At 34.5% G+C, this 72089-nt stretch overlaps 3 protein-coding genes across 7 annotated transcripts; 2 read left to right on the top strand and 1 right to left on the bottom strand.

The window, feature by feature from the left end:
- Positions 1-21823: 21823 nt before the first annotated feature.
- LOC127865582 (sodium-dependent glucose transporter 1-like) lies at positions 21824-24061 on the top strand. Its single transcript, XM_052405432.1, has 2 exons — positions 21824-21996; positions 23741-24061. Exons 1-2 carry the CDS (start codon positions 21925-21927, stop codon positions 24059-24061), a joined length of 393 nt encoding a protein of 130 aa, XP_052261392.1. The 5' UTR covers positions 21824-21924.
- A 213-nt stretch (positions 24062-24274) lies between these two features.
- Positions 24275-25763, top strand: LOC127865568 (sodium-dependent glucose transporter 1A-like). The gene is made up of 2 exons (XM_052405414.1): positions 24275-24293; positions 24667-25763. Exons 1-2 carry the CDS (start codon positions 24275-24277, stop codon positions 25761-25763), a joined length of 1116 nt encoding a protein of 371 aa, XP_052261374.1.
- A 20293-nt stretch (positions 25764-46056) lies between these two features.
- LOC127865741 (retinal homeobox protein Rx2-like) lies at positions 46057-51447 on the bottom strand. Of its 5 annotated transcripts, none has more exons than XM_052405683.1 (5): positions 51368-51447; positions 49200-49396; positions 48436-48611; positions 47128-47347; positions 46057-46667 (listed from the first exon to the last, which is right to left on the bottom strand). In XM_052405683.1, exons 2-5 carry the CDS (start codon positions 49372-49374, stop codon positions 46480-46482), a joined length of 759 nt encoding a protein of 252 aa, XP_052261643.1. In that variant the 5' UTR covers positions 49375-49396; positions 51368-51447; the 3' UTR covers positions 46057-46479. The 5 variants fall into 5 exon arrangements, with proteins under 5 accessions (XP_052261643.1, XP_052261645.1, XP_052261644.1 ...); XM_052405685.1 differs by lacking the exon at positions 51368-51447 and adding an exon at positions 50949-50967; XM_052405684.1 differs by lacking the exon at positions 51368-51447 and adding an exon at positions 50942-50962.
- Positions 51448-72089: the final 20642 nt, after the last annotated feature.

Raw genomic sequence — 72089 nt, 5'->3', positions numbered from 1 at the left:
TGCCATAGTGCTTACCATTATAAACTAGCAATATTATTCATACTGTCTGGACTCTATATTATAATAGATCATGTAAGCTTGAAGTGTTAATGAATTTTTAAAAAAAACTTGAATTTGAACAGTATCACTGTAATAAGTGGGATTAATTGCTTTTGAAACAAAACAGAACAGAACAGAATATTTTATTACTTAAGCATATAAAGCTCATCGTCACAAATAAACATATACAATAACAGCATTCGTTTGAAGTAAATATAAAAAACATAATTTCGAACAAAGATCAATTTAAATATACACGAAATAAAACTGTTTTCGTGAGAGTGTCACATGGTAGTTAATACCTAATAACAATATAATGTCCAACATAGTTTTATAATTGCAATAAATATTACAATATCATGTACCTATGTTTTTTTGCAAGATAAATATTATAATTGTATACTCATTTACTATATGTACCACTAAATACAAAACAGGATCAGTACTTGGATAATTAATATGCTCCTTACGTCTCTTTTAAATAAAATAAAATGGAGCAAAGCTCGTGTGAAATAACAATACAAAAAAGCTTTTTTTTTTATTCAATATAAGACATATAATGTATACATGTATATGATCATAAAACAAAGTAATACTATGTAGCAGCAATAATGTTTAAACATGTTATACAAGATATGATAATATATACTTTTTTGACATTGTGGTATCCTTTTGATTTAAAAAAAAAATAAAACAAAAAATTAGTATTTTTGTTTCTTTAGTTGTTTGTGATAGGTGTTAAAAAACAACAACAACAGAATGGTTATGAATAAGGATGAGTTGCATAAAGTGGGTAGAAAGCATACTGGACTTGTTTATAAAAATGTAATGTTTTTCCATTTTTGTTCAAATATATGAAGTGTATCATTGTTTAGGGCAATTTCTTTTTTTTTAATTTGAATCTTCAGTTTTAAATAATTGATAAAACAGTTCATTGTAGGTACTTGTTTTCTGTATTTCATGCTGAATAAAAAATATTTCATTAATATAATTATCTGATTCACAGCGTTATTAACCTTTTGTATTTTGAAGGTATTTACCCCCAAACTGATGCCAAAGAGAGATTGTTTAACATTTAATTGTTGTTTTTCTAGAAAGATAGACAATTGATTACATAGAGGTTGAATATGTTTACACTCCCAGAAAAAGGTGTTCTATTGTTTCAATATCTTCACTTCACATATCACATAGATTTGTGTTGGATAGGTTGCACTTAAAAAGATATTTATCTGTAGCTATGATTCTCTGGATGTATTTATATTGAACATTTCTGAGTATGCTATCAGTAGTTGATTTATATGGCATGACAAATATTTGTTTCCTATTAAATTCTTTTTCCCCAAGAAGGTTCTGCCATTTAATTTGAGCTTTAGAGATTTCGACAGTTTTTTTTATTTGAAGTGTATACAAAAAAGCTGTCATTAAATCAATCGTAATTAAATAGGTTCATATATATTTAGAGTTGGGAGCTGTTAATTGTGTTAAGGTGATATCATATATATATTTACTCCATCTATGCAACACCTCGTTAAAGATTAAGTTTTATGTTTTGTATTACCCCTTTGTTTTACCACCTATTCGAAAAGCGAAAATATAGTTGATCGTATGGATTTGTTTCCGAGACGAATATTAAATGCTCACATAAGATTTAGGCAGATAATAATAAAGTCAAAATGTATTATCTCCATATATCTCTATGTATATACAAATACATATTTACATATCTATACACATATACACACCTACAAACGTACACATATACTTACACATAAACTAATTCACGCATATATATTCATATATACTTATATACTTATATACTAGTAGTCATCATGCCCACAGTCAACCACCTATGCGAAAAAAAATAGATTATCTATGGGGATAAATTTGCTCGTAAGTTGTTTTATACAAATCGTAATATTTAAACAAGAAGTGAGACATAGTTATTGGAGCAAACAATTGAAACAATGCCTTCAATACTTTGTACACAAAATATACAACTTTGTACACAACATATACATACATAGGACCATAGCATTTCGACAAGACTATGATCTAGACAACAAATGCGACTTAATTACTAAAGCAACTATAAAAACAATGCCATTAGTATAACGAGGACCATAACAATGGAACAAGACTAGGATATGTGAAGAATTTGAGTAACATGTAAGCAACCAACTTTATAATTTAAACTATGGACATTAATGTGTCTCTTTATTGGAATGATATGTAGCCAACTTTTTAATAGTTTATTTTCGCTTTGCATTTAACGGATATATTTAATCATACTCGTGTGGGTATACAAATATTTTGCAATAAATTCTTTACGGATGTGAATATATATAGGGCACTTAAGAACAAAATTAAATTCGTCTTCAATATCATTAAGATCGCAGAGGGTACATTTTCTCTCATGTTTGGGCACATTATAGTGCCGACCGATTTCGATATTTAATTTGTTGGACGATAAATGTAATTTGGCCAATATATTTCTGTATTTTGGATTATTCAACTGGTTTATATATGCCGATTTTTCATAAATTAGTTTAATTTATTTCTCTATCAACATCAAGCGACGTTGAGTCTTCTAGTCCTGATCGCCATTTGCTAATATAGATATCGCGAAGTCGAGTTCTAAGCTTTGGGATAAATGTTTCTATCTTAACTTAACAGAGTCCGGATACAACCATATCTCATATAAACAAGATGATTGAAGTATAGAGCGTACCTATGAGGCCCAGTTTGTACGGGAATTGTTATCATTTATGTCATTTAACTGATCTTTTAAAGTTGTTTTCAAAATACAATTTTCTTGTTTAACCGAGTGAATCTTTAACCTTTTTTTAACCATTCTTATATATCTTTCGATGTACAATGGGAATCTACCCAATCCACTATATGATGCGAGAGTATTCGTGGATGTTTTTACATTAAGAACCCATTTACAAAATTGTTTGTGTACTTTTTCTACGGAAGCTGCTTGATCACAACCCTAAACTTCTTAACAGTAATCTAAGACTGATAGTACATATGCGTAAAAAAGGTTAAACATAACATTAAGCGGCACTTCGTTATTCTTAATTAAAGACATTAGTGAATATAAGGATCGCAATCCTTTTCCCGCAAGTGTTTTCATTGTCAGAGCGAATGACCCACCGCTGGTAAATAAAACCCCTAGGTAGTTGAACGAGTTTACGACTTGAACTTCTTGGTTATTATAAAACCATTTGTCGTTTACACCTACCCGTCCCCCTTTTTGAAATATCATGACTTTAGTTTTTTCGATATTTACTGTTAGATTCCATTTTTTACAATATGAATGTAAGCTGTTAAGAGAACTTTGTAGGCCGTCTTTAGATTCCGATACGAGCACTGCGTCGTCTGCGAACAATAATAAAAAATAGCGATGTGGTCAATATTAATACCCGCATCTATATTTTCTTGTAAATGCATCTCAATGTCATTAAGAAAGAGAGAGAAGCAGATCGGAGAGGTTATCTCCCCCTGGAATAATCCGAGGTTGTTATTAAAAAGAATAGACAATATTCCTTAATGTTTTTACACAAAGTTTTACTTCACTATACATTGGCCGTAAAACGGATAGTAATTTTCCGTCGATTCCTAACTTTATCAGCTTATACCAAAGTCTGTTTCTATCTATATAGTCATATGCTTTCCGATAATCAACAAAGCAGCAATATAATTTTTTCTTATTAGTTATTTGTCTCTGTACTAAAGAGTGTAAAATAAACACTGGGTCTATACAACGATAATTATTTTTGATTCCGAATTGGGCATCCGTTAAAACCGAATTTTCATTTGCCCATGACTTCAGTCGCTCGTTCAAAACTATTATGAACAATTTAGAAAAACAGCTTGTTAGTGTAAACCCCTATAGTTATTTGGGTCGGACTGGTCACCTTTTTATGAATGGGGATAATCATGCCTGAGGCACAAGCACGGGGAAATGACATTGAGTTCAGTATGTGATTAAAAAAAGGTGTTAAGCGTACGGATTATTTATGGTACACATACCTTAAAATATTCGTATAGAAGATTGTCGATTGAAGGTGATTTATTAATACCATGCTTCTTTATAGCTTTAAAAATGTCTGTGTCTGAGATTGGAATATCTAGAGTTTCAAATGTCGGACTAATGTCATGACCATTATCAAACTGATTAATAAAGTTAGAAAAATCATCATTTAATTGTGTATCGCCACCAGACATGAGAGTACTAAAATATTTTTTTTAATTCTTCGTTTGAAATATCATCTCCAGCGGTAGATTGTTGTCGCGATTTAAATATTTTCCAAAACTCTTTCGGTGACTTTCGCCTTAGTTCATTCATCTTTCGACAGTGGGAATTATTATACGAATTTTTCGACTTTCTACATTTCTATTTATAATCTTTTTTCTTATTATATAGTTCATCTCTGTCAGCGTCCGATAGGGTATTGTTAAATTGTTTAACTGCTTGTTTATTTAAGCTATATTTACGCTTACTTTCGTCGTCAAACCACTGTTTCAAGTTATTTACTTCTTGAAAACACGGTTTTCAATAACAACAGGTTTTTTAAAAATATGTATTACCGTATTAACATAAAAAGTTTGTAAATATCGATGTTAGACAATCAACATCTCCATTGTCGTGGATTTCAGTGTTTAAATAATTTATTAGGGTATCTAAATTATTTGTTATATCACTTTTAAACGATTCTTTATATTTGTTATCAAATTTGTAAAACTTCGATTTAACATTTCACAGTATTCGCTTTAAACGAGAATGATAGGGGCGCATGATTTGAGAATGGTGAAAATTCACCAATAGCAAATTTGTCAAGCAAATTGAAATTTTCACGGTACGTAAGCAAATAATCTACAACGCTTGTACCGTTATGGGTCATGCATGTGAAATTTCCTCCATCACCCGGCCATCGACCGTTCACTATCAGCTGATTTGTCGCTTTACACATATCAAGTACATAATCACCGAAACGATTCTAAGTGGTATCACGAAAATTCCGAGGCGTGTGCGTATCAAACAAATTGTATATAATCTGGTTTACTACCGGTTCTACAATTTAGGTCACCATCTACAAATATTTTCCCACGATCATTTAACAATAGAACATCTTGCTCTAGTTGATTACAAATATATACATTATACATGTTATGAACAGGAGATCATTATGGGGCAATATATGTAAAACAAATAAATATATTATCATCCAAATTGAAAAAATTCTTATCGAGTTTAACCAAAATAATACAATCGACTGAATTGTGAGCTAGAGTTACACCTTTTCTTATATTATTTTGTATATAAACAATAAGGCCGCCACTTGGTCATAGTCACAAAGAAAATTAATAAAATCGGTTGACTGCTTTTTGTCGGGTGTAAGTCCTTCTATATTCCATGACAGGCATTGTACAACACTCTGACTTTTGACCTAGCACGGTCCACGGTAGAGTTGCTTGTTAATTTAATGTTTGTCCGCGCTGATATATTTTTCCTTCCCGTCCTTCCGTGCCTGCAGCATGATGGGTACCAGTTGCCGGCGCTTTTCAACGACCTCTTTGGGGTAATGTTCTAATATCCCAAAGTTTGTTCCCTTAAGTTTGTTTGCCGCTCGTCGCACGTTTTCCCGAACCGGATACTCACTGAATTTGGCGACAATCGGCCTTGTCTTGTTTGGGTTGAACGGGCCAATACGATGAGCTCTTTGAAGCCGGACTTCTCGTTCTTCAATGTTAAGTTTTTCTCTAATGAATGTTAATATTTTTTGTTCACAGTTTTCCTCTTTTTCTTCTGGTAGATTGTGGAATAAAAGATTGTCACGCATACCGCGACATTTAAGGTCCTGAATTTCATTTTTTAAATTGATAACATTTTCTGAGTGATCGTTTCCATTTTGTTTGTGATTTTTCATAAAGTTTTCAACGGATTTGTGTTTGCTGTTTATTTCTGTCGTGGTTTGACTGTCAAATTCGCGGCTCTTTTCAATTTCACGCACTATGGTTTGTAGGTCACTGATCGTTTTTTCCATGTTTTGCATGCGACAATTTAAACTGTTTACAGTTGTTTGAATGGTGTCCAGCCGAGCAAGTTTATTATCCATGCTATCCAATCGTTTGATTAGGATTGTAATAAGGTAATTGTTTATAATACTCGGTGATGTGGGCGTTGGCTGTCCGTTCATCCGGACTCCCGGGGAGACCGTACCCAATGGCTGGAAAGGGTTCATAGCAAAACTCATGTTTGGTTGATATAAGTTACCTGGGTTACTAGCCTGGCTTAACGGGGTTTGCGGACCTTCCAATTGACTGTTAGTTGTACTACAGCTCTGTCCGTTTGCACTTGCCAAAGTTTGTTTTTGTTTACGTTTTCGTTCCCGCCGTTTTTCAGGGCTTTGTCGTTGATCACTCGGCGATTGTTTTGATCTTGTACGCTTTTTTTGTCATCAGAAAAGTTTATCCACTGATGTATATATGATTTACTTCTATTTTCACGACTTTTAATCCAAATTATACACTGCAATATATTTATAAATCCACTTTTTGAACACTTTTTTCACCTCTCAAATTTTTTCAACCACCATACCTCACGCATGCGCATTACAAAAATACATCAGAATTACTATACTTAATAAGCTTGTGTTCTTGGAATCTTGATTGACGAAATATTTTGGAACAAAGGGAGCCAGTAAACGGGCTCGGCGTTGGAATTTTATGAAAGACAATGTGTTATATTGAAGATAAGCATGCTTATTGTTTTGTTGGCATTTAATGTTACGAATGGTCAAAATTTCTGTTTTCAGTTACAATATATATACAGTATATAATGAAAAGGTTGTTCAAGATTTGTTTGAGAAATCATGTTACAACAGTGTGATAGAAATGAACTCATTGTGCTGGAAGGAAAATTCAAAATGTTTGTGCTTGATTGTTGTTAGGAGATTTCAACTCAAGATGTGGTAGACTGAGTGACTATTCTCTAACTGATAGATTTATAACTGACTTATTCGAACTAGAAGATATGGAAAATGAACAATCTGAGATATTAAAAACCTTTGAAGACTATCAAATACCTCTAGACAGAAAAATTGTAGACTTTAATACTAACAATTATGGCACAAAAATGATTGAATTATGTAAAAATAATAACTACTTTATACTGAATGGTAGAATTGGCAGTGATAGTAAAACCCCACGCTTAACCTGTAGAAACTCTAGCACTGTTGATTATGCATTGTGCACAGCCAGTGTATTAAAGGATATAATTAATTTTGAAATCCTAGACTTTTGTGATTTGTACTCGGATGTTCACTCACCAATAACACTTGAAATTAAAACTAAAACTTCTCATATAAGCCACTGCAATAACACGCAACATATAAACACCATACCAAAAACCAAACTATGGGACAACTCCAAAGCAGATACATTTAATGAAAATTTCGATATTACAACCGCAATCCAAATAGAAAATAAAATAGACCAACTTATCGAGAACAACCACATAGATCAAAATAACATAAATAGTATCGTACACGATATAACCCAACTATTCATTAAATGTTCACACGAATCATTTGGCACAATTAAACATAAAAACAAAAATAACCAGACTTATAAGCAAAACACACTTAAAAAGCCTTGGTTCAACACCACGTGTCTTCATATAAGAAATAAATACCACTTTGCCAGAAAAATGTATAACAGACATAAAACACCATATTTTAAAAGCAACCTCAGAAAAATCAGCAAAGAATACAAAAGCACACTGAAATCATCATTTAACAAGTACAACACTTCAAAAATTACAAAATTAAGAACATTAAAACATGAAAATCCAAAATTATATTGGAGAACAATAAATAACTCAACACAAAGCAAAAATAATCAATCAGAGGCAACATTAAATGATTTCTACAACTTCTTCCAAAAAATTAACTCATGGCGATCAAGATACACTTGTTCAACAAATAAATCCCGAAAATGAATCTACACAACAAAACGACAATTATGAAATAAATGTACCAATTACTTCTGAAGAAATAACCAAGGCCATAAAACAGCTAAAAAACAACAAATCACCTGGGGCCGACAATATAGTAAACGAACATATAAAATCATCTATTACCACCATGTTGCCCATATATGTCAAATTATTCAATGCAATATTTGATAATGGAATTATCCCAGCAAACTGGACAATTTGCCAAATAAAACCGATCTATAAAAACAAAGGCAACCCCACTCTCCCAGAAAACTACAGACCAATCTCATTGTTAAGTTGCTTCGGCAAGCTCTTCACATGCATCCTTAGCAATAGATTAAACAAATTTTCAGAAAAACATAATCTAATCAACGAAACCCAGGCTGGCTTTCGCAAAAAACTATCTACTACAGATAACATTTTCATACTCAAAACACTTATTGATGTAACACATGCAAACAAAAAGAAACTTTACTGTTGCTTTATCGACTTCAAACAAGCGTTCGACTCTGTCTGGAGACAAGGCCTCTGGCAGAAACTACAAAGTGAGAAAATAAATGGAAAATGTTTTAAAATAATAACCAACATGTATAATAATATAAAATCACAAGTCATAACAAGCCAAGGACAAACTGCCTTCTTTGATTGCCTAGTCGGAGTACGACAGGGCGAAAACTTAAGTCCTTTCCTGTTTAATATCTTCCTAAATGATCTTCACCAATACCTCAATTCATGCGGGACAAATGGACTAAATAACAAAATATCTGTTAACGGTCTACAAATATACCTAAAAATGTTTTTACTTCTCTATGCGGACGATACAGTGATATTCAGTGATGACCCCTCAGATCTACAAAGGCACTAAATAATTTCAAAACATACTGTGATAACTGGAAGCTTAACATTAATTTAAATAAGACCCAAGCAATGATCATTGGAAAAGGCAACACAAGGCGAAATATCACACATAAATTCAAAATTGGAAATGCAGATATTGAAACTGTAAATGAATACAAATATCTAGGCATATATTTCACAAAAACCGGTTCATTTGTCAAAACCAAAAAAATATATTGCTGAACAAGCCACTAAGGCCATGTTTGCCCTACTCCGCAAGATAAAAGCACTATCATTACCTTATGACCTGCAGATAGATCTCTTTGAAAAAACCATAAAACCAATACTCCTTTACGCCAGTGAAATTTGGGGAATGGGAAATGTTGATGTAATCGATAGAGTGCAGCTCCGCTTCCTTAAATATATATTTAACCTAAAAAGCTCCACACCCTCATATATGATATATGGTGAAACTGGCCTCACACCAATAAAACTAGATATGCAAAAGAAATCTATTGCATTCTGGACTCGCCTAATAGATAACACAGAATCAGCCGAAACATTAAAACTTTCTTCCAAGATATATCACTTACTCTTAGACCTACACTCAAAACATTCATTAAATTCGCCTTGGATAGAAAACATAAAAACAATATTATGTAACCATGGTTACTCAGGAATCTGGTACAGCCAATCATTCATGAATGGCAAATGGCTTAACAAATCACTGACAATAAAACTAAAAGATATTTATATCCAGAGCTGGAAGGCAGATCTTGACAGAACTTCAGATACAAATACTTACAAAATTATCAAACAAACTTTCACGCAAGGTTCGTACCTAAAGGTATTACCCCAGATACTTACCCAAAACCTGATCGCCTTCTTCACTAGAAACCACACACTACCTATTGAAACGGGAAGATGGCAAAATATACAGATACATGAGAGAAAATGCACATTCTGTGATGACATAGGTGATGAATTTCACTACTTATTCAAATGCCCAATATTTATTACAGAAAGAGAAAAATATCTAAATAGAAAGTACTATATAAATCCAAATACAATCAAATTTCACTCGCTGGCATCAAGCGAAAATTACAAATGCCTTAAGAATCTCAGCTTATTTTGCAATAAAATCACAAAATACTTTAAGCGGACGCGTACACGCTAGAATAACAATTACACGCATGTGAGACTCCTATATTTTGTTTCGATAGGGGATTTCAAATAAATATGCAAATTTGTAAAAACTAAGTGAGGCTTACCCCATGTGCAGTCTTACAGTATGCTAAAACAATACAATGGGGTACTTAACCCTATACAAAAATAAATTAACGGAAACAAAAAAGAAGAAAAATGAAACGAACCCAACCCCATCCAGCCTAAAACTCCAACCTCATGTCAAAGTGTCAGTCTGTTGATTTGACCAACCTTGCTATCCCCAGTCCAAAGTGAATACTTTTGCTGGGCTGGTGAATAGTAAAGTTTGTCAGCAAATCTGATATCCTGAAAATTAAATAAAACAAATCTTTATTGAATGGAATAAAATTAAACCATGCTAAAACTTCATTGCAAATAACCGGACACTTGAAATCTGAAAGTTATGACAATAAAGTTATGTAGATCTAATCAATATGCACACATGTAAATAATTATAAATTTGTATATATGATAAATTATGCTGTTGTTTTTTCTGGATTTATGTTAATGTGTATATATGCTCTTTCTCCTTTATGTTAATGCAGAAATATGCGCTGAAACTGAAAAAAGGCACTATGTTCCTCTTTGCTTGATTATTGATTGTCTTGATATGCTTTGATCCTTAATCAACCGTAACAAAATAATAGCCATAATACCTTTCCCTGAATCACGAAGAACTTCTTACAAGCAAATCCACTGTACTCCATCGTAAATTATTCCCTAAAGGTTACAAAATACGTAATTAAATGATTAAATCCCCGATTTACAAAACCGTTACACACGTGTTTCAATACAACTACACGTAATACATGACGGTATCGCCAAATTACGAGCAAAGGTTAAAATACACTAAAGTGTTAAATCGATGAAAAAGGTTACATTATACTATAAACACAAACACTCGGGAATCCGAATTAAAATAAATTAATTATGATAACCTACAAGTAAACATCTTATTATTCATAAACTTGGTCCAATTTGCTACTATAAATAACAAACTTTAACCGATATTTCATCCTGCATGTTTTATGGCTTTCACACACCCTATTAGGTGTAATTTATTGTTGTTTCCTGTAAGTGACGTGACTATGTTATTATGTTATATAAACTGTATTTGCTCATTCTATACACATGTTGTGAATATGTGCATATTGAAAATAAACGAAACGAAACAAAACGAAACGAATTGGTAAAAATTTCTTTTGACTTTATTCGTCCGTTAGCAAGTACAATTTAAGAAAATAGGTACTGAATGGTTGTTGCTGACCATCAAAACTTCACAGGAATTATATATACATATGCATATATATATATATATATATATATATATATATATATATATATATATATATATATATATATATATATATATATATATATATATATATATATATATATATATATATATATATATATATATATATATATATATATATATAATTATTGTTCGCAATAGCATTGCTGGAAAACTAATTGTGTCTAAACTTAGTATACTTCCGTACAATATTTTTTTAAACGTTGATGCGTTTGTATAACTATCATATTGTCGTCTAGAACGCTATTCATACTCGTTGTTAACATTCTGTCACTCAATATTTAGGGGATTCTTTTTTCAAGACTCGGATACAAGGCTCACAAACATATTTTAATGGAGAAAAGGCGTTAATCAATAATTGTGTTTCGCTGTTAGAAAATTTTTGCTTTTAAAAAACCGACTGTATTCGCAAGTAAAATCTATTTGTTAACATATGTGTTTGTTCACATTTTGCTCAGATGTCTTCAACAGATAACACGATTGAAATGCATGTCTGGTACTTATACATGTTCGGGTTTCGATTACATGCTCACCACAGTTGAACTAGATTCTTAAGAAAAAAATCTGTGGGTAACTCTTTTGCATTGTACCTACATCGTTGTCCTAATAATGCCATCAACTGAATATGCTTCGGAATTGTTTCGACTTAATTTAATTTCATTACTCGTCCGTTATGTGTACTCGTAAAAAGATTTGTGCGATCTTATTTTGGCAAAGCTAGAGAGTAATGTGTATTTTTATGCTCCCCCAATTTTTTTTTTGGGGGGGGGGGGAGCATATAGTCACCGCTTCGTCTGTCCGTGCGTGTGTCCGTGTGTCCGTCCGTCCGTGCACAATTTTTGTCCGGGTTATTTCTCAGCAATTAATGACCGGAATTCAATTAAACTTTATGGGAAGCTTCACTACCAAGAGGAGATGTGCATATTATCAGCCGGTTCTGGTCGGATGATTTTTCACAGAGTAATGGCCCTTTGAAATTTTCCATTAACTGTACATATAGTGCAATTCTTGTCCCCCAAACTACTTGACGTTTCCTTTTATCTGAATATATAGTGCAATATTGTGACAAAAAAAACCTTTGGGGAGCATCACCCGTCTCCGACGGTTTCTTGTTACATTTTGTTAAAAGACACTTTTATTTCGTCAATTTAGAATTTTGATTTCAATGTGATGTTAAATGTCGCTAAAGGGTTTCTAGATTATGCATTCTTATCCGTCTCAATATGAGAAAGAAATGTTAGTGATACTTTACAGGCATGAAACGATTTTATTGTGCATGTGTCAATGGTACTGGCTATATGACACACATGAATAGTGGCAGGATGTCACAGTAAAACAGATACTATGCCATATTTAACGTCGTGATTACATTGAACTTGCAGCTTAATATCTCAACTAGCGTAAATTATAGTGTACAAGTGGTAGAATCGTCGGGCATGCAGTCTTGAGGCAGCTGCCTTTAATGAAGGTTTCTAAATTTTTAGTAACTATACAATAAATGTTCATTTCACAATAAATCCGGAAACATTTCTTTTCACAAAATGAGAAAAAAATCACTAACGATTAATTTTGTAACCTTTTCTCTTGTTTCCTTAATTGCAAGGGATGTTTTACAATTGAACTGCTTGGTTCGCTTGGAAAGCGAATCAGTGTAATCGTAAATCGATAAACAATAAAAGCACGAATTTTGTCATAATTGGAAACGCTAATAACGATTTCAGTAACTCTCTCAATGTGTCAGAAAACAAAGAGGAAATAATCATAAGGCCGATATTAGGGTGTCTGAACAAAGACTAAATATAAATATGTTTTAGCGCATTGATGGTAGAAACAAGTCACTAATGTTAGGACATAAAACATGAAGCTTCTAGATAATAAGATTGTTTTTCGGTAAAGATGAATCTCGTCCAATAACTTAGGATTTATACCAGCATTAATTAAATATAAATATGGTGTCATGGTGGCGCAATATATGAATCTGTGTAAATAATGAAAAATACCCCAAATAATGTCATAAAACGAATAAAATATGACAGTTTCAAATTCAAAATGTTTGTTACAAGTAAAGAAAAGTATTGAGTTAAATCATTTTGGATAAGATATATACATATAAGCGACATTTTGGTTTGACAAAATTTATCACTCAAACATGTATGAATCAGAATTCGGAATGTGTTTATATGTACAATAGCTTCTTTCTAAACATTTTTACTTTATAGGTTCAATCATAGTAATGGTGTTTGGTCGATCAGTCGTTCGAGTCAATAATGGAACTCGTTGAAAACTGGTTTTCCTGCTATTTTGAACGATGTTCATATAAACAAATAGGTCTTAATCATCGGGTAAGGTCAGTGTCAATCAAAAAAGTAACCTTCAATGCCTTGTCAATAACATTATTGGTACGCTAGTTGACACCATGTATATTTTCATCCTTCTAAATGTGCTACTCTTTATTTTATGATTTACAATAAATAGCCAGAATATATGTGGATTGTCTTTATTTCTATGTTAAAACTAACCATACATTAAATTAATTATTGTATGTCAAAGTTATCAAAAGCCTGGGATAGGTATTGGCGTAAAGGCCGCAGTATGTATACTTGTGCCAGTGACCCACTACATAACAATCTGGCAGCCAACTATATAACCCTCTGGCATACACCAACCTTTACCGGTAACCCATATATCTCACTAGTTATACCATTTACCAGTTACCATGACACCACACGCCGGTAAACACAATTACACGCTGGCTCCTACTGCGGTGCCAGTAACCACCAAACTTTACCAACAGGGTGTAGTCCGGGAAGATCTAATCTACCTGACCCCTGCAAGTCTGGGTAACCAACCAACCAAGCAACCAACCAACTAAACCTCGCCCCTCGCACTTAACATTTTGCTATAATGATGGTTACTAATTTGGACTTGCACGGAGCGTAACCGCGTTTGTATACCTGTGCCAATGACCCACTACATAACCCTCTGGCAGCCACACTATATAACCCTCTGGCATACACCAACCTTAACCGGTAACCCATATATCTCACTAGTTATACCATTTACCAGTAAGCATGACACAACACGCCGGTAAACACAACAACTATTCACAGAATTTTACGCCACAAATAAATTGAAACAAGTTATTCCCCAAAATTCTGATAGCACACCAGTACTAGCCACTTGGTCGTTACAAATTGCAATGTTTACAAATGTTTACCTATATATTGTGGGTTATAAAAATTGCATAATGGCATCCCGCAGGGTGTCCAGATAGAACTCCAGCCCCACTGGTGACAAGTGCACTCCATCCGGGAGGAAAAAAAGAATGACCACAGTGATACTGGTGCTGCGGCTTGCCCACTGCACATACACTCGACCAAAACATGCTTACCCGGCGACGTTTTGACGTAATAATTTTCCTGGGGAGGGAAGAGCACCAATTTATCCGGTCAATGATGTCCACCCAGATTATTGCTGTGTCTGTGAAAGCTGTCCTTAAATATTTATTTTCTCTTTTTATATTAGTTCGTACCTTTGTACATGAGTCGGTGCACAGATCATTTCCGCCATGTTGTAGTAACAATACCTTTGACAGTGTGGAGTGTAACACATAGGCTTCTATTGACCTCCCTAATGTTGAACATGTCAGGCCGCCAATTCCACACCATGCGATGCTTGTTGGCAGCCGAAGGTTCTCCATCCCTCGTCCTTTGGCACTTGCTCCTGCCCGCTTAGGAATACTGTACCCAAGAACCAATACCTCTGTCAATAGCAAATAACATTTTGGGTGTACAGAAACCAAAGGTCAATTGTTTATTCATATTAGTATACGTTATATATAAAGTCTCACAGTGCAACTGCATAAAACTATATATGCATGTATATCCGAATACAAGTCTTCTTACGTGTCGATTATATTACTGTAAAATCATAATGTTGTAGCCCAATTTTGCAAATAAAGGGTTTATTACTTTATTACAGTCTCATCAGCATATATACAATCACAACATACAATAAGGTATAAGCATACTACTAAAAGCTGCAACTCGGAAGTATCGAGTTATAAGAGACTTGAGTACCAACATAAGAATCCTCATTCACTTATAGTGAAATGAAAGGGAGCCAATCCCTGAATTCAAATTACAGAAACTGTAACATGAACTACATAGTTACCTCGCTGCGTTTTGAACCGGTTTTTGACAGCTCGTTATGGGCGCGGCCGTCATGGGATGGATCACAAGTGACGTCACAGCTGTTAGTTGCTGTGCCCTTAATAAATCTTAAGGGTTATGGTCTAATGTACTTTTTGTATGTGTCTGATGTCCATCTCCGAAGTTTCGCGATGACTTCGGGAGGAACTCCTTTCCTTGACAGATCCGTTGCGCGCCCAATTCTAAAGCTATGTGTGTTACAGAAAGCGTTGTCGAATTCAATACCCCGAGGCATTTTGCTAGTACCGCGTTAACCTGCTGTCTTGTAACTGGCATAACCCCTCATGACATTGCCAGATGGTCGCGCATTCTCTGGACAGGACATATTAATTCCTCCGATTTTGGAATTTTGACAAAATGCTGCTTGCCCCCCCCCCCCCTTCGCCCTTTTCAAATCCTAGCTGGAGCACTGTATGCATATAACTTAGTAAGTAATATAAAAATGTACAAATAACATATTGTTTATAAACAATGAGCTATATATAAAATTCTTTGTTCAGTATACATTTTGTAACTGCATTAAGGACAAATGTGATTCATTGATGCATACATAAGAGCATTTTATAATGTTAGGTTTGTTTTGTAGCTGTTTCTTATATTACAGGTCTCCGGTCCCTTCGAGCTAGATGGTGTCGACCTGATTGGTCCATTCAAAGAGACGCCCAGTGACCACAAGTACATATTCAACGGCACTGACGGCAAGAAGTGGGTTGAAGCATACCCTAGTCAGTCACCCGGTCTAATAGTCACAAGGTTGTCTAATGGTCAGTAAGTCGTCAGGTATAGTGGTTATTCATTCCACGGTCAGATTTTTGTAATGTGAAAAATAAGAATATGACAAGAATGATTAAAACGAAATTACTTAAACTTCATTTTGATATGTAATGATTAGGCTGTTGATATTTTGATCTCAACAGTCAATACGACTCTTAGGATTTGAATATCAGTGAAAGCCTTGTTCACAATTAAGCTAGAAGCATAACATTTTTATTGTCTACCATAGGACAATACACAACTGCTATTTCAGAAGAAATAAAGCAATTGAATGTGAATAATGTACGTGAAAATACATTGTGTAGGAGAACTTTTCCTGAAAATTTGCGGCGCAAGATAAGATTGACAGACACTCATGGCTATTTCAGTGTACAATGTATATACATATATATATATATATATATTATACAATGTTGTTAAAAGCAGTTTGCGCAACGCAGATCCGGCTAAAACTGTTTGCGCCAGATTACATGTATCTGAACATTGGAAGTGCATAATTACATCAACAGCTTTGGCAAAAACTTTGTGTAAAGCGTGGCGTCAGCATAACATTAAAATAGATACTAATTACATTCATTTATTTCAAAGATAATTAATGAGATACTGTCATATCTGATCAACGGTTAACTACATTTAAATTGACAATTAATTGCATTCATAATGTTCACAGATGGTTAACTGAGATAGTGCCACATCTGCTTAACAGATAGGCTCATTATCACAAAATCTAGACAAATAGCGTCGCTGATACTCAAACTACATTAACTTTATTATTAATGTTCGGATATATCCAAATACGTTTGCTATAAAAGTGAAACAAATATTATGTTTATAATTTATGTTAGATATAGGATCTGATATGTTTCCGTTGATAACACTGGTGGATAGTATGTCTTTGATAGCACATGACTATGTACAAAGGCCATATGAAACTATTTTAGAAGCATCATAATTCATTGCAAACATATGAATGACAACTTATGACATTAGTTTAAAGTCGGCCATTTGATACATTTTTATTCAATATCTATCATATTCCTAAAACAGGAAATATGGTTGTTTTTTTAGTTGTTGTTTATAACTGAAATTAAGTGGCATCTCATAACAAACACTATTTTTATAAGCAATCAGGTAATCATACAAATAATGATTTTAGGTTCCCAAAAACCAAGAGTAATTATGGTATTCAAAGAAAAAATGGACAATATCCCAGCAAACATGATATCGTTAAAAAAGAGTTAAAGGGAAAAAATGAAATGCATAACATAAACAGAGCTTACGAGAGAAAAGAAGTTCTTGATTGGATGGAGCAATCGACAAAAGAGTTTGAAGGTCATGTACACCGGGTGACAGATCAGTACGTGTATCAATCCTGATAAAAATGGACTTCAGTGAAAACTATACCTGCAGAACTCTAGAAAAAATCCAGCATTTTTATTGGAATATAAACCAAGAAAACCAGCTTGAACACTGTAGTTAAGTGTATATTTTAGAGAAATTGAGCAAGATCTCAACTATGTTCATTAACACAATAACAAAATAGCAGAATTAACAATGGGCATTGCAAATGCAAACGCATATGCAAATGCATGTGTTTATAGTCTGATTACTATATACATATTCAATCGACTTTGACATTTGCCCCCCGATCACTAGTCGTCCGTTTACATTCGGCGCAGTTTGCAGAGGAGCAGATGTGGGATAAATTTCTTGCTCAAGGAAATTCCAGTGGTCAGGGCGGGATTCGAACCCGGGACCTCTCGATCCCTACGCCAGCGTCCTACCATTAGACCACCGCTCCCAATTGAAATAGTATACACAATAGTAATGCGCATCGTTCAAAATGTAAGTCATTCACACTTTTTGACGGATTTCTCTTCTTATTTTATTAACATAACGATATTCGATTTAGTGAGCAGATTTAACAGCCGTTAGATTTGACTACATGATGGCACTACCTTGAATGTTGCCATGACAAAGGCTCAGGCAGTAACAAATTGGGACCCACAAAGCTCAATGCAGATAATGCCGTGAAACAAGGAATAGTTCTGATCCGAAACACGCATTATGTCTTTGTCTGGTGTGCCATGCTTCAACCCATGACAGGGCAATTAATTACAAAATGATGACAGAATGGTATCTTGAGACAAATAAATATATAGTTGACCAAAAGAACATGCGAAAGGTGCCATGAAGCTGCATACTGTACTAGGGGCAGAATCTGATACCACTGTATAGGTGCGCAATACAAGTTGTGCTTGTTCTGACTGTTTAAAGGAGGATATTTTAATGTTACATCAAACAGTACATGGGAAAAAACAATTTTGGAAAGGCGAACCGATACTGATCATTCCGATGATTTCACAATAGAAGCAGGAGAATATACTCACTGAAGTCTATAAATAGAAAAAACAATCGAAAGCCACGTAATCAACATGAAAGCATCTGGGAGATTCAAAGGATAAAGGTCATTACATAACATATTGTTTTCCACTAGTTTTATGAGTTCAGTGTGTATTTTTTTTGTTTAATTGTTCTTAAATGGATTCATAATATTGTTTTTACAACACCCCATAATGCGAATGCGCAAGTTTAGAAGATAAGAACCATGAGTTCATAGGAAAGTAAAAGACTAAAAGTGATCGACCTGGCCAGTCATAGATTTTTAAATACTGTTCCTGGTCAGAATAGTAAGCATGCGATGAAACGTTTACCTGTAAATATGGTGATTGAAATTAAATGAGGTTGAAAAGACAACACAAAATAAAAAGATTCATTTCGCATATTGTTGAAATTTTATTATTTGAAGCCTTAGATTAAGTTGGCATTGTGGTAAGAATTTCGTTTTTCAATTTAGTGCATCGATTTATATTTTCCTGATCAAGCTGCATGCAGTAGTCTCAATGATCCGATCTTCAATGTCAGCTATGTTCAGTTCTTTCATTATTTAATTTATTGTGTGGTTGTTTTCAGTGTGCAATGCGTTTTATCCTCCAGGTAAATGATTTTATAGAAGCGCGTACGTCCTATTGAATAAACTATGGGCTTATTATACAACGTCTTCTACATGTACATAGGGAATGCTATTTAAACTTTCTCCCGTTAATTTTGTACTTAAATTGGGATGTATGCATGAACATTAAAAAGCCTCGCCATGTAAACCTTTCTTCAACTCATCGGATAACTTCAAGGACACAATCACATTAACATAGTATTATAAGTGAGACTTTACAAAAGTTTGACAAAGACGTTATTTTGTTTAGTGCACGTCGTTCGATCGGACTTTTTGCAGATATTGAACAATCAGTGCCGGGGTCTTTTTATTACATTGGTCCGGTGGATACGGATAACAAAGCGCTCGTGACGTCATTCATTACTTTATACACTTATCATATTTATAATAAGTATTTTTTTCTTTCAGTTCGCCAAAGATGAGATTGAAGATTGCTAAATGATAAGGGATGAATCTATGTGTGCGATAAACAGCGAGTACCCCCAAAAAAGTTCAATGACAGAATCAGCGGTCATACGGACAAACATTTTTAATAATTCGATATCATTTTAAAACACATACGTTGAAACTAATTACTGCATGAAGTTTTGAATGAAAAACAGACATATTTAAGGTAGCGCACCTGTAATTATTTCCCGCGATTTCTTCGAATATCGAAGAGCCTTTTACCTGTTTACGTATGAATATCTTATTTAAGCAGTTACTAGTGTGAAGTTGTCGTGGTCGAGTGGTTAAGGCGATAGACTAGAAATCTTTTGGTATCTTCCCGCGCATGTTCGAATTCTGCCGATTACGCATACTTTTTGCGACGCGTTTTATTTCTTTTCTAACGTAATTTGATTGAATATAGCATATAAGCTATGTGTATTGTTAAATGTGTTGCAATTGTTTTGCACATTCTTCAATTTTTTTTTAATTAAAACAACGTTATGGCTAAATTGGCTGATCTACTGCTGAAAATACGAATCATGCATTTTGCATTTTTACTTTTATTTCAAAAAGTAAACGGTAAATCTGTCTATTTCTTTGTATTTTGTTGAAGCAAGTGTATCTATAAAAACTAAGTTCAAAATATTACTTAAATGATACTGTTTTAAATTTTATGACACTTTGTTTTTAACCAACCCAATTTCTCCTTGGCTGAAACCACTTACATTTCATGGCGCTGTTCCATAGATAACACGTTATCAAAAATAAATGTCTGTAAAAGAATATTTATTTCATCTTGTTTAAACTTTAAACACCTTTACTGCATCTGTACACACAAATTGCATGTCCATATTTGGAAATCTATATGAATTATGGAACGTTCATATACCCTAGGGATGCAAATAAACTGGACAAAAGCCGAGAGTGGGGTGGTTTTTAAAAAATCAGTATTTTTTTTTTTAAAGAATGGAAAGCTTTACCTAAAAATGTGCATGTAGTTCAGTGAAATTATGCTGATTAAGAAAACAATACATTAGCTTATATTTGGAAAGGGGCCCATTACAGGTACGCTACCTTAAGAGCATATAAATAAAGCGATCCGTCGCTGTAGACAAGCTGTCACGCAATAGTCATCTAACATTAATTTTAAAGGCCGTATCTCGCGTTGTGTTTGTGAAAAATATCTAATTTACTAACAAATATGAATACATTAATTTTTCATAGTTCCCGCGACAATTAGATCCAAAACGTTTATCGTTTATACATCTTAATCGTTATGTATACTTAATGGTATGTATGGCCATTTAATAAACACAGCATTACTTTTCAACTGGTATATTATGTGTATTTCCGTACGGGTTAAAAAATGCATAATTTATTTGTCATTTATTGCAAGTGCTAACCTTTTCCAAGGCTCATTTATTTTAGACATATTATTGAATATATCGTTTTTAATCGGCCAATAGTAGACGATGTTGAGTTCCCATACGCAGCTATTAAACAACGAGTGCTTGAAATCGAGTATTTAAATAGCCAAGCATCGACACAGTAAAAATACTTGTTCATTTGTCGATGAATAAAGATAATGAAAACCATGTTTTGATTCTTGCATAATTTGTAAGAGAATTGAAAGCTCCATTTTATACATAGCTATGCTCGGGTTCGGGTATTCTATTTGTATTGTAAATAAGTAGTTTTACCAGCACTTTTGATCTATGTTTTAGGGGGATGTATTGATTTTATCTTATATATATGTATATGTAATAATCGTTAAAAATTATGACTGTGATGTTAAGACTCTCTTGTTCATTAACCCGACAAACCATTAGTCGACATGACATCATCGCTTCCTCCCTTTGATATGTACAGCATCAATCGATATTATATTTTCTATAATTTGAAATATAAATATAGCGTCACGCTTATGTACTTTTGACTTCTATTCATACACACGACGCATTATCAAGTCGAACCATTCTTTGTTTGTTCGTTATACGTTGTTATGTTTTTCTGTTTTTCAGCAGAATAAATTCAAACAGTGAATAAACCACTGTTTTTGGAGGCAGTTGAAATAAAGGATATTATTTTATAAAAATAAATGTCGGACAGCATGTCGGAGCCCAACAGGAAGTTAATTACCGTGATGCTCGTGCTGGTCTGGATTTCCTCGGTAAGTTAGCACATGGCGCTAGCGTTGAGACTTTGAGCCACAAAAATTCACACAAACGCGTTGTGTGATGGGCATTTTCTACAAACATACTGCGCTAAAATTGTGCTCCGTTTATGCGGTTAAATGTGATATGTTCAGGCTGCTTTGTAACAGCATGCTTTGGCGAACTGACAGATAATACAATCGAACAGTTTTTATTAAAATCGGATAACTATGACGATGCGCTTTGACGACTTGTCTGATTCTGATACAGATTGATATGTGATCAAGTGTTAGTTAGGCAGTTATGCAGGATCTCATATTTCAACACACACACACACACACACACACACACACACACACACACACACACACACACACACACACACACACACACACACACACACACACACACACACACACACACACATGTGGTCATAACTTACACACAGTATAACAGTGTGTTATGGTTCAAATACCAGGAAGAGGATATTTATTGAAAAGCATCAACAGCAAAAACAGCAACACATGTTCATAGCGCTGATATTCGAGTTTAATAAAGAGATCCTATTTTTGTATCCCGCTTATTAATAACAAGGGGCAGAGTTTGACCGGACTTCTATAATCGGCCCGCGACCGACATAACTGCCCGATAACCTTAGGTCTGTGAGCCGTTATGCCGCTAGGGGCGATTTTTTGACATCCGGCCGAATATCTAGATTTTAGTGACAATTCGGACTTTTTTTTGAAAAAAATGTATATTCCAAAAGCATCGAACGAATCAAAAACATATTCGAATTGTTTGTCTGAAAAGAATAATAGGAACTTCAATAGGAACACAATTAATCGCTCCGGTCAGTCATTCGATCTCGTAAATCGTGCTTTTGGGCCGAATGGTAAGCATTCAATACAAACGATTACAAAGATTTTGTGGCTTAAAATGAATTCGGAGTTATGGATGGAAGAACTTTTTTCGCGGGAGCTGTAATTTTGTGACCCGCTAAGAAATTTCGTAGCAAGTAAAGACGAGATATAGAGCGAATTTTAACAAGATATAAACGCTAAACACTTTCTCACCGATATGGTTGGAAAGTGAGCGGCATTTTTAAAAATTAATGACAGTAATAAAGGGTATAAAACGGCGAAAAATACCTGTCTCGGCATGGACGATGTTAACTTGTTTGTCACATAATAACACAATCAATATTACTTGTTAACCACACTCATTCACATATGGCTACCATGAAATGTTTGGTTCCAGTCGCAGAACATGATAAACAGTGGTTCTTTTACATCACGATGATACTTTGAACACAGACACTTGTTTAATATAATAACTAAATCGTAACATAGGATATTTATAAGGTATAACATAAAACATAAACATAAAAATGTGCGTAGAAACTGTATCACAAATTATGCTATTGAAAGTTTACGATTGTAATATTATTTACGGTAATGATAGGTGTATATACAGTAATACTGTTTAATCAAATTATTATTGTGCTAAGACGAATCAATGCGGCTATCGAACGTATTATAACATTATTATATTCATTGCATATACATGTACATTATTTTATTCCCATATAAATACACCCCTTCTACTATATATATATATATATATATATATATATATATATATATATATATATATATATATATATATATATATATATATATATATATATATATATATATATATATATATATATATATATATATATATATATATATATATATATATATATGATTTTATATTTAGGGTTTGTTTATCGGGGTCGCAGGGCCCACTATGGTGGATCTGCGCATTACGTTAAACACTTCCTCCGCCGAGATAGCGCGCTCAGTCTCCGCCCAGGGTTTCGGGCTATTCGCTGGCGCGCTTGCATGCGGGTTTGTAATTGACGCCATGGGGACGTGGAAGTTCCTCTTGGTGACCCTAGCTGGAACCATAGCAACAGTCGCCCTCATCTTGATGTCGTTCGTCACCTCCCTGACCTGGCTCTGGGTGCTGTTCTTCTCCGGCGGAACAGCGAAAGGGCTTCTGGATGTCGGTAAACGCATTTACTATCGACACAAATAAGACATAGAGACTATGTGTTTGCTTTCTGTGTGATACCGTGGAATATTATTTTCAGTGAAGATAAATTTCAGGTGTTTTATATCCGCACCCTTATTTTTTCCTAATTGTTGTGAAGAAATTAGGTTAAGAAATAAACTTTCCGGTACCATGTTGGATTATATTTTAATATGCCATGGGTTTAAAATGAAATTGTTATGAGCTATTTCTGGCGAAATGACCAAAGTTGTCATGTGTGAGTCGCCCTGATCCGAGCAGAAATAATGCACACATTAACCATTATTATCCGCTATAAGATAACACGAAGTGTTTACAACAAAGGGTACAGTAAAATATGTAAACGCCGCAGACAATATGGATGTATTTAAATATGCTCCTTAGCATGTAAAACTGTATGAGCATAGGAGGATTTCTGTACCATTTGATTCGAGGGTTTTTTGTTACAAATTACGAATATAAAGTTTGATTGAAAACAAATTCATCTACAGGCACAATCAAATCATGTTTGGCTAGTAAAACGTATACAGATAATATGATTTTTACTTAAATAAAGCATTTAAATACCAGTTACATTAATATAATAAAGTTATCGTTAAATTTCGTTGCAGCCTGTCAGCGGATTTTGATAGAATTGTGGCGCGACCAGGCCGCAGGCCCCATTAACGCCCTATACATGGGCTACAGCATTGGTTCCATGTTAGCTCCACTCGCCATTAACCCATTCCTCGCCGTTTTGGAGTTTCGATCTGACAGTCCCGTCAACGTGTCAAGCAATAACGTCACTCTCCAAGGAGGCTGGGAATTCATCGTCATAAAAGAATCCCGTGTGTACGTAGCGTTCGCAACCATCGGTCTCTGCGTGGCGACGCTGGTGATGCCGTTTTTTGTGTACTCCTTCGTTAAGTGCTTCAGACGCAACAAGAACACTTATTCGAACATTGACGAACCGGGAGCGAGCGCTCTTTCGCCTTCGAAGAACGACATAGTTAAGCGGGTGCTGGCTATCCTGAATCCAGCGTCCTACGCTGACGGAAATTGCAAGTTCGGGCTTACTGTACTTGTGTTTACCATACTGCTGTGCATGAATATGATGGGTGGTCTAATGATGTTCGGAAATTTTGTGAGCATGTTGTCCGTGGATCAGCTTCAATTCGCTTCAACAGAGGCTTACTATCTTGACACGGTCTACTGGGGCGGTGTCACGATCGGGCGATTTGTAAGCGTTGTTCTATCTCACTTTATTTCTATACGTAAACTTTTCCTGATAGATGTATGTATGAACCTTGTAGCTATAACCTTCGCGGATATTTTCGCAACAAGAGGGAAGAATTTCTTATGGATATTCACTGCAGCAGTCGGTTTCTTCCTTGCGCCAATCTCTCCGACCGGTATCGCGTACATCAATACGCAGATAGAGGTAGGGGGAATCGTGCTGACGTTCGGCATGCTCGCTTTTGGCTTCGGCGGACTTGTGTACATGTGGATTGAGGGCGCTCTGTACGTAACATATGGACCTAGCACGGTGTTTTACACTCTGCAATTCTGTGCGATATTCGTGTGTCTTATTTCAGTTATATTTGTCGCAATAACCTGGAAACGAAAACGCTCCGCGAACAACGAGGACCAGACGCAGGTTGTGACGTCAGATCATGACGTTGCGACGACGTCGGTGTTGCGGTACAGCGATTTAAATACTAGTAACTGACATGTTCAGTGTTATAGTTTTTTAAGAGGCTTTATAATAATACACGGTTGCACGTTATAATTTCATTTCCATTGTTATTGTTGAATTTAATCATCCAATGTCTCGATTATGAACCATACAGTCAGTTTCTCAAAAATGTCCTGTTCAAAGAAGTTAAACCGGTAACTAGCATTCGTTGTAAAAAAATCATCGGGCCTTAACAACGTTATGTATGTTAGCCGAAATGTTTATTATTAAAAGGAGGAAAGGTCTAAAAGCAGTCGTGGTTCTTATTTTAATATTAGATATAAGATGAGGCTGATGTACCTAATGTAAAAACTTGGGTAATTATAAAATAATACTTTACTTAATTAGTGTCGCCAAGGTTAAAGGTAGAACACCGACAATAGTATTCCTAAATACTACATACGTTCTATAAAATGAATGACAATCCACGAATAACAATATATTTTAATTTGTTTTTAGCAATATAATTGTCAGTTGTTCTATGAATAAATTAAATACACAATTGAAATGGTGACGTATATAAAATATAATATCATTTGTACACATGATCAAATATACAGTTTTATGTCATTTGTGGGGTATTTGGTTGTTGTTATTGTCTGATGTAATATGCTGATAATGTATTGAGAAAACACGTCTTAAAGAGACATCATTTTCATTCCATATTGTTGAACTATCTTTCTGAAAATTTCATGCAGTTATTGCGAAAGGCACAACAATAGGATTCGATGTTATTCGGATTTGCAGCGCTTTAAAATCGTAAAAATGAAATAATCATATATTAATATTAATATTGCGAGCTAAGTTTCTTTTTTACCTCGAACCATATATTATCAGATTGATATTTTTCTATTTTTTTCTAATTTAGTTAAGCCAGCATATTTTACGTCATTTACTGACTATCTTTGGTGAAAAGTTAACGATACAAAAGGCAACATGCCTTTGGTAACTTACTAAACAAATATGCATAAAGACGACCACACACATGAAATTCCGAACACAAAGTATTCAACATAAATGTATAACTAAATGAATACGTAAATAAATACCTGGTCTTCATCGACAGTATTAACAAGAGGCAACAAAGCAGCTAACTATTAAGGTAACCATTCATTTTTATCAAAGCATGCTAACTTAATTTGGAAATATCCTTAATTATCTAGTGTATCAGTACATATACACATATAGATCAATTTGTGCATACCATGATGCCAAAAGTGCATATCCTTTACTATAATATGTTTTATTTGACCTCAGTCAATCTTTACTTTGATTTATTTTTTGCTAAGGCCACTCCAAATTGATGTGTTGGTCGTCGGATTTGCCGCTCCTATTTTTTCAAAATGGAAAAAAAAATAAAAAAAATTACCGCTCGCACTCATTTTTGTGTCCTATAACCATAGCGCATGTGTTTTTTTTAATTTGTGATAAAAAGAAAAAAGCAATCTCGCAGAAACGATTTTGACGCTGAATATGAATGCGAAATATAGTGTTTCGTAAACTTTTTAATGGATAACTGTAGTCGCTCGAAAATTCGATCGAGACGACCAGAAAAATGGCTTCCTGCGTGACCGTTTTAACAAATTGCGGTGAAAAGTTGCTGCAGCGAACCCTTATAAATATAAACATATCTGCTTCGTTCTGTGACTTATTTGAATGTGTTTGTTCACGTTCAAACATGCAACTATCAGCAGATACCGTTGGAGCATGCTCAATTTAACAACATAGGAAAACATGACATAAGTTTTGTATGCATTTTCTTCATTAAATGGGCATATGGACGGTATTTCCCTATAAGTAGGCAAATTTTTCCTATAACACAATTTTAAGTGAACAAAAAATAAACATACAATCATTAAAGGCTGGTTCTAAAAGAGTCACAGGGACAATGTTTTAGAAGTATTAAAATACATGGTTGACGGAACACGTTTTACAGCTTAGAGCTAGGTCCGTGTATTTTAGAAACATCAAAACAGTGTTTTGTAATGTATATAATTTATTTCAGATAAATATAATACCGTACTAGCCAACGACATGCCCCTTTTAAAATAAGGTATCGACAATGGTTTATATGCATGGCCTTTGTCCGTTTGTCTGTCATTATCATTTTGATGATTGTCTCTCTTCAAGTGCTATTGGAACATAGTATACCTTTTCACAGCTTGCAACATAGTATACCTTTTCACAGCTGTCACTATTGCAAATCTCGAACAAATATAAGCAGCATTAGGTAGACATGTGTCCCTCACTTCAATGCTATGGTTATATTTCGTGGTCAAAGGTCATATGGAACTTACTCCTATAAATATGAGGTCGATATACATCGACCTTATATCGTTTAACGTCAATTTGCTGTAGCATCGTTCCGACATGAAATCATATCGGAAGCTTTAACGGCTGCAAATTCATATAGCAGCGCAGAATCTTCATGGAAGAGTTATTCAATATAAAAATATAAACATTATTTTACTAATTGTATAGAAGATGTTTAATTAAAACTTACAAGTAATGCTATTCCTAATATGAAAACACTAGCTTTAAACTTGTGTTCTACATTTTAAAGTTTAAGTGCTGAAACCTAATTTTAGTGCATTTTTATTTGAAAAGTATGTAACTCATAGATATATTATTGCTTGTTTGTACAAAGATTCTTTTCTTTGTATAAGAATTGATTTGAATGTAAACTTTAGCTGTTTGAACCTGTATCTCTTGTTAATGCAATATTTTTCTATCGAAATGTGTTTTTTTTATTCTTCGCTCTTCGCTCGCTCGAAAATTTTCCTGTTTAAAAAAAAAACGTTTTTTTTTCGCTCGCCTCTTCAACTTTTTTTCAAAAAAATCCGTAGACCAACAAATCAATTTGAAGTGACCTAACCAGTGATTGTAGACTACAGTTATAGTATGCCTACACTTAAATGTATTGTCGCCGCAGCAGAATGAGTGCATGCTCAATCTCTAATCACGTAAATCAATCTGTAAGCAATGGTGACACATTATATTTGACAAATAGAAGTGTTTTCATGATTAGCCTTATATATACAGTTGCTTGTGTGAAATGACTGATTTTATTGTCTAAATAAAACACATCATTTCATACAGATTACAGCTTCTTGTCAAAACGAATCTGTGTTTTCAATGATCTGCTTTGTTTCCTTTGAACATATAATATATTTAAAGTTTCAATTATGCCATTGTATTATATATGTAAAATCAAAGTTTAATTTATTGTTAGTAGTACATTTCAATTATTATGCGTTTGCCATTTTACTGTTTCACTAACTGGTATTTTCATTGATAGCATGTGTTTGTTTACACTGTCATTCCTTGTGTATATATGTTTAGGAATTCAAAATGGAAAAGGTGTACGAACTATATAGCTTTGAAATTGGTTTAATAAAATATAAATAAAGTGAAAGCCGATTTCTCTTTTTTGTTTTGTTCCATCAAGGGTACCCAATTGTTGAACATTATTTGCAATGTTCACATTTAAGATTCTCATCGCCTGTGTATACGCCCTAAACGTCTGTGAACGTTTTTATTTCTCGCGAAACTTATTAACTATTTCAATATATCTGTGGCATTTCATTCGCAGTGAGACAATCTGTTGTAGTAGTAGTAAACGTTAAGAATGAAAATCAAATAATTACAGTACTGTCGTGCAAATGTGCAATTTTTATAATCTGTACACATAATATTATATATTATATGATGGTTTGAAAATGTAATTTTCCTGCCTTTAGGTGCTAGCAACATATCACCCCTGTAGAAACAAATCTCGCTCCTGTAGAAGAAAAATCTCGCTCCTGTTGAAGCAAAATCTCGACCCCGTTGACAATTAAAGTAAACTCACCTTGATGTTTGTATTTGTCGTGGCCGTTCGAATGGCCTACCTTTAAAGGTGAAACTTATTTTTACAACAACTTATATTGAATGCATTCATTAAAAATGCGAACAACTAAAGAGCTTTCAGCGCTTTGTTTTACAACTATGACAGCAAGATATATAGGATCTGTCACGAGTTGTCATATCATACCATATTTTATTAAACGAGTTAAGGAATTTTGTTAGTAAGTGAGCCTTTGGCGAGCTTACTAACGAATTTCCTGGACTAGTTTAATAAAATAAGGTATGAAATGACAACGAGTCTCCGATATTTTTTATCACACGCTTTTAAATGAGCAAATTAAATAAATATTTACGCAAACATAATGATAAATCCCGAATGTTGTTTACATTTCGTGACGTCATTTGACGTTGCAACGTCGTTTCAGCAAAACAACAAAATGCGATTGGTCAATCGAACGAAAATAAGCCAATGAAAACGCTTAGAAAGAATATTACACATGTGTAAGATAAAAATATTCGTAATGGTTATATTACATGGGAAACAGGATATGGCATGTGATAAAGTGTTTTACCCAGCCATTATTGTTCGGCGCTGTGCCGCGCTGCCGTTTTGCTCTTTTCAAAAGCAAAACCGCCACGCATACCTATCGATACAGATATTAATTGGCTCTTGACCACAAGTGTAAGATTTGATGTCAGCAAAAATTGCGTCTAATATTGTCTATGACTTCGCTTGAAATGGCAACCGGAAAGCATTGCGTAACCTTAATTTCGCAAACTTAAGTAATATTTTTCTTAAGATTTACCTCTTTAAGAGTAAGTATGTAAGTAAGTCTTATTATTGATGAATATTTAATTATTTTTACTTTAAAATGCGGTTTACACTATGAAATGTATTAGTAAAATCCCATGGGAATTTTCGTTTTCCTATGTGATTTTTCGTGTTTTTTTCCAGTTGGATTTTTCCCACTTTCTGCAAATGATTTTTTTTCTTTTTATAGACCCACCGAACATCGGCCCTTATTCGTAGATTCAGTTTACCCATCTGTCCTGAAATATCTCACACGTGATTCAAATCGATATTACCTTCATATCGAAAATTAAAAAATCAAATACGACTTATAATATCATATGAATCAAACAACCGTAACGATATTATACCGGAAACAAACCGATGTTCATTTTTAAATGACTTATTCAAGTGTGCTATTCAAGGGTCTCACGTTTTCGCATAACTTCATTAGACTTACCTATTGTATTGTGACTGTCGTCGGACAAGATTTTACGTTGTTATGTATACAAATAGAAGGTATTAATGAAATGAGTGTGTGAGGCGTATTTAGGTGGGGGGCTAGGGGGCTAAAGCCCCCCAAGCTCCATTGCTAGATACGATTAAAAAAATGAGCCCCTTACAGTTTTAATCCACTTGTGTATTTTCTGTCATATGCCCCTTATTAAGCCATAAACAGCTGTCGATTTGTGTGATTAGCCCCCAGGCATCTAACCTTCGCTAGCTAAACCGCACGCTTCATTGACTGTAAGTGATAAACTGCGCTTTTTGATTGGCTGAAGGAGATACATTCAACTAATGAATTCATCGATACATTTAGCTATAGCTATATATTTAGCCGCATGGGACTTGTGAAAAACAATATTTCAATTTATAGCAATTAAAGATTGCAATTGACAAGCATCATTCATTTTTCGGTAAGTTTCTTTGATGAATTTAAATAGATAAATGTGTGCAAATGGCTGCCGCATGGGACTTGTGCAAAAACATTATTTCCATTTGTATCAGTTAAAGGGTTTAGACGAATGTGCAATGGACAATCATCATTAATTTTACAGTAAGTTTCTTTGATGAATTTATTGGTATTAGCTATTGAGAGTGATAATCCTTTTGAGTAACAAGTTATTGCCAGTGAAATTCAACAGCACACTTTATGAATGGCAATTAATTTGTTTGTGCTCCTCTCCTGTAAGTGCTAGTGACCTATCTATATATCTATCTATACTATCTAACTCCCATTGCGGGTATTATTGACAGGTAATTGACCTTGAATGGTTCAATGATGATCTTCCTTCCCCTCAGTCTCTGCCTGCTGAGTTGCACTTATGGCAGGCTAAGTGGAAAGGTGTACCCAACCAGCCTACTACCCTTCAGGGCTCTGTTGCACATTGTGATTCCCAGCTGTACCCCAACATTTATACTGTTTTGTCCATATCATGTGTATTCCATGTCACATCATGCGAGTGTGAAAGGAGTATCAGTGCCCTAGGTCTTGTTAAGACAAAACTAAGATCATCTATGGGTAAGGACAGGTTGTCCACTTTGTGCCTGCTTTCCATTCATAGGGACATGGACATAAACATTTGCAATGTGAGTTTGCTCAGAAACAGGCGGATGGATCTTCCTGACATCATGTCTGAGTTGTAGATTGTAACCAGTGATAGTACGAAGAGATATATGAATTATCTAAGTTATCATTTCTGAGAAAGTACAAATATCATAACATTAGTTGAATAGTTGTAAGAATATACCTGTGCATAGATTTTCTTGTATTGTTTTTGTTACAAAATGACATAACATTTATTGGAACTTGAAATAAAGAGTGTTGCTTAAAATGTTATTTTATAATTTGTAAGAAGGTTTATCAATGAATTTGCCATATTTGACAGTTTTTGAACCACAAGACTCAACAAGGTATACATAATATGATTACAACCAAGTTTGATAAATATCCACCCATCCAACAGGGTGACCTAGTAGGATATTTAACAAGGTTAAATAGGAGGTCCACCCATCTAACACTGTTAAAAAATTTTCGGATAAAAATTTTGTCTCCCACCACTTTAGTGGTTTGAGAGACATTTGATTTACCCCTGTGTGTCTGTCTGTCACACTTGATGTCTGAACTCAAGTTCTTGTTTGTTTTACATGCACTTTTATCATGCAAAATGGTGATTAGATAGCAGGAAATTGCATCATTTCAAGATGCCATTTAAAAAAAAAATCGACCACAGGAGGGGACACCCCTCCCGCACCCTCCCCAGTTGAGCCCCCCCCCCCCCCTCTAAAATATTTCTGGATACGCCTCTGGTGTCCATCAACGATTCGAAAGAGAATACGTTTTAGATACAAACAGCAAATATTTATTAGATATGTTAACAGTGAATGTATGTCACGAAAGTAAGTGTTTGTTACTTGGAGTTTAGTTTACTCGAAACGAAAACAAAAGGTTTAACAAAATGTTCGTTCGAAAATGGAAAACAACAGTTTAATGAATTTGTGTCTAGTCAGATTCATTTGCATGCTTTAATATGTTTGTCACTCTGTACAGCTATATGTAATAGTAAGTAAGTTAAATGGAAACATATTGAAGGATAAACATTTTAAATATATTAATTAAACTCAGTTGAATACATAAATAACACACCCAAAACACTTACTACTTTTTTTGCAATTTGTAATTAACCGCGCGTTTAAATGCCCCTTTTTTGGGCGATTGCATTCTGCAATTCGCCCCATATGTTACATAATATACGTATACCGAAGAATGTTATCCGTTACTGCATTTAACCGCTTTGCATCCAGATTCTGCATTAGCAAACAAAATAGCTCCGATGAGCGCGCTCCATCCATGACAACGTCTGTTCACTGTGGTATTAGAACCCGAGTAACACGCAGTCCTCATGGCAGATGTATACAGCGACGAAATATCGGTTCAATACTGAACTATCTGCACTTAACCGATACAGGGCATTTATGTTCTTTTGTTTGAAGAAATTAATTGCGTTCGCGATATGGGCGACAAAATTTAATTACCACGCGCTACATTTTTACTGTCAAAATAAACATCTCAATGTACTCTGCGCTACAAAATTTTTATATCACCATTCGCCCGTGCTTTTCATGCCAGTATTGAACTTTTTCCTTACACACGAAATACATGTTGTGGTTGTCACTTTCACGGCAGCTAAAAAAATTGTGTTAATGTATTCCAAGGAATCAAAACAATGTCGTATATGTCCGTCCTAACAGTAGAACATTACCAACATTTATTTTTTGTTCCCATAAAGTCACTATAAGACCTACACTGTGTCGGTGTGACTTAAAATCCAGCAAATAAATTAATTGAATTTATATGAATAATAATTGAATCTACATGATGTATAGAAACATTATGACAACGTTGATCTTCACGAAATCTCAGATACATATAACACTAAGTCAGAGTAAAAACCTAGGTCACCAGTTCAAATGATAATAAACAAAATTGTGTTCACAAATGTTTCGCAGTTATCCGTTGGCACGTACGACAATGACTTGTTTTTAAAAGCAACATTTAGTTTTAACGCCAATAGCTTAGTCATATATTATTTTGACAGCCTGGCACACTTCCTTAATTCCAACTGTTTTATTCAACAAAGGTGATTGGTTGGAATCACGGTGTATAGTGTTTTTACGACCACAAAATTTGAGCATAATCGCCCCACCAATACTTTCAGTACTTTGATTAATTTGCTTCGCCATGCCCCTGTGCTCTCCTCGGTTAAAAGTTAAAAGCAAAATTGTATAAACGTTATTTGACATGTCTCCTTAAACCGACACAGTTCTGAGGTCACTTATTGACAATGAAAAATACAATATTCAACCCGAAGTAGTTTAATGCCACATCTTAACTGTCTAAGATGTGACTGAGCAATAGATTTCATTTTTTGCGTGCATGAAAACAATTTTTGTTCTGCGCAATCGTTTTTCTCCTTCTATATAAGTTTGCCAAGTATTACAAAAGAAATTGTAGAGAATCACGTCAAAACCTACATTTGGACAGTATATCTTGATTAAAAGAATTAAAATAATAGTATTTAAGGCCAAACGTTAGACTGTATTACAATCGTATCATCTTTATGGATGTTTGGAATTATTATCCGTAATATATAAGTGTCTATATCAATTGTTTCATGTACTTTAAATTGATTTATAGTTTGATTTAGTGTGTTAATATGTTTGGGTCTTACACAAATTTGGTGATGTTACCTGGTATTTTTATTATATATTTTCATATAATAATTTATGTTTTTTGAGCTTAAGAACAAATGCTTATATAAATGCATATATCTGTTGTGTTACTCAAGATTGTCTGTACGTATGAAAGGTAAAGGTAAAGGTCTTTTTTATTGTAGTGTCACCCCTATTGAAAAGGCCAGCCAATTTGGCTTATAGGACACCATTGCGTGTATACCACGTACCTCCCAACTCCAATCACTATGCCAGGCGCCAGGCGGATAGAAGTCGGAAACCATTCATTTTAACTTGCTCGCGGCTCACGAACCGGCAATTTCGAAACAAGTCCCATGACAAACATCCATCCTCCGACAAACGCTCCCCATGGGGCTCGAACCTTCGACCTCCCGATCCCGAGGCGGACGCCTTATCCACTAGGCCAAGGCAACCGGTGTATATATAATCGCAATTTCTTCATACTCAAAATAACGAATAAAAGCTTTAAAAAAGAAAAACACTAACCAAATAACTATAAACTATTATAATTCTGAGCGATTTGTTTGTTGGTAAACTAATATTATGTTCATGCCGTGATGTTAATAATTATAATAACATTAACTCAAGATGTGTCTTTTTATAAATATTAATGTGCACTAATGATCCAAATGTGCGCTTGTTCACGCAAACGCTTAATTCGGTATAATAAACATTTAATCCGTATGAAACAAGAGAAACAATTTGGTTTTCCTTTTCTGAAAATTAAAAGAAGTAGTAGCATCCCTTTTAATGACAATGTCCCGCTGAAAGTACCGAAAAGTGTTTTAAGACACACTTTGTTTGATTGAAAAAAAATCTTCATCATATCATGGTGCATAGCTCTTAAGTGTGTTGTTTTTCGCCGCGAAGACCTAATAACTTTATTTTATAAAACGCTTCACATTGAAATAAACGCATACCATTTGTGTGAGGTAGTTTCTAAAACTAATCTGCAGAAATAAAAATAACAAAGGAAATAACGGATTTGAAGATGAAATATGTAAATTTGCGTTTACAATATATTTTATGATCTGATACGATATCCTCTACTGACAATGAGCGCATTAATCGTATGAAAATTTAAACTCTTACAAACAATGTAATGCGACGTATTCGGCTTCGGATGATTTTAATCGTGTAAGAATATTCCAATGTTGCTGCAACGCAGTTCTTATACAAGAGATTAATTCACATTTTTTAAACAAATCATGTCAAACCATAATACATGGATGAGTTCTTCTATTGTATGTTGCTAAAAAAATTAGAGCGTGTAATGAACGTATGTTTTAATTTTAACGAACAATTACTAGTCTATGTCGTAATATAAGTAGTCTTAAACAAACTGGATCGAGAAAAGACTGAGCAAACAAAGCGGTAGTGGGGTATGTACGTCAGCGAGGTGGCAATGCAAACAATATATTTCACTTTACGATTGATATGCTCGTAAATTCTGAAGAGCAATATTGTTTAAACAAATATTAAATGATCTTATAGCTAGGAATTTAATTAAAATACAATATATAATCTATATTGTTTTAATATCCAAGCATCAAACCATTGACACATTGCACGTGAAATAAGAAATGAATTTTACAAATGATTCTTAGTGTTGAGTCTTCTCATTCTAACTTTTCAGAGTTTCTGCGATAATTGTTTTAAATTTTTGGTCTATGAAACAATAACAGTTTCGTTCATTAGTGTGAATTAATAAATTAATTATGTAATGTAAAGCTTTCCTTATTTTGTAACGTTATTTATGATGAAATTTGCAAACACGTTGTAGGCATTTCCACGACAGAAAAATTGTTACTTTGATTGCTTATGAAAATAAATTGATAATTATCTATGAAACATTAACAGTTTCGTTCATTAGTGTCAATTCATAAATCAATAATGTTATGTACAGTTTTCCTTATTTTGTAACGTAATTTACGACGAAATTTCCAAACAAGTTGTAGGCATTTCCGGTAAATTTATAGTTTGTTTTATTTTCAAAGCCGTCTTAGACTCGTGTATGTAGTCTGCCTGTAGACTATGTCTATGTAGACATACCTGAAGCAAAAGACAAGAGAATCTTTTTTTTCAAATGGAATAATCTTCAATCAAGATATTATAATACTGTAATAAACAATATTCCATAGTTTTAAAGAGTATCCACCAACATATTTGCAACGATTTATTCAAATAAAAACTGGGGCCGAAAAAGCCTGGTACTTGGGCCGAATATGCCTGAAATTGGGGCCGAATGAGCATGAAAAAAACGGGGCCGAAAGAGCCGACAACCGCTTTAAAAAAAATCACAAAAAGTAGAACTTACCTGGGCATCATTTTCCTCAAAGCGATTACAACAGGAATAAGGTTTCGATAGTGGGATTCCAAGCAAAACAATAGGCATTTTGTAGACGGGTAAGTTTATTACTCTATTACCGCTTTTAACGGAGGATTCCAGAGATATTCGATGCATCACGGTTGATTCCGGAGATTTTGATTTTTAGAGTGATCCGTAAATTTACGCTGGGATTAGGTTTTTTAATACTGGTTCGAAATGTGAACTATTTATAATGGCGGTGTATGCGAAACCGACGACTAATTCTAAATAAGAGGCCCACTAGCAATCGACTTAAGAAGTAATATAGATCCACAAAGATATTAACAGCTTGTTAAATACAGTAGCAACATAGCCAAATGCACATAGTAAAACAAAGAACGCCGTTAGATTAGCATTAAAACAAATTACAAAAGTTTAAAAAGAGTTGTCAAAAACACACACGAAGTAAAGATATATATAAAGTAATTATAAACTTATCAATATGTGACAATCAGATGAAATGTTTGCATAGCAAATGTAACTAGGCAAAATGCAACTACCATGTATCAAAAAGCATATGACAGTAGTTAAAATGAGAATGTCATTTAGCATCATGCATGGACTGGCGGATATTCCCTTCCATACGTAAGGTCGTGTATTAACCAACTTTCCCTTTCCTGCTTGCGATTATCGTTACACAAATATGTTTACTTCAGAAAACCCACTTGCCCACTGCACTCGACAATCCTAATGCTATTGGCTGTGATACCGGGTTCTGTTAATGTTCTATTTAACATGGGTTCAAGGTTGTTATGTACACCTAACAATACACTATAACTTTAATTATCACGTATATTTATACAGAATACGACTTTTATTGCTTTAAAATATTGAAACTAAATGACGTGTCCGCCATGACAGTGCACAGATTCTGCGTTTTTATAATCGCATTACCTATACATATTATATCCCGCACTCAAGTGGGACAGTGCATTCGCAGACTCAAAATAGATAAATGTGAAGTCATAAATCCGACAGTGTATTGCATTTCCGTTAGCAACAATGCTATATTTTTACTTAATGTATTAACATGAAATTATGGGTGCACAAAGTTTACCTGACATCCAAGTCCACTGTTTAATGGGATGGGAAAGGCTCCACTTTCTGCAAAATACCGATTGTTTTGGTTTTGTTTTCTTTAAATATGGTTGTACTGTAACATGTTTTATCATCAAATTATTTTAGTCGTATATATCAAATAGAATAACTTGCAAAATATGTCTGATTACCACTTTTTTAACACACAGTCTAAACGTTATTATGTCTACTTGCTATTATGCTTAAGGATTTTACTCTTGAGCCAAGGACATCCTCCTAGCACTATCACCATGATTGCCACGATTGTCACGATCGCCACTATCGCCACTATCGCCAGGGTGAGAAAAGATGATGTAACAGTTGAAACAATTGCAACTTACTGATCATTTTCTCAGCATTGCTTCCTGGTGGATTCACCTCTAAAATATAGTATTTATTGCATTTATAAATACAGTGAAGTATCTCAAATGATTAATTAGCTTTGCATGTGTAATGACAACGCAACCAAAAATCAAAATCTCGGTAAATATGTGATCAAACAAATCGATCTGTTTGTGCATGCATTTATCTACATGTGCTCACATACGAACCTCCGCATTAATTTAAAGTTTCATTCGATGTGTGTCACTTAATTATAACGTTATTGTGTGATTATTTTTTCTCTATTGATAACATTGCTTTCTGTGTTACAAAATTTAGTTGCTGTATTAAAAATGTGACAAACAAGACAATAAAGGGGTAACACTAGTAAACCTGAGAGTGTTGATGACATTTTTGTCTAAAACTTTTCAATACAGTTGATATTTATTGATTCGTTGTGTAACATCATAACCGCTTAAATTATTCTTCATTGAACAATTATGCACTTGATAAAACCAGTAATGTGATTATTGATTTAATTGTATATATTAAGACATCTTGCTATATGTTGTACATTTGCTGCATATGACAACAACAAAAAATAAAAGAAACCAAGTGCAACAAACCTGAACGTGTTTGAACAGTGTATTTGGTCCATATCCTCCTTAAGCTGGTGTGTTTCAAGATATCCCATTTCCGTGCTCTGACAAGTAGCATTCTGCTTAATTTCGCAACATTTATATTGTCCTCATGTCTTTGCAGTATCCTTATAATTATTAAAGAGTCCTCCATCACCAATATACGATAATGCATAAAACTCCCCAAAAGCAGCTTGGTCAAGTAAATAGCAAAATTTCGAGTTCACTCAGTTATTCGCCGGTCGGTGGTAGAAGTGTTTTTGAAGTGGATTTAATGACGAGAGATACACTCTGGTTGATTTTTATGTTCATCACAATGTTCCCCGAGACGACAATTGACGCTGAAAACGAATAGTGTGTTGAACAAAATTTCATGCATGAACATAATATATATATATGATAATGCCACTTTATATGGGTTTTTTTTTCCTTTTTTCCGTGTTTGCTTTCTATGCATGTGCACATTTCAGCGTGTAAAATAGTTATTGACGATATGGTCTCGTATACCACGACCATCCTGGTGTCCGATGTATGCCGAGGTTTCCACGAACGCAGTTCGTCCTCAGGAAGTACTTCCGGCTCACCCCACAGTTTGGCAAGATTGTGAAGAACAGCACACGCTTTAATCACATTGCTGCATTTCTCTGGCTTCAGTCTTATCTGGATGAATGTAACATAAATAAGATTGATAATGGCGATTGACTAGTATACGTTGAAAATTTTGAAAATATGGTTTTCCACTAAAATTTGATGCAATACATCATCACACATTCTGCACATAAAGGAAATACTTATGAGTATATAGTTAGTTTATGTGAGCCTGCGATAACGTCTCTACATATAAGATATAATTTTAATATTAAATCAGCACTTTCATCATATGCTACGTAAAAAAAAAATTATGACCACCAGCAAAGCTCATTTGCGCCAGAAACGGGGGGCCGAACTGGGATAGTTACTACGCTAGCAGGAGTCATAAGAATCCCGGTGCATACAGGAATTAAAAAAATAACAGCTACTTCTTAAATTATTGGAGCCCGGCTCCATTGAGCACGGTTCCGTCGCCTTTGTACCTATGACACCATAGGCGGATCCAGGGGGGGGGGGCGGACGCGGCGTACGCCCCCCCCCCCCCCTGATCTAAATCATCTATTTAAACTTGTCAAAGCCTTCAAAATCACTAAAGTCGTGAAGCTTCCTGGGGGGGGTGGTTGTTGTTGTTGTCAAAGCCTTCAAAATCACTAAAATCGTGGACCCTCAAAAAATCCTTCAATGTCCCGCCCCCCCCCCCCCCCCCCGATGTTGACAACGTCAGTATCATTATGTGTATTGAATAAAATATGTAAGCATACAGTAAACTACAGATCGCCCATACCTCAGCGTGAAGGATGTGAAAGCGTCTCTTCCAAACACCAAAGAGGCGCTCAATGCAGCATCGTGTCTTGCTGTGACTGTCATTGTACCGTTCTTGGACAGCGTTAGCAGCGTTTAGATACGGTGTCAGCAGGAACGTGCGACAGGGATACCCACTGTCCCCAAGAAGAACACCATTTTCCAAACCTACAAATTGGTATATATGTATTGGTGAAACAATGCCCAAAACCGAGTATCGCTTTTAAACAATCACATGCTACGAGCTAGAGACGTCAGCGTAGTACTGTGTATATCATGGGCGAAATGAAGGGTTTACTTCAATCAAACAACTATGTATTTTTGTGTATTGTACTTGACATTTGTCGTGATTTTATAAAAAAATTGCGAATGAAAACGTGTATCATTAACCTTTCACGCGATCATGAGTGTAAAGAAAACGAATTAATCGAAACTGGCATTTGTAAACGTAAAAGCGAGCATGGTATGTAAACAGCATAGAAGATATTGAAGTCAATGAAAATCGCTCTAATGTGTGCTAACTATTTTTGTATATTTGATAAATTTATTCATTTATCAGTTTAAACGTCGTAGCATGGGTTGGAGATTAAATACAGCAACAAGAGGAACTTTTATAAAAATGAACGGTGTAAATCGAATAGCATTGCCCACTTAAAAAACATGTGTCAACGATGTCACGTTATTAGGGAAAGTAATAACAGACTTTGTGGACGGGCCTCAAATTCTATTTATAGATGTGTTGAATAAAATTGTCCCAGATTCTTTCCTCGGCTGTCACATGTCACTTGCACATTGATGCTATGGAAGTTTTTCCGGTTAACATAGTTTCTCTCAGCAGGGGAGCCTGAAGACAGTATGCGGACATGTGTGCCATCAATGCACCCTATAATGCAGGGAAAACCATGCATATTGTAAAATGCGTTTTGTTCCCTGCTTACAACTTCAGCTGTCGTTGGAAATGTGATAAACCGATTTTTGAGGGAACACAACTGGCTGACAACGGAGTTTACCACTCTGGAAACAGTGCCTTTATCGACGCAGAAAGTGTCCCCCACGGTCTGCATAAAGTTTCCTGACGCCAGGTACCGTAATGTAATTAAAACCTGTAGTTTGACAAAAAGTGCGTTTGAACGCTGTGTCGATCTTTCGATGTTTCCGCCTATTAAATCACAAATTCAATCAATATTTTCATTTGAAAATCTATAACGACTGCGCATTTCTTCGTCATTTAACTCAACATTCAAAGAATGTTGGCGATTCTTGCGTGGATTCCGATACAGATAAAATTCGGCCATTTTGTTTATTTACATGGATAAATTTTAACCAACCTTTAGACCAGGGTTAAATTTATCCAGAAAAAACGCTGGATAAATCCAACCAACATGATGCAACAACACTTACCCCAAAAAAATTAACCCTGGGTTAAATTTATCCGACATTTATCTCAGGGTTAAAATTTACCCAGGTTTCGAAAAACTGGGTCCTGGGCAGTATAAAAAACGTCAAGGAAATTATCATTTAACGACCATTATTCATAGTTTATTTTTTAAATCGTTTGGGTGCTGCACAAATAAGACGTCTGAACTTACAGTAAAACTCTAAAATTGCTATTCTCAAATATTATTGTTAAACTGTAATTCTTATTAAGGGTCCTCTTACAAGATTGTTCAAATCAAGCGCCAAAGATGAAATCTGTTATATTAATACTATTTCAAAAACGAGTATAGCATTTTGCTTACGTTAGAGATAAACAACCATCATTTATAGTATAAAAAAACTTCTTTGAAAATTCTTTGATATTACCATTTAACATAAATAAAATTCTATTTTTGATCAATAATGGGGAATATTACTTGTCAAAATTTGATTTCCCGTAGCATTGTTACATTTGTCCATGGAGATGTTTTTTATTCGCTTTAATGGTTTCTCATTCGATTTGCTTCAAAAGTAATGATCCCAAGAAAAAACAAGCATCTAATTAAAAAAAATAAAGATGTCAATCGAAATGTTTACATATTAAAAATCAAAATTTAATCTGTGGTCGAAACAATCACTTTGAATTTTGTATTATTAATTTCTACAAATTGCATAGATGGTGATGGTTTTTGGCGACGGATGTTGTTGTTGTAAAGGCGATATTGATGATTGTGATGCTAGTGTTTTAAGAAACAATAACCTTGACACAACTGACTCAAATGCAATCTATTCTGCATTAAGCTATCTTTTACCCATTTAAGCCTAGTGGACTCTCCCATCCTTCTAAATTTGATCAATTTATTTCCAAAATTAGGAATGTCTAGTATATTTATTTCTATATTTAGAATATTTCTTACAGAAATTCCTTTAAGCAAACTGCGTAGACCCAGGTGAGACGCCGCGTCATGCGGCGTCTCATCTGGATCTACGCTGTTTGCCAATGCCTTTTTTCTAGACGCTAGGCATAAATGGGTGAAGCAAGGTTACAAGACAATGCCTCAATCCAAACTACAGTTATTGATCGGATACACTTTTTAAAACTTATAGTTATAGTGTCATGAACTCACAGGCCTTAAATGCAATATTCTCACAAAACCATACTTTACACTACCTACCAACAAAATTATAGCAAAATATATCCATCCTAACTGACGTCATAGTGCAAAACAGTTTTATATGTTTGTAGAAACAATCATCGTTGACTTATGGGCCTTTGTTGGTGAACTTACATGATGCTCTCAAATACAAGTGTTAATTTCTAATTGAATTTCTGCAATAGAATAGTAGATATGTAAAATGAATGAAATAATAAAACATGAACCAGAATATATCTTTTAAACTTTCACAGATTGTTCAAAGTACAAAAACGCTTACGAGAAGGTCAAAGTTTTAGGTATTGGCGCGTTAACGTTTAGAAACATCATAACGCATAATTAAAGTTTTATTTCAATATATCTTTGAAACACATCAAGTTTCTAAGTTGCTTCATAAAAAAAAATCCTTAATGAAGTAAAAAAAAGTCCAGAATTGCACAAAATTACAAGTCATAGTTATTGGCCATGGTTAAAGACCTAGCATAATAATCATCAATTGTTGCAAAATCCTGCTATATTTCAGGTCAACGTTGTGGTTCTTATTGAGTTACCTCACTCAAAGACCTTTAACACATGTGTGAAGTTTTAATGTAAAACCTTTTAAAGAAACAGTGATATGGCGATGTTGCACAATAACTTAAAGGGATCTTTTCACGCTTTGGTAAATTGACAAAATTGAAAAAGTTGTTTCAGATTCGTAAGTTTTCGTTTTAGTTATGATATTTGTGAGGAAACAGTAATACTGAACATTAACCATGCTCTAATATAGCCATTATATGCATCTTTTGACGATTTTAAAACCTAAAAATTATAAAGCGTTGCAACGCGAAACGATTGAATAATTTGGAGAGTTCTGTTTTTGTCGTTAAATTTTGTGAAACTACGAAGATTGCTTATATAAGGTATAAAATACGTCAAGGATGTATACTCGGCGGAATAGCTCAGTAGGCTAAAGCGTTTTTACTTTAGGACTCTGGCAGGATTCCAGGGGTCACTGGTTCGAAACCTGCTCCGGGCAATGTTCTTTTCCTTTTTTTAATTTTTTTCTTGATTTTTTACTGGAGCTTTTACAATCCAATGTTTACATTTATATACAATATAAAGCATTAAATGAATAAGTTAAAAAAAATCCAAAATCTGTGAAAAGGCCCCTTTAAAGCAGAGCATTACGCGGACGCCGACAACCAGGACGACAACATTGGTGTGACTAGTCGAGTTAAACAGTGCAAAGTAAATACCTGTCTCGATTCTTAATTATCGGCAAAGCGTATTAATAATTGGTCAGAAAAGTGGCTCAGTTTTAATTCATTCATTTAATTCATTTGGTTACACGTTGTTTCTGAAATAAACCAACCACAGTTGAATCTTCTTACTTTTTTCAAGTTTTGTATTATGCAAAAAATCCAATGGTGCTTATACATAATAGTTGCTTACATATGATATATTATTTATTACATATATTTTGAGGATCGTACAGATGGGAACTATTGGGATCAAGTCATTCTACAAAATACTGTTTAAAATACAAGAAGACAACATATAATTATCGACTGTGTTATCCTGTTATTATTAAAGAGGGTGTAGTATTTTACCATTTTGCACAGCTATGCAACAACATAGAAATATGAGTCAGTTGTTATACTAGAAAAACATCTTTCTGTTAAGTTATAACAAGAATATATGCATAACATACTGAAAAAAACATCCTTTCAAAAAAATATTTATTCAGACAGCAGTTTTTTTGGTATTCAAGACCAAATGCATGTTAGTGAAGAAATGCTTCTAGTAGAAGTCAATGAACTTGAAAACAAAAGTTCCGTTCGCATTCCAGTTACATGGAAAGGAGGGTATTTTTGAGTAAAACGATCGGGCTTTGATAGACAGTCAGTTTGAAATGCGGGTTCCATTCACGATTATGATAATATATCAATATTTTAAAAACATCTAATAAAGGTTCCTTTTATGGATGGGCAAATCTAACCGTAACTAGTAATGGGGAAAATATTATTCCGAAATTACTTGAGTTTCAAGTAAAATAATTCTGGAAAACTTCATGTGTGAATAGAAACTTCATTACATTACCTTTGCTTGCTTATATAGTGTGTTTTTGTCTAGGGGGTACTTATTAAATTTTGATATCATGCCCTTGAGGTCAAATGAAGCCTAACCCTATGGGTCCTCTACCGAATTTGTTTAAATCATGCCCCTGAGTGCAAAATTTGCTTTTCCATAGGAGTTGCTAGTTGTAGCAAGCAAATCCGTTCATGCAGTATTAACATAAATGAATGGTCAAGTTGTTCAATTAAAAATATAGGTTTTTAAAAGCATATAAAATACAATGTATCGTATGCAGGCGACAATAACATTATCTTGACTGATAATTATTTGTTAAAGAATTTAGATGCTTTTTGAAATCTTACACTAGTAAGATCGGTCTTAACTACCTTCGAAGACAATTCTCGAGGAAACTGTAGCATAGATTTTACTGAAATTGCAAAACATTGATGAGTTTACTGTTTTAGTGTGAACAAAAAGGTGGTGGTGCACCGTTTTAAAATTGTCTGAATCATTACCGCAATTTCAGATTTTGATATATTTGCAAATTTTCCGCGCCAAGAATACTTTTCCCTACATGTATCTTTATATTCTGGATCAGTAGAAAAACTTATGTGAAAAAGTTTATGTCGAACATTTTGGAAATATAAGGACGGAAGCTCGCATGATGAATGAATTAACTTTATAACCTTGGTAAAGCTAGTGTATGTGTTATGCATATCAAGCTCTGAACGGCATTGAAGCCAAATATTCAAACGGGTGTCCAAACTTTGGAATTTGTTTTAAAATCTGAATAGTTAAACATGCTTGATTTGTCGCAAGTATATGGTATGTTACCAAGCAATCTATGCAGTGTTGCAAGTGAATTCGCTGGAAAATCCAAATTGACACTGACAATTTCAGAAGACGCGAAAAAGTAGTGAAAGTTGAACCCCTAAACGGTTGATCACACTTGTTTAAATTATGACGAACTGCATACTAAATGTCTCTTTATTTTCTGTAGTAAACAACCGAAATTGTAAACATCGTTCTTTCGGTTTAATAGGACAGACATTATTCTTTGTGGACGTTTCAGAACGTGAGTGCAGGCGTTTGAAACGATCATAATTAGTGGGAGTAAACATATGTGCTATCTGTGCGTAGGGCAAAACATGAGCGCGATAACGACGTTTTCTTTCATTTCTGTTATATTGATTTTTTAACAATATATTTAGCTGTAGCAGGTATATATTAATATGTTATACTTAACACTTCATTTAGTACCGTAATGTACTTGCCAATAGACTTGCGAACTTCTAGTATTCAACTTACTTTTTCTTAAAATTGCGTAATAACAGTAAATATTTGTTGTAATTTTACGGTATTGGCAAAGTCTTGTCTGTTTCCCATACTTGACGAGTTACGTTAAAAGTTTCACAGCCTGTGGAGACGTAATGAGTTCTTGGTTACTTTGACTATTGATCACTCTGTGATGAACCCAGTCTACATGAGACATCGGCTTATCAGCCGGATGCTTCTCATACATGCTGTTGTCGGAGGCGAGTAATGGGTCCGCTCTGGACGCGTGCTGACTTGTTGACGGTAAGGCTTAAACAGAAAACGGACGGTTTAATGTGATGAAACATTTGCAATCATGCAATGCTTATTCATTTATGTAACACATATGATATACTTATTTTGTTTTAATTAAAACTAGTATGTATAACAGTCAGTTCAATTATAGTGTACATTATGATAACCTTATTCCAATAATAGTGTTAGGCCATAAGTTCAAGAAATTGACAGAGGGTGCCACGCAAATGCCAAGGGAAATGCTATTGTCTTCGACACCATAACTTCTATTCAACCACAGATCTCACACGCTACTTGGTATTTTAAGCTTATGGACATTTCATTATTTCAAGGAAACGTGTAAGGAAACTCAACACGCGTTGTGTGGTGATGCAATTATCACGCCTGATATAACTTGTTTCGCTCTATAAACTATTAATAAACGGCCCTTTGCATCAATGGCTTTCTTATAAAAGTAATCATATGTTTTACTCACCATTTGCTAGGGTTGCCGTGAAAGGGGCATCGCTTACGCATGTTGCCGTATTTATGTCTTCGTTTACGTCATCAACATTTACGTCTTCTTCGTCGGTGACTATGTATGGAGGAATAACTGTAACGGCTTTCGAGCCGCTGGTAGATGACGTCATTTCCAACGTCAGTGTGTCGGGTTTAGTTCGTTTTCGGTGTTTCGCTCTCCTGTTTTTGAACCAAACCTTTGAATAAAAAATGTTAATTTGATGTTAAAAAATTACATATAATAATATTATGTTGATAAGTTATAGCAAAAAGAACAAAATATAATATCGATTTTTAATAAATAATGAACATTTAATAAGCAAGTATTGATACACTTGATACAAATATTTACACGTGCAAGTATATAAGTACACCTTCATATTTAAAAGCGGAAATAAAATATGAGCAAATAATTAGCAGCTATGTAATAATTATGTTATAGGGTTATTATTATTTTGCTTTAATTAAACTGGAGCTTTGATAACACCATTTCTTATTTATTATGATAGTATTATAACCACCTAAAATTATATAAAAAAATACAACATGCTTACAAATGTTACTCTTATTGCTAAAAATGTTAAATGTTAAGGTTACTTAATGTTAAAAACAAACGTTTTAAATCTTTCATATTAAAAATGATACTTCCAACACTGACGACACTTTTAAGTATGGACACAGTATTTGATGGTTTATGTAGATTACCGATTTTAAGGTTGAGCATATAAACAATAATACTACCAAATCCTTAAATTCTCTTTCTATATTAATAATGTTATGCTATTGCATCGTACGTATTTTTTTTTCAAATTTATGTGCGTTCAGCCAGAAATGTCCACGATAATTCCAACAGACAAAAAAATGAAAAAATAAAATAAATGTTCAGAAAAAGTAATACAGATGAAATAACGTATACACAAATTTCTACAGTGCATAAGAAAACTCTTTCATGTACAAAATAGACATACTATGTTTGCGAAATCCGTAGTAATCTCTGCAGATTCGTTCATATAAAACATTGGCACAATTTTGGCTGTACCACAAATACGAGTTAACGTGTCTGTGTTGGCTTATACTTTCTCGTTAAAAATTAAGTTGCAGCAAGAGATATTAGATTGATTAACCATATGGAGATTGTTTTATATTTTTATTTGACATTCCTATATCATATTAATATATTCGAGCGTACAATTTTGACATGGATGTCGTTTATATTCGATTTAACATCTCATTAATTTTTTTTCAGCGGCTAGAATTGCCAAAAAGTGATCGCAAGTACACTGACCTGTATTCTTGCTTCCGGTAGATTCGTCATGATCGCCAAACGCTCGCGCAACATGACGTCAGGATAGTGCGTTTTGGCGAAGGTTTTCTCGAGGGCGGAAAGCTGCTGGCTCGTAAACGCCGTGCGGCTACGGCGCTGCTTCCGGTGGGGACCGTACCGGGCCTCGAATATCATATCTGTAACACAATCGGGAGTAAAATTTATCTTAATTTGTAACTGTCACTAGTATCTGAGTTTGAAGGAAAATATGTTGATAGGTCAGATATATCCATATATTATGCTGTCATACGTATGCACAATGTTCACGATATGTGAATAGCTCAGCAGTGATTCGTTACTATAATCAAATAGGTAATAATTTAATTAATAAAAAATGTTGGAGTGAAGAACAAGCAACAACATAACACGAATAAGGTTTAAAATTGTCAACATTTTCATTCAAAATTTAATGTAGGGTTTCGCAGTTTTCTCGCAATCGAGGATTTATGACATGGTATATTTATGATGATAATACTTCGAATAATAAAAATTAATAATAAGTTAAAATAAAATGTGGAAGTCGCTGAACTTAATCGCTTTAATAAGTACTCACCTTTTGTTTAGTTCTTATATTCGCCTTAACATCGGTAGGTCACAGGTTCGATACATACTCACTCTATTTCAAACACAAGTACTGATTCTACCCAGCAAACGGACCCGACTCTTGCAATTACATTGTTTTCGATGTTTTGACCTAATATATTATACGTTTACAAATAATTCACCTGCCAGTCTTTCAGCCAGTGTAAACGGGTGTAGATGCATCGGAATCGGCTGTGGGTACGGCGTTGTCAGGTGACGTGTCAGGTACATATTAGGGAGCATGGATGGGTGCGGGGGCATTACCAACCCACCGGGCATCGGAGTAAACTGACCAGGGAAACCTTCGAAACGATGCATTGATCCGGTCGCCGATTGTCTGCTGCAAACGAGAAATACCAGCATTAAACTGCAACAGTATAGTCAGGAAAATGATGGAAACGTCCTTTTTCAAGTTTAATATATTTAAATAAAGAGAAAATGTATAACAAAACAGAACAAAGTTTAATATCCCTCGAAAAGAGCATGAGTTAAGTAGTCTACGAAAAAGGCAACACTGCCTTTGCCACTGAGTTTATGTTTTTGTTTGCTAAGAGTTTCGGTTAGGCTTTGGAACTCGTATTATTAAAATAAAATAGATCACACTGTAATAATAACACCAAATGAACTCGCAATTACCTGCCTAAATCCATATATTTTGACTTATTTAATATAAAAAATTCTATAAAAACTAATCACGTTACAAATTAAGTAAGACTTTAATACCATAACGTGTGCATAAAAACACGGTTGGACGTGTAATGGTAGAGCGACTGATAATGCAAATGAGACGTAACACGTTTTGGTGATCTTGAAGTATTTGCTTAGATATTCTATAAATATTAAAAAGTGATTAACGCCTTAAAACCTCGGTTAGCTCGTTTACAAATCGGATATCATGTGTGTTTCAAGTGTTTGAATTATCTTTTAATCCGTAATTGTTTGTTAATTAAACATACCGACAATATCGCAAACTGAGTTAATAAGGATTCCCTATAGAAATCCGTGATCGGACGAGATCGAGTTTCGGACGAGGATCATCTTCATAGCTGAACAAGTGGCCCAAACTTCTACCACCCCGGATTTCAAGGTGCACAAGTAGCACTTTAACAAGCCTTAGAGTATTTACTTCTTTTAATCTATTTACAGTACGGATAAAATTAGGAGGACTAATAGCCAAATAACAATGTTCAAATATGATCATGAGTTTCTCTATGAAATTAACATCTTGAGCAGCCTTGGAACGCTCGCGTACATAAAACAAACACTTAATAATCACGGTATATTTATATAAAAATTCGAACGCGAATAAGCTTGAGTGTATTCTGTCAGTCTAAATACAAATACATTTAAAGACGTTTCAGCATTTAATATATTGAACACCATATTTTGTTATATCTTTTTTGTTTATATATAACATTGTTGCCATATTTATAATTTTTGTGTTTCAATATTATAGACAGGGTTCACTGTTTACATTTGTAGTAATCCACCATTGCATTATTATTATTATGATCCAACGCTTTGCAATGATATGTATGGGAACTTACAAACAGCATAACATAACAAACAAACAACACATAACAAACAGCCTCTGAGTATAGACATAATAATGGTATTTACTTCATTTAATCTCTGATAGGTTATTTTAAGTTTTTATCTAGTATTTCTGTTTGTTATTTCCAAAAAGTAATTGAAGCGTCTATGTACATTTTTTTAAGTCAGTTATATTTGAATGTAATTATTACTTTAAATAGTACTAGCCTTAGTACGTTTTAACAATATGAACTCATCTACAAAAAAAATATACGTCATGAAATTAAATAATTTAAATAACAATTATCTTTTTGCTGCAATCATTAAATATAATGCAAATTCATACTAATACCATCTACCCGTGTGTATTAATTATTCAGTAGCAGTATTTTCCACATAAAAAAATATATTATTTGGAAGTTTAATGACTTAAAAAATTACACGCATGCGTATAAAATTCAGTGTATATTTGTGAAATCTTTAAATATCCAAACGAACATTTGAGTCTTGTTCTGAGAAAACTGGGCATAATGCATGTGCGTAAAGTGTCGTCCCAGATTAGCCTGTGCAGTCCGCACAGGCTAATCAGGGACGATACTTTCCGCTTCAATGGTATTTTTCGTCCATTTTTACCGAAAATCTAGTTTAAGCGGAAAGTGTCGTCCCTGATTAGCCTGTGCGGACTGCACATGTTAATCTGAGACGACACTTTACGCACAGACATTATGCCCAGTTTTCCCAGAACAAGACACATTTACTCAGAGTACGCAATACTCACCGGGCTAAGGACGAGCTCGCGCCAGATGACTTCCACGCTTATGTGTTTATGTTCGATTACTTTCGTTAAAGCCACTCAAAGTTTCAGCGTTATGAGATGATTTGTACGTGATCATCTTAAATCTATCGGGAGGCCCGTTCACGGGAGTTATTTTAAGGATTTTTTTTAAATTTCATTAACAGTATGTAAAAATATAAAAAAAGATGTTAAGTTTAACACAAGTCACAAGTTTTCTGACGTTTTGGAGCAAACAAAAAACAACCCAGACTACTTGGTCATAAAGGCTGTAATACCAGCGTTTAAACGGTAGTTAAGTAAACCAAGTAAATACCAAAAAGAAAAGCTTACAAACTCTTAAATCTTTTTCGATCAATATAGTGCATTATAGTCTAAATTGTTACGTCGAGTGTTTTAAATTATGACCAAAAATGTCATGTTGCTATCATGTGAACAACAACTTTTCTCATTAACCCATTGTAATATTTTAATCTTTCAAAGTCAACAATTTTATATTTATATGTGCACTTTAATGTGAAATATCGCCGTTATACTCAGAAAAAAAAACTCATACGCTTTTTAATTGGTTTAGTGATTATGATATATTAATAACATATTAATAACGTGAGTGATTTTAACACGTTATACACGATAACGTATTTGTTATAATGTATAATTGTAAATAATCTACACAAATAATTTCGACTGCATAAATAATAATACAATTTCGTTAGAGATATATTTAAAGTTGTATTGTCCAAGATGCGTGCAATGGAATGCGCTGTATGATATATGTTTTAACAGTTTCTACTATAGATGTTGCAAGGCTAATACCAAAGATAATTATATTACTTCCACTACCACTTATTACTTGCACACCTGCTATTACACCCTCGCCAGCACTGCACGCATAGCTGCGATCAAACGAATATATGAGCCTTGTTCTGAGAAAACTGGTCTTAATGCATGTGCGTAAAGTGTCATCCCAGATTAGCCTGTGCAGTTCGCACAGGCTAATCAGGGACGACACTTTCCGTCTAAACTTGATTTTCGGTAAGGAGGGACTTCCTTGAAATTAAAAATACTATAAAAGCGGAAAGTGTCGTCCCTGATTAGCCTGTGCGAACTGCACAGGCTAATCTGGGATGACACTTTACGCACATGCATTAAGCCCAGTTTTCTCAGAACGCGACTCATATAACGCCAATAAAATATACGCACGCATCTTTTTAAATTATTAAAATCTGTAAGCGAGACCTTTAAGAGACGCGTTCACTGTTTTGCACAATACAAATTAAAAAAAAAATCATAGCTTCAAAAAAATGTATGAATTAAATCAAAACAAACAAAATAACATTCTGGTTGATACAATGTTGATAATATCAGGTGTAACGCTTTTCATCGATAATTTAGAAAACTTGTTTTACCGATATAGCTTTGAAACAACCATCCAAACCCATAAGTCTGCGTTGTGTAGATATAGCGCGTAAAGCGTATTGTTCTAAAGATCCCGGTTTCGAACAAAAAGGCAGGTATTATATATATATATTTTTAAATTATTAAAAAGATTTCAAAATATTATATGTGTGTTTTTTAATTCATTTAATGACATTCTTAAAAATATACGAAATTCTGTGAACGAGTCTCTATAGAAAAACAACACTATACTGATTTCTGATAAGACACAGTCCTCAGTCGGGCCTGTGTTTAGACAACATGCACTTGCAGTCTGTGATTATGACATCTCGTCGATGTGAAGAGGTCCCCTTAATCCGCCGGCTTGTACACTTAGCTGGAGTCCCAGCATACAAACCGATTAATCGGCGCACAACCGTCTATTTATTGTTACTTTTCAAAAATAAACTCGTTAATGCCTGGATTTTCGAAGCCTCCTTCAAATGCTTAGTTAGATGGGCGAATTCCAAAGCCACTAAGTATTTCATATGTACCACGAGTGCAGCGTGCTCTTGGACGGACTGGATTAGAAACGAGATTAGTGCATTGTGACATGTTTGCGCAATTCCCCATTAGTTTGAGCAAAAAATCAATTTCATTTTTGACAATGTGAAGATGACTGTTGTACAAGGCAAACGTTCAATGTTAATGGAGATCCCTTTCACGTAAAATCTGGGCTATTGAACGCTTAGGCTGTAAAGTTGTGTTTGTAATTATAGACGACTTGACAAATCATAACCTGAATATATGATCTGTCGGTGTCTGTTAAAAACCTTTTTAATCACAACACGAAATACCGACAAATGCAGTAAAATGCTCGTATCTATCTATAATCTATTATCACTAACTGTTTTCCTGGTCATTTTAAACGTAACAATGTTCATGTTTAAATATTGAAATAATAAGTATTCGACACTTGATTTATATTGTTTTAACGTGCATTACATGTAATGAATGTCAAAACCTTTTTTGTTAATGAAAGAAACACGTATATTGACACTAACGTTTTTCGACATATATTATCCTGTCACATCAGACAAACCTATGTAATGTTGATGTATTGGTTATTAAAAGATAAATTGTACTTTTCACGTATTTAAGGTCGTTTTACTAAAGGAATTCTTATTTCGTTCGCAGTATTTCACACAAATTTTGTTTCCAAAGTATATTCAACAAACGCATCGCATTTTTGAATCTCTGACGTATATTTCTCTAAAAACGATTAAATATACGTCCAGGATGGAACCTTTACGCTCTCTTCGGTAATTGCTACAAATGTATTTGCCGCAACATCAAATATTTGCTACATTAATTCTATTTAATGCTTATCACAAGGGCTTAAAAGTTATTAAAGGATTCTCGATGCTAAATATTAAAGGATTAGTTATCAGCTTCGAGTGGCTTGTAGATCGATCAGTGAGCGGGACTAGTACAATGTTTTCCTTTACGTTACAAATATTTGCATTACGTTTTTTTAAAGATTGTCCTCATCTACCCCCACCCCATCCCCTCACCCCACCCACTGACTATGTGAATAATACATACATTTATGACCCTTTTATTACATTTACTTTATAATTAAATCAGTCATAGTAATTAATTATATAAATAGTTCTATCTCGCGAGTTCAATTCCTATTTTCCAGTATCCTTTATACATGATATCACATTTTTTTATTCTTCAATTTGTGTTTTGAAAACGTTAACAGTCTTCCATTGTGTCGTTATACTTGTACCTTTTTCAAATTTGCATTTAATGCTGTTAAATGATACGTTATTACGTGTTTAACTGATATGCTGTGTTCAATAATTATACGTTTTCTAATATTCGTATGCTATGTAAGGCGGATAGGCACGTGGCATTGATAAAGAATGGTATTAGCGTTTCCTTCTGGTTGTCACAGTATCACATTAATTAGTGCATTTATAGAGAATACAGGGTTAGTGCCGTGATGGAGAAAGTTTATCCTATCCGGTGAGGCTTAGAAAAAGAAAACAGGGCGAGTATTCGATTTATCCTGCTTCATTTTAAATAATGTCTTAAACATAGTGTTATTTTGTTCGATTTAATCATATTTCATTGAAAAATAAAATTAATTGCAGACGACCAAAAAATAAGTGTGTATTAGTGGAGTGTAACCTTTCTATTTATACAAAGAAACGCCGTATATTAAAGGTTATGAGTGAATAAATTTAAAGGCGAAATTTGATACACATTTATTAATTTTGCTACCATTTTGTTTCTACAAAACATTTCGCAGGAACTTCGCATGTACATTATGTTAAAGGTAAAATATAAGAACATGTTAATCGGCGCGTAGGAATACGTACTTACGGTTAGATCGTGGTCACGCAAGGTACTGTCAGAGATCAACTAGTTTATTCGACCCTGCATTATAAGGTCAATGTTTGCAACAGAGGCAGGATAAAATCGAATTCATGGTTAAAGCTCGCCTTATTCTCTTTTTCTAAGCCTTACCGGATAAACGTTCCCCATCTCGGCACCAACCATGTATTCTCGATATCAGAATGTGTATTTTGACTTGTCTAGGTCGAGTTCGAATCTGGGTAACTAGCGTCCTAAAAATACGCCACCATGTCAAATATTAAACAAACCTTGTAACTAAAATAGAGGACACAATTTACAACTCCATCTTGAAGAAATTTTGTCAGAATGTATATTTTGACAATATCGAGACCAAGTTCCAATCTTTTACATGCGTCCTAAAACTAGGTAAACATATCGTATCTCAAAAAAACGCGTTGCTATTCTAGAGGTCACATTTATGACTCATTATGGATGAAACTTGGTAAGAATGAATATCTTAAAGTAAATTGTTCTATTTGGAATCAGGGTGATATGCGTAAAAACAGGTCACCCGGTAAAAATCTTTAAAAAAAACATTCTCAACAATCTAAGGACAGATTTATATCTTTATGAAACTCGTCCAGAATATTGATTATATGAGAGCTATGTTTGAAAAAGGAGCGCTGAAAGGCCATCACAGCCCTCGTGTTAAATAAATTGGACTGTCCGAATCGATTTCAATTCCAGTTGCGTGCGTGGATGTCTTTTTTTTGTATGGTTTGCGACCATTGTACAATTCAGGCTCATAATGCATGACTCAGTATCCCTGGTAAAATGATGTCTCCTTCTGAAAGAAACCATGGGCGATATTACCTCTTCTCCTATCGCCGTATAAGTTCTTTTCATTTGCCCTGTGAAGATTTTAGAAATCATGCATTAGTAGAGTTCGGTTAAATCCATATTGGTCAATATATGTCTGAGAACTGCAAATCGATGTTTTTTAATTTACGATTCCTTATGTTACGCAGAACTTTCCGATTAATTGTTCGACTCGAAACAAGGGCAAGAGTCTGAACGAGCAAAAGAGGTATCAAAACTCACAATAAAACTATGGGCCAGTTCTTTTCAAATGTTTTTGCTGATCGGTTTTTCATTGTCGCAACTTTTTCATTTACCCCATTTTGTATAAAAAAAACAGTTACTTAAAACCACATTGTATCATTTATTTCAGGGAGGGACCATATATTTTCTCTATTGGTTGGTTAAACGGATTTTGGTCCATAAAGAAACCTTAACCTTGCGTGCTGTTTTATGGGAAGGCACATATGGCACTGATTGTTGTGTTATTGGAGGTCATCATTTATTGCTGGATTTTAAACAGAAGTTGATTATCACAAGCAGGTATGCCATGGTAATTATATATAAATTATCTTTTAGACTTTTCAGGAAAAAAGTCCTTTACGATAACATTTTATTGGTCATTGAAGACGTCGGGAGATTATCTTGGGTCTGGAACATTGGTGCGAAGGTGTGTTGCTTTTGGTTTTGGCCTGACTGCGCCTATGAGGAAGGATTCATTATATGGATCTTGCGGCTGGTTTTGGCACGCTTTATGCAAAGTATTCAAGGGACATCTTGTTAGTGTCAGTACTGTTAATGAAAGCAAAGACCTTTAGTAAACGACCCGTTTTTGGCCAACTGAAGAATAGGTGTCAGTTCTCAGTTATGACCTACGTGGAATGGCATTCAGTGTTTGATCAGTAACTACTGCTAAAAGCCAAATACGATGTGTACGTGATATCTTTTATTTTAGTTCGGTTGATTACTTTTTAAATGCCATGGTCCTGTGATAGCACTCCACCCCAATAACTATCAAAAACATATGTTGGGCCTGTGGCGGTAAAAGCATGGATAGGTGCTGATTTTAGCTTAATGCTCAATTGGGCAAACGCATTTTGAGCACCCTGATATCACAGAATTGAAGGATAAGTTTTTGAATTAAAAGACACGCTTTATGAAGCGTTTGAAATACACTGCTAGAGTTTTTTGTCTAGACTAGAAACGGGTATGTCATCAAGCAATTTTATCACAAATAATCATTATGAGTAGATGGCGTTTCGCGTGTAAATCCTCCTGCCCTCAAAGGTCATGGTCACACATAGAGGCCAAAGGTTTACTTTGGCGCACGCAAGATTTTTTTCGGATTGTTACTTCATCATTTATCATGCAATCTCAAAATACATAATTTGCGGCAATGATTTACCAAGTGATGATGGAGTTCCGTGTGCTACAACGTCTCCATAGCTCAATGGTCAAGGTCACAATTAGAGGTCGAATGTCAATTCCAAAACTAACTTACATGTCAGAGGTACAATATTGGCAATTAACCGTTTTATGCCCCTACCCCGCGCACTTTTCGTCAGTCTTTAGTGTGTCCGTACTTTTTAGTTCCGATAATTCAATGAGTTTTTTCTGATCGTCACAAACAGTTATCTTGTGATTCAATGGCTTCTACATTTATTATAAAGGCAAACTCTATGTTAAATTTTTTATACAGGAATAAATCACTCAACATACTAAGAAACTTTTGGTTATGTCACTTATTCAATGTCATTATGCCTGCTTAATTTGGTATTATTGTTTGAATAAATCATGGATGAACAAGTTACATGTAACTCAAAATAAGTTGGTAAGTTGGTATGTTTTGTGTTTTTTTAATTTAGACCCACGGTCACACATTGGTCCTGAGCAATTAAAACTTTTAAATTGGCCCCCAGTATCCAAACGAGTCGATCAAAATATTCTACTCAAGTATCTAAAAGTGTTGCTGGTAAAGCCCCTGATTAAATGGGTGAGAATTTAATTCCGGTTAAGGAAACACATGGTCACAATACAAGGTTCCGTGAAAAAGGTTCTTTCACAATTCCGAAGGTTAAAGGTTTCGGTATCAACTCCTTTGCGTTTGTGGGTTGTAAACTATGGAATGAGTGTCCTACTTCTATAACTAGTATATCCGAGTCCCATAGGTTTAAGGTTGCCGTCAAAAACCATTTTTGAGTCAGATTGTATTATATTCTTTTACTAAGAAGTCGGTATCATGTGTCAATTTGTTAAATTGTAACAAATGTAAATTTGCATCCCGCTTCTTAATTACATTTCACTAGTCAGTTTGTGATGTTAATGTTGTAATTATCTGTGATATTTTTTTATTTGCTATAACTATTTTAATTACTCAAGTCATTTATTAACTTCATATTGTATGTGTTCATTTTTAACTGTGATATTTCTACATTATGTCCACCAATTCAAGTATTATTATTGCTCAGATTAAATCTGTGATATATTATTAAACAACAATTCATGTCTCCAGTAACAAGCACCACAATAGAAATGAGAGAACACTCTCTTTTTTGTGATATCCTTAGTACTGTGTTGCATGACATGGTTAATGCTCATGTTTGTATTTTTAAGTATTATTTTATGAATACAACATGTTTGTTAATGGTGTTTTCATCATGATACCAAAATAAATCTTTCTATAAATCTATATATCAATCTAAAGTTCAGAAAATGCTTATAAAATAAAATAGAGTCAAAATAAAACAATTGTCAAAATCTCAAAAGATACTATGGAATTATGACCATTGAATTGATACCTTTTGTTACTGTGGGTACTTTTTTCCGGATATTTGTTTAACCTATTTATTTAAGCTCAATTGCATTACATGCCTAAGCTTATATGAAGCGCTTTCGAGTCCGTTTCCTTCGTGTCTATGGGGGAGATCTAAATAACGCTCCAACAGTGGGGATCGAACCCGTGACCTCCCGATCGCTAGGCGGTGCATATATTGTCAACAAAAAGAGGTATTAACGTGAAACTTTATACCTAGGTGGATCTCATTTTGGGGATATGCGGTGTACAAAAAGCATAACTCTTGCACCCCATGTGATTGAGATATCACTCTTAATTTAAGTGTTACCTAAATTTGGAAACAACGTAACACTTAATAGTAGATCGATCTCTTAAAGAGGATATGCAGTGCCCATGAACCATAACCCTTGCTCTCCTATTTTATGGGTATTGACATATTTTAATTATAGTACTTAAAGTTTGTCTACAAGAATCATAACGTATGCGTTCATAAGAAATTTAAATTTACATGAGGAGTTTCCACCAAACTTTTCTGTATGTGTCCAGTGGCATTTAGAGAGCAAATCCCTGTATAATGACACCATCATTCATCAAGTATTTGTTTAAATAATTTACCGATAATGTCCAATCCTATGTAGTTCATATGTTAAATCTATGCATCACGCTGGTTTTAACAAATATAAAATTCGTCACAAAAGTTGCATTTGTAAAACTGCTCGAGATGACCACATTGTGTATCTGACCGAAATGATTACGATTTGATCTACAGTCATACATATTTGTATACAGGTAACAGGAGAAGAAATGAAGACATCATTGATTTAGAGATCATCCAGTTAATACTCGAAATATGGAGGTCATTAGGGGCTTTCAAATACGTTTCCTCATGATTTCTAGAGAAGAGCCAGACCTCCAATAATTAATATAAGTAAGCTGATAACGCCAAAGTGCAATGCCACTTGTAGCAAAACTACAGGACATCAAGGGAACGCTCTACGATCTTATTCCGATTGGAAGTGTATTTTGGGGGGTGAAACGAACACTTCTATTGATTTAGATGTCAACAGGTCGAATGCAAAAGAAACATGGGCTTGAATCATATAAATTATTTCATCGTTCTATCTAGTTGCTAACGGTCATCCAGTATGCTAATAACTCGAGAATACAGGAAATGGTAAGTCAGTTGTTATGTCAATGGTTTCGTTTACTGGGCGTTTTAACATCAAACGTAATTTAAATTCTGTATTGAAATTATATAGAGAACACATTAACGTACGATTATCCAATTTAGTTTTCTGGGTACTCGGGTAAAAAAATTAAATACATGCATATCAGTATTTTTGTCTTTTGTCATCCATGGTCATGGTGAGTCGGGCTGGAAAATAAAAAGTTTCCACGCAATATATAGAACTGTTCTAATGAAGATAATGTAAATACGTCAGGGGAAGAAGAAACCTATCGAAATCGAGGTCAAATGTCATTGTCACAGGGGCATGCAAGATCTAACAAATCTCATAACAACTTCACATATTGACAACGTGGCTGTCCGTCAGTAGGGTCTTTTTTTAACAATATTCATCTCAGAAACAATTTGCTGTACTTAAAACATGAATACATAGAAATTTGCATCGGTTACCTTATAAAGAATCTTTGCATATCTGTCATTTTAGAAACCTATATTGTAAGCATTTACTGACCCTTGTCAATATTTTGTGTTACACATATACGCAGTGTCATCAAAAATGTATTTTATTTGTTTATATAATTTCATACCAAAAGCTCAACAATCAACATTGTTCACAGTTTGTATATATAGTTAGAAAATGCATGGTAAATTTGAAAATATTTGCTAAAGGAACTCAAATATTTAAACCATTTATACTAGCCTCCCCTACTCGGTTGTTTTGATTATCAAATGCGTGCTGGACAATAACGAATATAAAGAAATATGCATTTAAATATTTATTCACTTTAATTTATTATCATTTATGCAATACACATATAAATATTCGTAACAGTAGATATGCGTCTCTGCTTATGAAAGGCTCCACATTTATCATTAGCGAATTGACACAAAGAAAAGTTGAAGTCTCAAACAACTAGTACTATTCTTCTGAACCCTTAACACTCATCTCTTCTATATACGTACATGTGTATGTTTCAATTATCTGTGAATGGAACTTATGAAACCCCGCGTATGTCACGTTTGGTAATTTGACATTGATTAGTCAACCAATTATGAGCTCTGTGTCAGAACGTTGCCGAAAGTTAATCAGTTAAAGTTATACACTCGATAGAACGCGCACAAGCTTTGCACAGTTTAAAAAAAAATGAAAATATAAAATATTACCTATTAGCTATAAACATTTTTATTCCAAGTTCAGAATGTCATAGACGGTAACAGTGTAGCTATTAAACATTGTCGAATTTCACTTTCTGAAAGTCATAAATGAATCAATGTTTGCAGAATGCTTTCAAGACCACTCAAATTGCCGTCTCAATTCTTCAGTCGCGAACACCAAATGGTAGTTATCCTGGTAGCTTACAAACGCGTAGAAAATACGCATGCTTTTCGTAAGTGCTTTGTTAGTATGTGCTAGAATATTAAAATATGTTTTTGTTTCGTTTAATTAAAATTAACGCCTCAGACAGTAAAAATATTATTTAAAAGAAGATCTACCTGCCAATGCCATTGAAAACACACGCGTAATTTAGTTTTTTTCGTATCAAGAATTCAGTGAATTATTGTGTTTTGCAATACAAAGTCTAAATAAATCACGTGACTTCCGGGTCTTTCCAGTTAAAGCCTCAGAGACAACTTTTTCAATTTACGCGTAATAATCATATTAGAGAAACTGGCACTTATAAATAGTACACTATTAGTATAAAATGTTGTTATCTTTTTATTTATGAACAGTATACATGTATTTGTTTAAAAGCAATAGTGAATCATTAGAACTTTTCGTCAGAAGCGGATCGTATTCTGTGTAGTGTTCGTATGAAGCAAACAGCTATTTTATTTAAAAGCAACAAAAAATATTGCAAATTTCCAAACAAAAATAAATCACATTCTGTTTTAATAGAACACTCGATCCATATCAATATATAAAAAAAATACACATTATCAATATTCATGATTTGGTAGTTGGTAGTTGTTTTGTTGTTGACCTCTGCATATCAGATGTTGTTTCACATCTGTTTCCACTGTTAACTATCTAAACCAGGAAGAGGGCTGTTGCCATCGTTACTACCGCTAATGCTGAGTAAGTTAACTGCAACGAAAAGTAACGATGACTGTATATGCAGCTGAAAGATTCATGCCAGAGCTTCACTAGTTATATTAACTTTTAAATATTATTGTTTACAAAATGATTACAAAGGATTTACGTGTATTAAAGCGCATTGCTCGCAGTTTGATTAAATGACGATTTTCAGAATAATTGTCATATATTCAAAATAGAATGTATGCATTATGCTACAACAAGCGAAATAAAGCTCTTGACTAAGACAAATGTTTGAAGTAATGGTTCATAAAAGAATAATCATCAATCGAACGTTTGTAATTATTTTCCTCGATCATTTGGAAAATACGTCAAGCATTAGCATGTTTAAAAAATGATAGGCTGCGTTGTCCAGTGATAACGTGTTTGCTTTTGCTTTCAGAGTAGCCAGGTTCGAATCCCGCCGACGGCAATATTCTTTTTAAACTTTTTTTCTTCCTATTATAATTAGTTGAGACTATTAAAACATTATATATGCGTTAGTAAACATATTTAATGACATGTTCAAAAATACGAAAATCTTTAAACAAGTCCCTTTGAAGCCTTTGCGATTAACCACGTTAGGTGTCAACTTGTTCGTCTTTATTTTGACACAATGATAACGGATCGCGGATGATTAGTGTGGTAATTGTATGATAAATGCTTGCATATAACTTAACTAAGTAAGTTACACCTAATTCACTTACCATGTGTTCACTGTTATGCGCTGAGGTCGTCATTGGTCCTAAAATATACACCAACATATCTTTAAATGATGCTGAACACAAAGTCATTCTACAAACATTTGACAATATCAGAATTTCATGTAAGTTGCGTTCCTTATCAACATGCACGACGGAGAAAATTCGTGGAATTGAAAAACAACATGTTTCCTACTTAACGAATAAATCTTATAACATTAAATAAATTTAAAAGACCTGGTTGTCGTTAAAACTAACAAAAGGCAAAACATTCACGAGCGTAAACATCATTATCATGTGATAAACAAATGTCTGTGCGTTTGTATGTGTGTGCGCGCATGGTGCGTGCTCGCGTGCATATTAAAATAAACATAATAAAGTGCTTTACAATTCAAAAGTTGTGGACGTAATTAAGTTAGTTTAACATGTCTTAAATGCGACAATTGTAAAGTAGTTCTCGGGCAGCGAAATCTAAAGGACTGGTCTCATTAATATGATTTAACAAAATGCTGATTACTCTCCGATCATATAATATAGCGCAATCAGAGAAGAAATGCGTTGCGTATGTCAGAGATTTATTCTGTTTGGTCATTTAAATTTAAAAAACACACATTAAAAACCAAAGTAACGATTTTGAGCGTTACCATTTGAGCCGGTTGTACTGCCATCGGTGGCGTGAGGCCCGGTTGTGGGTTGTAATGAAGTTACCGTGGAACTAGAAGACGACAGAGTGCTGCCGGGAGTGCCGGAAGAGGATTGTGGTGCAGGATTGGTTGTCGATGTATTGGCCGCAGATGTCGATGTGCCGGCCGCAGGTGTAGATGTACCGGCCGCAGGTGTCGATATGCCGGTCGCAGGTGTAGATGAAGTGTTTGTAGTGGTGTTCACTGCCGTAGTCGTTGTATTACATGAACAAGGATTTTGTGCTCTGACTACACTTATGAAGGCGATGTCAAGGTCAAGGTCAAACTATATATATATATATATATATATATATGTGTGTGTGTGTGTGTGTGTGTGTATGTTAACATAGGTTTCAAACGGCGCTGGACAGTTAGTTTTGTCGCATAATTTGACGACAAGAACGGTAAGAATGTTTTTTCATACGTTTTGTTAGCTCATCTTTTTTTTTAAGAGCCATTGTCATCACCTGAGCATCGGCGTCTGCGTCCGGTTAAGTTTTGTGTTTAGGTCCACTTTTCTCATAAAGTATCAAAGCTATTTCATTCAAACATGGCACACTTACTTACTATAATGTGGGGACTGGGAAAGCAAAGTTAGATAACTGTGACTGGCATTTTGACAGAATTATGTGCCCTTTTGATTCTTAGAAACTTGAAAATTTGGTTAAGTTTTGTGGTAAGGTCCCCTTTATTCCTAAAGTATCATAAGGGGACTGTGCAGGCTAAGTAATGTAACTCTGACTGGCATTTTGACAGAATTATGGCCCTTTTATGACTTAACGTTGAACATTTGGTTAAATTTTGTGTTAAGATCCACTTTACTTCTAAAGTATCAAAGCTATTGCTTTCAAACTTCAAATACTTTCGTACTATTATGAGGGTACTGTACATTGCCAGTTGAATTTGACCATTGGCTTCGTTTGACCTTGACTCTCAGGGTCAAAGTATTAAATTTTTCTAAAATTGCCGTTAGTTCTTTATTCATGATCAGAGATGGTTCATACTTTGATAAAACAACACTTACCTGACATTCCACAATGGACTCCACCCAAACCATCACCCACACCCCACCCCATAATCCCCCCCCCAATTTTTTTCTTATTTTTGAAAGATCATCTAATACCACACCCTACAATATTACCCCCTCTCAACCCCCGACCCCCCCCCCCTCCAATTTTGTTTGAAAATGGTTAAAAAAAAAATATTTTTATAATTTTATTTTGAAAGACTGTCCAACCAGCCCACCCAAGAATCCCCCCCCCCCCGCCCCCCCCCCCCCCAAAAAAAAAAAAAAAAAAAAAAACATCAAACTAACAATATTTTTTTGTCTCTTTTTTTCATTTTTAAAAGATAATGTAATAAATGACCACACACCAACACTATACACCCCTCTCCACTCCATCCCCTGCCCATTATTTGATTGAAATATTGAGATAGGTCCCGTCGCCTTTAAAAAGAAAAATAGATAAGCGGTCTGCACCCGCTAGGCGGTGCTCTTGTTAAATTATGGTACCGAGGTCCATGAACTTTGCATGGAAAATGCCCTTAACCCCGTGAAGATTTTAGTCTTGGATCGAGTCAGATCGATGACGAGTTGGTCACACGAGTTGTGTATCGTGTTATCTCTAAATATTTGACCCAGCATTTGTAAACATATTGCAAGATATGTACATTTCCTGAATTGAAATTCATTTCTGCGTTTAATAAGATCAAGTTCATGGAAATTGCTGCACAATTGATGAAGGCATGGCTGTTCAGAGCGATGTACTCTGTTTCGGGTCATTGTGAGCTGAATACCTTGTTATATATATATATAGAGATTGGTAAATATAAAATACTTGTGTGACCTTCCGATCGATAATCGTGCACTGAAGGCAAAAAAAGTTGTTGTCCATAGAGTACAGGACAATATATTAAACACATCTTGACCATAAAATGATCAATGCGCTAGGTAAGCCGCTATAAAACCGTCAGTGTAAACATAATAGAGACTTGTTAACTATTTGGCAAAATGACAATTGTTTTAAAAAAAAACGTTGTCTAAGATACATAAAAATATATAAATCATTATAAATCTTCTAAATTACACTCTTGACTATTTTTGTAATATCACATCGTTGTAATCATTGTTGGAAATTGGTTAAAAAGTTTAGCGTGTATAACCTATTATTAACAAGGCGTTTATAACACGTTTTTGTTTCAAAAGCCTAGATGGTATGATTTAAAAAAAAAAAAGATATTAGTCTGCAATTCCTGGATCTCGAAAAAAAAGATTATTCGTGTTTTCGTCCTATTATGTATGTTATACTAAAAGTGTAGGTCAATACATTAAATGACATTAATACGCAAACACTGATATAAAATATTTCATAATTCAATACACTAACATTTCATTATTTAAGTTTGATTTGGAATTGTAGATAATAATTATTATATGTACGTACTATGTGTCACCTAAATAAAATATATAACTACTTAACTTGTATACAAATACGTTAGTCTGTGAACAAGTCCCTTATAGTGGTAAAAATCAGTTTAACGACATGCGTTTGTCTTGTTTCATGTGCTTACCAATCAGAATGACAGCAAGCTTCATTTTGAGACTCTAAAATAAAACGTTAGCCATTGTTAAAAATGAAAAGCAGCCAGTTCGCTAGTATTAAAATCAATGCACTCCCACCCTGTTAAAATGTCACCAATCCCCGTAAGAATTTCTAGGCATTCACATCAATCTTATTTTTCAATTACTCGTTTACTCGAGAAAGACGTTATATTATTATAATTGAAAATGCGCGTTAATGTATGTGCAAAAGTAGTATCAAAGTAATTTAAGAGAATATGCATAACATACCTACTCTAAAAATATGATCTGAAAGTTTTGCATCTCAAATAATATGTACGACGATCAAATTTAATGGAATAAGTCTTCTGCTTCCACTAATTCCTCAACAAAATATAATATACAGGTAGGCAAACGTTGTTTTTGGTTGTTTTTTTGCCACACACAAATTGTTTCCCATTTTAACTGATAAGGCCCTAAAATAAGTCTCTTGTTTCCACTAATATCTCAAAAGCAAATAGGGTAGGTAGGTCGACTAATTTTTCTTTCGTTTACAATACAAAAGTTATTTCCCACTCTATGCGATGTTTAATGACAGAAATTTTCCAAATTTCTTGACAAAATCGTATCATAGTAAAGCTGCATATATATATGGGAAACGGCCTACAATGGTCTCTTAGTAAAATTTTAAAAAAGCATGTGAATCCCCCAAATTTATATTGATAGAAGCACACGTCGTGCATGGTAATTAATATTTGTGTTCTTTTGCACATTGATTTATTGAATGATAATCCTATAAAAGTCAGCTCAATACCGGTAACAAGACAAGACATAACCTAGATAAAGCACACGGAAACAACTAAATCATAAGACGATGATTCAAGACCCCCGCAGCAAAAAGGCTTTCGGGTTACTATAACACATCCAAAGTTGTTTCTCGTCTATTTCTAAAGATATTTATTTTCACAATTAAACTGTTTCCCAATTTTAAATACAATATCTTATATAAATAATTGTAATTTTATAATCAGTTAATGTCGGATTCTGAGAGGTGTATGTGCCCAGTGTAACACCTTAATAAAATATTATTAAATCCATATACAAATTGGTATAGAACATACTTAGTTGTAGAGTTCAATAATAATACTTGTCACAGAATACAAAATTTGTTTTATCAATTAAAAACAAACAAGGGCTGTTTGTAAAACAACCCCCCCCCCCCCCCTCGAAATGGGCTGTCAGTTGTAGTGGCAGCCATTGTGTGAATACGAAATATCCGGAAACCATTTTACTGTTTCAAGTCACTGTGACCTTGACCTTTGACCTAGAGTACTGAAAATCAATAGTGGTCATCTATCAATCATGATCAATGTACCTATGAACTTTCCTGATCCCAGGCTTAAGTGTTTTTGAGTTATCATCCGGAAACCATTTTACTGTTTCGAGTCACTCTCACCTTGACCTTTGACATAGACACCTGAAAATCAATAGGGGTCATCTGCCTGTCATGATCAATGTACCTATGAACTTTCCTGATCTCAGGCCTAAGCGTTCTTGAGTTATCATCCGGAAACAATTTGGTGGACGGACTGACCGACGGACCGACCGACCGACCGACGGACCGACCGACCGACATGTGCAAAACAATGTACCCTCTCTTCTTCGAATGGGCGGCATAAAATTATGGTCGATTTGTATAATAATCATGGTTTGTTGCACACTTAACATTGTTTTTTCACCACCCATTCGTAATTATACATGAGTGTATGCATCCAGGAAAAACTCCGTAGACAATGTTAAACTAACAAAAGTAAAAGCCCGTTCAGTTATGGATAACGTCTTTAATCAATTGAATCATAGTCGAGCATATGCACTAGATAATAAGCATTTTTGGGAGTGAATTTCGTATGAGTTTTGGTAACCATAACCACTGTTGTCACAAGGATCCATGGGAGGATGAAGAACTGCTCCCAATAGGCAGATGCAACAGTTACAAAAATATATTAAATTCCAAATCCGCTTAAATCGACTTACAAATGTTATTGAATACTGGTAGTCGTGTTTTATATACCATCTTCCTTTTTAGAAAAAACGTAAATCACACAGTTTGTGCAATCGGGACTTCAACAATTGGTTTTGTTTTTATGCAACTTTTATTAGAATATCCAGTGTAATTATACTATAAAGATGTCAACAAATAATTGACACTTATTATCTTGACTTTCATGGCACTATTTATGGCAACTGATTCCCTGACTTTTGTTGTTGTTTGTAACGAGGTTACACGGTAAAGCTTACAGTTAGTACGCGTCTTTTTTGGCATATAACCGCTTTTCTGGCTAGGCAACAATCAAACATATTTGACATGTTTTACAACATTCTAGCTCATGGGAAACAATAAACAACTAGAAATGTCGCGGTAGACGCTGACGCGTATCCCCACGCCGCAAGCTACCATGTCTTTAAGTTTCAAGGTTCTAGTGATAATAGTAAAGGAGGAGATAGTGGCCAGGACGGACGGACGAAAAGTCAATTTTGGGTGGGTGTGGCCTATGTTGGCGAGGCCCTAGGGTGGGTAATGTGGCTTGGATTTTAATTATGCTGAAATAGCTCGGGACTTGACCACCAAACTGGCTTAGATTTTAATTAGGCTGAAATAGCTCAGGATCTTGACCACCAAACTGGCTTAGATTTTAATAAGGCTGAATCGCTTGGGGTGTTGATCACAAAACTGGCTTAGATTTTAATTATGCTGAAAAAGCTCGGTATCTTGACCACCATACTGGCTTGGATTTTAATGATGATGAAATAACTTGGGATCTTGTTCACCAAACTGGCATGTATTTTGAAAATGCTGAAATAGCCCGGGATCTTGACTGCGAAAATGGCTTGGTTTTTAATAATACTGCAATAGCTTGGGATCTTGACCATCAATCTGGTTTGGATTTAAATTATGCTGAAATAGCTTGGGGTCTATGCCGCCATTCTGGCTTAGATTTGAATTATGCTGAAATAGCTCGGGGTATTTACCACCAAACTGGCTTTGATTTAAATATTGCTGAAATAGCTTGAGGTTTTGGCCGCCAATCTGGCTTGGATTTTAATTATGCTGAAATAGCTTGGGGTCTTGACTGCCAATCTGGCTTGGATTTAAATTATGCCGGTATAGCTCGGGGTTTTGACATCCAAAATGGCTTGGGTTTTAATAATGCTAAAATAGCTTGGGATCTTGACCACTAAACTGGCTTGGATTTTAATTATGCTGAAATAGCTTGGGGTATTGACTGCCAAACTTGCTTGGATTTAATCTGGCTTGAATTTTTATATGTGCCGAAATAGCTCGGGATCTTGACCACCAAACTGGCTTGGATTTTAATAATGCTAAAATCGCTCGGGGTCTTGACCGCCAATCTGGTTTGGATTTGCTGAAATAGCTCTGGATCTTGACCACTGAACTGGCTTGGATTTTAATTATTCTGAAATAGCTCGGGGTCTTGACCGCCAATCTAGCTTGGATTTAATTATTCTAAAATAGCGCAGGATCTTGACCACCAAACTGGCTTGGATTGTAATAAGCCTGAAATAGCTTGGGGTATTGACCACAAAAATGGATTAGATTTTAATTATGCTGAAATAGCATGGGGTCTTGACCGCCAAAATGGCTTGGGTTTTAATAATATTGAAATAGCTTGTGATCTTGACCACCAAACTGGCTTGGATTTAAATTATGCTGAAATAGCTTGGGGTCTTGGCCCCTAATCTGGCTTTGATTTTAATTATGCCGAAATAGCTTGGGGTCTTGACATCCAATATGGCTTGGGTTTTAATAATGCTATAATAGATTGGGATATTGACCACCAAACTGGCTTGGATTTTAATTATGCTGAAATAGCTTGGGGTCTTGACTGCCAATCTGGCTTGGATTTTAATTATGAATTAGCTCGGGATCTTGACCGCCAATCTGGCTTTGATTTTAATTATGCCGAAATTGCTCGGGATCTTGACCATGGGATGTTCAGTATTAATTTGAAGTCAATTGGTGAATAAATGAAGAAGTTAAGATGTCAAAACAACATTTTGAGTGGGCGTGGTCTATGTGGGCGGAGCGCCCCAGTGTTGGTAATGGGGCCATGCATAGTTGAGATTGACCGTATTGTCATAAGAGATGTTCAGTATCACTTTGAAGTAAATCGGTGTAGAAATGAAGAAGTTAATGTAAAAAAAATGGCGCGGCAGAGGCCGACGCGTATTCCCACGCCGCATGTTTGACCTATGATAACGATTTTGTTAACTGATACACATGTTACCCAGAGAATAATTTTTATATCATAGTCCCTGACGTTAATATCAACGGATTGAAATAAGAGCACTAACACAGATCGACGATTAAACTAGTGTCTCCAACAAACAACCGTTTAATCTACCAAACCAGTGACAATATTAATCTAAATCTACGACCTTAAATAATAAGCAAAGGAGCTAAAGTCAACAACTAAATCTACGACTTTCAGCCAATTTAGCACATAAACAGCACATTATACGACCAACCGATGAATGTGCAAAAATAAATCATATAGTGCCAACTATGGCCAGGTACTTACACGTCCGAGCAAAGTCAACGACTTACAGAATAATTTGAAAAAGGTACCCATCGGTACACAATTGATACTTTTAAACATATTATAGCAAAGTCCGCAAAGAAAGCTAAACATAACATATCAGTGCCGGTATTTTTCAACGTAACATATGACAAATTGCTTCCTCGTAACTGGAACTAGAATAACATATAAATGCAAAATCGTGCTAACAAAAAAAATCAACAAATACGAAGAACTGTTAATTAAGCTGTTATAATCTGCAAAAGCTAATATTTCATTATTTCCGATTCATTTTATTTTCAGTTTAAAGCCTTACAAATATGATTCCATTGTAAATTGCATGAACCGTCAGTAGTAACGGTCAGTGGATTGCACAAGCTGTGTCACTTTTCCGAGATGCATAAGGCTCGTTTTTACCGACATGCCTAAGTTATTATAATTACATTTTAATTGAACTAGTTATACGAAATGGAGTCCTACCTGGTTCGTTGGATCCTCCCTACACGCAAAGACGTTGCTTTTGAAATGACGAGATATTGACTCGCCCAAGTGGGCTATATAAATGTATTATCACAGTGACAAATCCCATATAAATGGTAGTTGAGGAACCAATTACTCAACATTTTTAACAAAACTCACGTTCTTAAAATGATGAATATATCAGGGTAAACGTTGCTCTATAAATTAACACAACATTTCCGCAAATGCATATGTTTAAATCCTTAGTAAAATTCAATTGTTTGTTTATTTTCGACGAAAGATTCAGCATTAACATTTAATGTTTAACATAACACAACGACGAAAGACGACGGAACACTACTGGCTATCACATGAGACCCATGGATATTTCATTATCAAGAGCCTCACAACTGTTTGAAAATGCATGTATTGAGTGGAGTCGATATTCTTTATGTTTACATGTATACATTTAATATTGGCACGAACATATTTTCATTGAATAAAACCAAACGTCGAAGTTATAACAGTATCTCCGAACATGACAACTGAATGAAATATACCAAACATGTTGTATAACAAAACATGTTGCATGAAGATTGATTCAGAAATGCTGAAACGTATATTTTAAATGAGCATTGCCGCCAAGCGGAATGAAATGCCTATGATATGAGATAAACGTGTATCTAACAATAGAAACAAATGAACACTAAACATATATCATCTTCAAACAAATGAAAATATTAACGTTACTTATCTAGTTTCTTTGCACAGATATATCTATGGTGCCGAGAAACTTTAAGTGATAACTGACACATTTGCTTTAGATTATAATTATAAGTGGAAAATAACATGTTGATACGCTGAAAGTACCATTACAATAAATAAAAGCAGATCAGTCTCGAACATACTATATCCGCATGAGTAACAATGGTCAACCTGCAAGTCAGTGGCAAAGATCTACATCATTTGTGATATTTAACAAAACCTATGCGCCCTTCCGGGATGAAAAACAATCTTAAAGGGACCTTTTCACGTTTTAGTAAATTGACA

Source organism: Dreissena polymorpha, chromosome 2 (assembly GCF_020536995.1).
Source record: "Dreissena polymorpha isolate Duluth1 chromosome 2, UMN_Dpol_1.0, whole genome shotgun sequence".
In the NCBI taxonomy this organism is placed as follows: domain Eukaryota; kingdom Metazoa; phylum Mollusca; class Bivalvia; order Myida; family Dreissenidae; genus Dreissena; species Dreissena polymorpha.
Note: the sequence above shows the minus strand (reverse complement) of the source record. Positions and strands in the feature narration are given on the sequence as shown.

What these genes read in the sequence shown, in the direction of transcription:
- LOC127865582 (XM_052405432.1), top strand. Translation starts at nt 21,925, where the DNA reads ATGTCGGACAGCATGTCGGAGCCCAACAGGAAGTTAATTACCGTGATG. An exon ending in TGCTGGTCTGGATTTCCTCG is followed by an intron (nt 21,997 to 23,740) that starts GTAAGTTAGCAC and finishes TTTTATATTTAG; the next exon opens with GGTTTGTTTATCGGGGTCGC.
- LOC127865741 (XM_052405680.1), bottom strand. An exon ending in ACTGGCTGAAAGACTGGCAG is followed by an intron (nt 48,612 to 49,199) that starts GTGAATTATTTG and finishes ATTGTGTTACAG; the next exon opens with ATATGATATTCGAGGCCCGG. An exon ending in TACCGGAAGCAAGAATACAG is followed by an intron (nt 47,348 to 48,435) that starts GTCAGTGTACTT and finishes TTTTATTCAAAG; the next exon opens with GTTTGGTTCAAAAACAGGAG.